This window comes from Hordeum vulgare, chromosome 2H (assembly GCF_904849725.1).
Source record: "Hordeum vulgare subsp. vulgare chromosome 2H, MorexV3_pseudomolecules_assembly, whole genome shotgun sequence".
Lineage (NCBI taxonomy): Eukaryota > Viridiplantae > Streptophyta > Magnoliopsida > Poales > Poaceae > Hordeum > Hordeum vulgare.
The window spans coordinates 112,279,717-112,351,805 of NC_058519.1; the positions used below are offsets into that span (position 1 = coordinate 112,279,717).

General features: G+C 43.5%; 1 protein-coding gene across 1 annotated transcript; it reads left to right on the top strand.

Moving 5' to 3' along the window:
* Positions 1 to 19,122: 19,122 nt before the first annotated feature.
* LOC123429727 (putative anthocyanidin reductase) lies at positions 19,123 to 22,341 on the top strand. The gene is made up of 5 exons (XM_045113733.1): positions 19,123 to 19,306; positions 19,377 to 19,546; positions 21,198 to 21,410; positions 21,512 to 21,894; positions 22,008 to 22,341. The coding sequence occupies exons 1-5, from the start codon at positions 19,201 to 19,203 to the stop codon at positions 22,138 to 22,140; spliced, it is 1,005 nt and encodes a 334-aa protein (XP_044969668.1). The 5' UTR covers positions 19,123 to 19,200; the 3' UTR covers positions 22,141 to 22,341.
* The last annotated feature ends 49,748 nt before the right edge of the window (positions 22,342 to 72,089 follow it).

Consider the following 72,089-nt stretch of genomic DNA (forward strand, 5'->3'; position numbering starts at 1 on the left):
GTCCTCTAAAATATCTCTACGCGAAGTCCCATCTAAACCTTTGCAAGGTCATAAACGTATTCTTTTCAACCTTCATTTCATTCATCATTCTTATGTATACGAAGGCTCTTCATGGTCGTTCATTAAGGATGTAATTCTTTTCAAAGTATTCTTCAAGATTCTTGTGGTAGTTCCTCAAGTGTTCTTTCTCTTGCATTTCAAAGTGAAATTCTTCCTCCATTTTCAATTGAGATAGTGTTATAGCATTCTTGATTCATGAGGAGTCTCAAAGAGATTTTTTTTCAAGAATGAGATAATTAAACCCATTTTTTTCTTCCTTCGGGTTATCTTGGATCATATTTCACCTAAAGCATTTTCCTAAGGATTTTTGCTATTGTGGTGCTTCCAATGATCTAAGTATTCTCATATCCTCTTGGTGAAAGAAGTTTTGCATATCTTGTTGCTCCCATGCAATCTATGTTTCCGTTAGTGGCTGGTTGTCACCTCATAATTTTCAGATGGTTTCCATCAGCCCACAACAAGCCTATTCTTTGTTGTTGATGTTCCAAAACGCCATTCAATTCTTATTGTAAGAATGCTCTTCAATTCAATTGTGGTAGAAGTTGTCATATTCTTCTCCGTTCTTTCTCTCCAATGTTCTAGCTTCTATAATCTTGTTCTGGAGTTGTTGTGGTGTTGTTCTCTTTGACCCTTTATCTCGGTTTGTCAAGATAATGTTCTTTCCTTGGTTGTGCATTTAACTGGAGTGTTTTGTTCTCTTGTCAAGTTCTTTCCATCTTATCAAATTTTGCCTCTATTTCCTACCAAAGTGCTGCCCGAATTTCTTTGAATTCTTGTTTGTTCCTCATAGCATTCTTCATCTCTTTGCAACCACTAAGTTTTGTTGGGTTGACTCGTTTGTCAAAGAAGCAACTATGTTTTACCTTTTCCATTCCTCTTCCTCTTCCCCTTTTCATTCTTTGATATCGGTTCGAGATCTCTTGTTAGTGGAGGAGTCTTATAACAGCCAGAACCGACGCTCCACAAGATTCCCTTTTTATTTCATTATCGTTGTGTGTTTCGTTTGGTTGTCACTTTCATCATTGCATCATGCACATCATCTGCATTGTATCGGCACTCCATTGCCGTCATTTTTTAAACTTGCATCCATTGTTAGTTTCCGGTTTTCTCCGTTCTTGTTGACGACCATTTTAAGACCAACCACACACACACGCGCCAGCGGCATCTCAAAATATTGTTTTTAAAAGTGTGTATAAAACTTTCTAGGATTGGGTTGAAAGTTGGCATGCGATTTTATTATAGTATAGGTAGGTTGCATGCCAAATGTCGTCGCAATCGGAGTCCATTTGATACCCGAACCGTTAAATGTACAGCGGCACTATAGCCGATCAAACGTCACTACCATCTTCCCTATTTTCTCAGCCGAAACACCCCTACACAGCCCAACTAGCCCCCACATTCGATCGGAACCATTGGATCACCATTGAAGGCGACGAAAACCTCCCAAAAACCCTCTAACCCTAGCCATGACATATATAACATCCTCTCCATTCCATCTTTGGGAAAACCTAGCCCCTCCACATACCTCCACTCTCTTCCCTCAAAATTCAGGCCTCCCCAGCCCTACACCGCCACTTGGCCACATGAGAGTCGCGCTGCCACCCGCAACCTACCAACGACCGCCAAGTGTTGTCCCAGCCGCCTACACTGCGCCCTGCTCCCTGCCTCACCGCTGCCCGCCGGAGGCCCATCGCGGGCCTACCCTGGGCCCGTACTCGAGCAAGAGCTCGCCGTGAGCCCGCGCCTACCAGCCGCCGTTGCCCCCATCTCACGCGCCGCGAGGAGCTGCCTTTGCCCCGCCGTCGGAACTGCCCCGCCACCGCTCCTCTCCGGCGACCTCAGCGTCGGCCGACGAAGTCATCCTCTCTCCCTCTCCCCGCAGGTTCTCGTGCTGCCTCGCCTTGAGCTCGCCATCGCGTTTCCTTCTTGTTTTCATCATGGCCACCTCCGGCCCAGATCCGGTGAAATCCGGTCGGGTCCGCCTCTGCCTCGCCATATTTGTTGCCCCTACACCGCCATGTCATGCCTCGCCCCGATCCAGCCCACTATGAGCAGCCCCTCCCCCCCGGTGCATTTTTTCTAAGTCCTTTTTCTGTGTGTCAAAATCAGCATACAAGCATTTTGTGATGGCCGAAACTTGGTGTGTGTGCATCGAATGGAAAATCTATATGTATGAAAGTCGTTCTATTTTTCGTGATCTACATCATGGAAGAATTTGCATGCATATTAGGATTCTTCTAGGTGTTGTTAATTGTGTTGCAAAAGTGCATCCTGTCGTAGTTGGTAAAACTGTTTCTTTGTTCAATATTGCGTGGATACGTGCATCTAGTGTGTAGGTGTTTTTGCGTATGGTTTCTTCGTGAAAAATGCTCTAGGATATGTCTACTTCGATGACATTCCTCTAGTTACCATGTAGATTATCATTGAAACATTCGTTTATTGATCCCAATGTGCTATCATGTTAAAAATTGTAATCTGTTTTCGTAAAGTTTCATTTTGCGAAGTTCGGATTAAGCAAACCATGCCTCTTTTGATATTGCGGAATGGTGTGATTTGTAGTAGGCTATGACTAGTTGGTGTTTGTAGGTTTATCATGCCATGTATGTCAGGCTTAGTTGTATTTTTCATCATGTGAACATGCTAAGATGATGTTGTTGTTTGTAGGGTCATATATTGCTAAGTGTGAGAATCTGATTATTTCAGAATGACATGTTGTTTTGATGCTAGCTATGAATGTGTGCACATTTAGACCTTGCTAGTGTGAAATGAAATAAAGTGCATCATGCCTGCGACCATGCCATAAATTTTCATGCCATTATATGACCTGTAGCGTATGTTTTTCTTGTTGTCAATATGCCTTCATGATAAAAATGCACTCTTAAAAACTAATAATTTTACCAAGTCTGAAATTGTGCTCAACTAGCCATTTTGTGAGCTTGTTTCCTAGTGATCCATGATTCTATTCAATTTTTTGTTAGGAGATGGTTGTTATGCATCTTGTCCACTACTATCTCATGTCTTGTTTGAGCATTTTAGATTCCCGTAGCTTGTTGTTTTGGTGTGTATAAAATTCCATGTTGTTGTTTTTGGACAGATTATGTTTATTTCTTGTATTTGTTGAACCGTTGCTCTGTTTTGAACGTGTCATATATGAAACTTGCCTAAAATGTAATGTAGTTTCATAATATATTGATGCATGTAATATTTAACATGTGTGTGACTGTCATTTGCATATATTTTGCATTCATGTCATATTATCTTGTGTTGGTCATATCTTTTAGACCTTACCTCCGTTTTAGATGATCTATATATGTAAAACGAATCGAATGATGTGTAGAATCAAATGATCCACTTTATTTTGCTGTTTAATAAATATAAAATGTGTTTAGTTCAGATCTAGACCAATTTCGCAATTAACATATGGGGTTATTTCGGAAATATTATATGTTGTTTCCGACCTTATTTAAAATGCCTAGATAGTGTATTTTATCTATGCTTCACCTCTTGCCATGTTTAACAACATTTAACAACATTGTGTATCTAAATGGGAGTGAACTAAGTAATTCAAATATGGAGTTTCGTCAATATGCAAGATGTTGCATATTGAGCTTCATTTAATGTGTAGGGGTTGATTGTTGTGCTTTGCCATACAATGCAAAATTAATTGAACATGCATCATATTTGTTTGCACACCATTTCATGCATATGTTGGTTTTTATCATGTGTTGATTGTTCTTTCCGGGTTGTTTCTTCTCGATAGAGTTCCGAACCACTTCGGAGTGTGAGGATTCGTTCGGCTACGTTGGTTCGTCTACTTCACGGATTCGTTCTTCTTCCAAGCAGTATCTTGGGAAAGATGATCATTTCCCTAGATACCACTACTTTCATTGCTATGCTAGTTGTCTCATGTTTATCGCTATGTCTCATTGCCTACGATCTCTTATGTCAAGCCTCCCAACATTGCCATGAAAAGCCTCTAACCCCTCCACATCCCACCAAACCTTTGTTTGGCTATGTTACCGCTTGCTCAGCCCTTCTTATTGCATTGCTAGTTGTGGGTGTAAGCGGCTTCCATGTGAAAACATGGCTTCCTTGTTATATCACCATATTATTGCTATTCAATTTAATCCACGCCTATATACTTGGTAAGAGATGGAAGGCTTGGCTATCTAGATCAATGTTTTGTTCCACCTTTTACACCCTAGCTGCTTGTGTATCGGTGTTTTGTTCCATAATGAGCACTCCGAACATGCTTGGGGTGTTATGGGGACCCCCCTTGATTTTTGTTTTGGGATAAAACTCTTCTCGCAAGGCCCAACTTTGATACTACATTTCCCTAATAACTAATAAAATTGCATAGGGACCCGTCGACCCCGTGGATAATTAGCCAACCTAGGGCAACTTGGGTGATTCCTATCAGGCTCCCATATGCGTAGCTTATCTGACGTGTTCTGAGAATGAGACACATGGCTCTTATCGGGGTCGTCGCGACGTCGGGCGGTCTTGCTTGATTTGCTTTACCCTTCTCGAACGTCCTGTGCGTGGAATTCCGATAATACTTTGGGCTATCTCAAGGTTGAGGTTTTCCATCGGAATTCCCGAGGAGACTATGGGTTTTCCTTGGTTGAGGTTATTCCATGCAGCTTGTGGTAGTTTGTGATGGTCTAGTTGAAGCACCGCTGCAGGGTTAAATCTTTCTGAGAGCCTTGCTCACGGTTATGTGGCAACTTGGAAACTTTGTTTAACACCCGGTCATAGAAAACTTCAAGTAAACTCAAATAAAATATGCCAACTGTGTGCGTAACCGTGACTGCCTCTTCTCGTGAGTCCTTATTCGAGAGAGGACATGGTGGGGTTATGTTTGACTCATAAGTAAGTGTTTTGGATCATTTCTTGATCATTATTAGTTCACGTTCATTTATGCGTAGATCAACCCCCTCTTATTCTTGTACTCGTATGTTAGCCACTCAAATAAATGCTTAGTGCTTGCAACAGCCTCAGCACTTAACCATACCTCACTCATTAATCTTTGCTAGTCTTGATACCTTTAGAAATGAGATTGTTGAGTCCATGTGGCTCACAGATTTCTATAAAAACAGTTGCATGTACACGTAAAGCGATACTTTGACGTGAGCACGATGATTGTTCTATTTGGAGTTCTTCTTCTTCTTCGGTCATAGGATGGGTTCCAGGTCGGCAACCGCGGATAGCAAAGATGGACGTTGTTTTTATCGTTTGATTTCATCCGTAGTCGGACCCTGATCTTCTACTTGGTTAATTGAATGTATTGTTGTATTTGAGATGATCTTGGTGTAGCTTGTGGCGATTGTAAGCCAACTCTATATACTCTTCTCTTCTTTACAAGTACTTGTAATGATATCCATTCATGCGAAACCATGAGATGTGTTTCTATCTCTCTTGAGGCCCTCGCGCCAAAATAAGGATAGGATTGCATCTTGGGCGTTACAAACACGACCTGGTAGATGCCGATGGCCACCCCAAGGATGTCCCAACACTGGCCCTTGACCTTCGTCGAGCCAAACTCGCATGCCGCCACACCAATGGCCATCAGCGTCGACCTGACCTCCTACATAGCACCAACAAGGGCGCCAACTTGGACCAGCGCCGCAATGGAGCAACAAGGCCGGAGAACACTAATGTGAAGGCATACCAATGCTGACTAGGTCACCCCCAGCACCCGCACCGCGTAGGACGCCACCGACCACCACAAGCAGGATACGCGCCACCCCGATGCAACATGGACCACCGCCACAAAAGAGCAACGGGCTGCCCCGCGGCCACCAAGAGGAACCCGATCAGCACGCCGCCAAGCACAGACTCCGAGCAGCTCCACCTCATCGGAGACTCCACACCACCGCCGGCCCACACAAACATAGCCGTCGTCACGAGTGGCCACAAAATCCCACACCACCGCCACAGAAGAGCAACGTGTTGCCCCACAACCACCCGAAGGAGCCCGAGCAGCAGGCCACCAAGCAGAGACTCCGAGCAGCTCCACCTCGCCGTAGACTCCACACCGCCGCTAGCCCACACTGGCATATCCCACGCCGCCAGTGGACGCTAACACTAGATCTAGGTAAAGCACACACTGTCGCTGGAAAAGAGCAATGGACCACACCGCAACCACCCGGAGGAGCCCGAGCAGCAGGCCGCCAAGCACAGAGTCCGAGCAACTCCACATCGCAGGAGACTCCACACTATCGTCGGACCACACTGACACAACTGTTAGAGCATATATCTCCATATGTGGTTTTGGTAATTGATGACAATTCCTATGGACTAATGGTTGCCTTAAGTTATATTTATAGGATTTGTCCATAGGCACTTCTTGAAGTCCATCTGTTGGGTTCAAGGAGTTTATATGATGACCAAGATGGTATTCAAGGTATTATCCAAAGAATGGTCATAGAGACACAAGGTTGATCAAGATCTTAGACAAAGAGTAAATCAAGATGATCAACACACAAAGCGTATAAGATGTACCGAGAGGGATCAAGTGATCCCATGGTATGGTAAGCATTGTCCATTACGTGTTTGTCTACTAACCCATGGTCTTTGTGAGAGTCCTATGTGGGGGTTAGGTGTGCTTCCATGGGCTTGCGTCAAAAGGAAGATCTCATACAACCCATGAAGGATGACGTCAAGTGGCGATCGTCATCAAGATTGTGGTGTGCAAGTTCAAGTGGATCAGCATGAATATAAATGATCATGTGTTGATAAGGACAAGCTCATGTGCTAACAAGGACAAGATCAAGATAAGCATTCCTGAGCACTACATGCTTGATTCTTGTGGATGTTCACATGGTGGACAAATGAAGATGAATACATAAGCTAGGCTTTCCACATTGTGTATGGGAGAGCTACTTGAAGACTTCATCATGTCTTGCTTTCAACTTGAGCCAAGAAGGAACAACAACATCAAGCTCAAGTGAAAGGGCTAACTCAAAGGTATCAGTTCCTTTGACGTTAGTTGTGCGGAGTGATGATCAGTGAATAAAAGTATACACTCAAGTATGGATCATGAGTACCCCTTTTATGATTCTTGAGTCTTTAGGGATCCCGCACTATTAAGAGGGGATCACAAGTTTTGCGATGAACTTGCTCAAACTACATCTCCACTGTTCTGCTCAGACCACATCTCCACTGCTCTGCTGTTATCTGAAAACAGAACCAGTGCCTCGGACATCCGGCTCCCTCCGGACGTTCGAGGGCCGGACGACCGACTGCTTCGGAAATCCGGAATCCTACCAGAGAAATCAGAGCCATATACTCGGACTTCCGGCTCCCTCCGGACGTCCGAGGCCCGGATATCCGACCAGCTTCGGAATTCCGGAACTATGCACCACAGAAACTTGAGCCATATAACTCGGACTTCCGGCTCCCTCCGGACGTCCGAGGGCCGGTCAAGTGTCGGACGATCGACACGCTTCGGAAATCCGGAGCCGTGCACCACAAGAACGTGAGCTCTATAACTCGGATTTCCGGCTCCCTCCGGACGTCCGACCCCTTCGGAAATCCGAAACCTTGCACCAGAAGAAGTTGAGTCGAATAACTCGGATTTCCGGCCTTCTCCGGACGTCCGGTGCCTGTTCAACTCACAATGTTTCCAGACATATCTACAGCTCTCGGACGACCGACCCCTGTGGGACGTCCGACCCCTCGCGGACGCCCGGACTTCCGGAAACTGTCGGACGTCCGGAGCCTGTGTGATTTAAAGTGTCCCCAACGGCTGTTTTTCTCTCCCCACTATAAATACCCCCCCTCCCACTTCGTGAGAGGGCTGCCCAACACAGCCTTACCCTCATAAGAACACACTTCTACCTCACACACATTTTCTCACACCAAATCTTAGATCCCAAGAGCATTTGTGAGCCCCTTTGAGAGTTGTTCCAATCAAAAGATAGATCGTCTCCCTCTCCTACTCTCAACCCAAGCTATTTGAGATTTGAGCAAGTTTTGAGCATTCCCCGTGATCTTGTTACTCTTGGAGGTTGGAGACTCCTAGGCGGTAGGAGTTCTTCGGAGAGGAATCAATCCGTGTGATTACCCCCCGGAAAAGTTTGTGAGGGTTTGGAAGCCACCTCAAAGGCTTACCACCAGTGGTTGAGAAACGCCTTCGTGGTGTTATCTCAAAGGGAGAATAGGGTGAGCCTTCGTGGCGTTGGTGTGCCTTCGTGGTAACATCCACCTCTCTAACGGTTACTAGCTTCCCTCCAAGGAAGTGAACATCGGGATACATCTTCGTCTCAGTGACCTTGGATATCCTTAACCCTAACTCCTTACTTGTGGTTTACTTGTGTTACTTGAGCATACATACATTGCATATTGTTTGTGCTCATTATATTGTGTTGGCTATTTCTTGTACAAGTTTAATCATTCAAGCATACCCTCTATATCCACACGTTCATACTTGCAGCCTTTGATATATCGTGTGATATAGTGTGATCTAGTATCTTGTGTTGTTCACCTACTTGTCGTGTGATATAGCTTAAGTAAGTTTGTGTAACTTACTTGTGCTTGTTAGTAACTGTTTTGTGTCCATCTTGGTAGATCGCGTTGTTGATACACGTTGCAGTGCCTAGTGCATTTAGGATTTGTGCTTGACAAGTACCCTCTTAGTTTATTTCCGCATTAGGTTCAACCCAAATCCAAAGAAGTTTTTAAATAGCCTATTCACCCCCCCCCTCTAGGCGTCATCGAGGTCTTTTCAATTGGTATCAGAGCTAGGTCTCTCTTTAATTAGGTTTCACGACCTAAAGAGTATCGATGTCGACTATTGGATTATTGCACAATGGCATCTTTGACTTTGATGGCACAAATTATACCCTATGGAGAATTCATATGCTTTATCACTTTCGGGCCATGGGCCCAAATACTTTACGAATTTTTCTTGTAGGGATTGCCGACAAAAAGGATGATGCATCTTCATCTACTAATGAAATGTATCTTGATTGTGAGGCCTTTCTTGCCATTCATCGAACCATAAGTCCTGAAGTGTTTAAGTCTATCTCGACTTGCAAGTCAGCTCATGAAGTTTGGACTAAACTTGAAGATATATATGGTGGGTCCAATCTTGATGAAGACGGTATTATGATGAAGGAGTTGGTGCATGAGCTCTTCACTCTTTTCGATCTTAAAGAGTCCACCACTACTTCCATATCCGATTGCTTGCACACCTCAACATCTTCAATCTCACAAGGTAATGACATGGTGGTTGAAGAAATATATGTTGATGAAAATGTCATAGCCTCTATGGACACGAGCATATCTAGCACCACACATAGTGTAAATTATTGTGCTGATAGGTCATGCATTTCACCTAAAGATCCCTCGACAAATGTCTGTGGTGATATGTCTGCTTCCTCTTGTCCTCTTGATCAAAATATCTTGTTTCTCCCTAGTTGCTCTATGACTAATCATTTAGGGGAAATCAAGAAATATGAAGTACTTTTGACTAATGAAGAATCTGATTCACCAAAAGAATCATCATCAAATCCTCCAGTTCACATGTGCCTCATGGCAAGAGGTAATAATGAGGTATCATCTTCCCTGTGCAATAACAATGATATTTGCGATGAGGATGATGATGATGACTTGACTAAAAATATTTATGTGATCAGTAAAATTCTTCATAAAGCTAAAAATAACGCTCTTCAAAGGTTCCAAGATGTTCTTGCTTACTTTGAAAATTGTAATGATTCACTTAATCATGAACAAGCTAAAAGTGAACAACTTGAACATGAACTTGAGAAGAGTCATCAAGCATGTAGAGACTTAAGATCTTCAAAAGGAGAGATTGAAGTTGCTCGTGATAAACTCAAAAGGGATTTTGAGGTCCTTCTCCTTGAATGCAAGAATGTCAAGGGAGAGCTTGTCAAAACCTCTAAGATATTTTAGGAGCTTCAGTCTACTCATGAGAAGTCTCTAATCGCTACTTACTCCTCTCATATTGTTGATGATACTTGTACATCTAACCCTATCTCTTTTGAAGTATCAACATTGAAGGAGAATGTTGAGCTACGTGCTCAACTTGATTTACTAACTAGCAATTATGGGAAGTTGGAAGAAAACCATGTAATGCTCACAAGCTCTCATGCCGATCTCCTAACATCCCATAATGTGCAAAAGTTAGCTCATGAGGCTATCATCACCAAGGTAACATCAAGTGAGCCTCATGTGGACAATGGCACTACTTCTAGTCAAAGTACTATATTTCCATGTGCTAGTCCTCGTAATTCTTCTACTCATAATGTTGCTACCTCGTGTGATGAATTACTTTCCTTGCCATGTTGCTCTAACATTGAAGCTTACACTTCCTCTAGTACTTGCATTGATACTAACCGTGCAGAGGAAATCGAAGAGCTCAAGGCCCAAGTCACTTCTTTGAAGAAACACTTGGAACAGTGTCATGAAGGGATGTCCACACTCAACAACGTCTTGTGTGAGCAAACATCTCCGAATGACAAAAATGATGTTGGAGTAAACTCAAACAAGAACAAGAGGGGCCTAGAACAAGTCAAGAATTCGGCCAAAATCATTTGCTTCAAGTGCAAAGTTAAAGGGCATCATGTTAGATCTTTCCCTCTGAAGACGAAGTCTCAAAGTCACAAGCAACAAGGGAAGCGGCCACAAACTCAATCACATCTTCAACTACAAGTTGAAGGAAGGCCTCTTCCCAATAAGACCCAAGCCAACACTCTCCAAGGTGAGAAATCAATTGGGAAGAAAACAAAGGGTAGATGTTGCTACTTATGTCGTGAGAAGGGTCACGTCGCTTCGTATTGCACAAGAGGTAACTTATCCAACCCAATCACTATTGATGATACCTATTCCCTTGGGAAGGATAAGGTTGGCAATGTGTTTGCCAAGTTTGTTGGTACTCAAAATGGTGTCAAGAAAAGAACCATTTGGGTTGCCAAGCCTATTGTGATTAACCTCTTAGGACCCAACGTAGTTGGGGACCAACAAGCTCAAACTTGATCAATAGGTGACTATGGAGGACATTAGAGACTTGGATACATAATTAAGAATTAAGGGGTCTTCATCATTCATATTATCTCAAGCCAAGTCATTTGGATTATCGAGTTTCTATCTTATATCCAATGTGCCTCCTTACGGTAACTTATACTTAAACTGTTTACATTGTTAGGTGCTTGCCCCTTTGCATGTTGTGGTTTTGTACCTTGCATGCGTTTGTATATGTTGTGATTCCAACTTGCTTATCTTGAGTAATCGAGTGTGGGTATGTTGGTTTGCATATCATGTACATGTGAGTCTTGTATTGAGCCTTTTTGCATCTTGTTTATTTTTTTTTTGTTGGCTCTTGTGAGAGATTAATGGATTATCCCATTGTGGGGGAGTGATGTGCTTTTCACACCTCACAATCCTATAAATGTGTATACATGAGGAATACCACTTAGTTTGATACTTCAAGATTATCCAGTTTCTATGTGGTATGTCTTACTCATGAGAAATTCAAATTCTATATGGTCCATTAAGTATCTCTTCTTGGTTTTAATTTGCCACTGGTTAATGTTGTTGGTTTATCACATTATGGGGGAGTAATATGCTATGTGCATATTACAAACCTAGAAAATGTGTACATTTGACGTGTTGCCACTTAGTGTTGATATTGTAAATTATCTTGTTCCTAGGTGGCATGTTAGCTCTACAAGTGTCATTTGCTTGTGTTTTATGGGTAAATATGATCTTGGATACATTTGTGATCTACCAATGTGTATCACTTCAGAAATACTTCTTGTCCTTGACAATTGGTATTCCCATCATGTGATAGGAATTGCTAATCATCTTTACATTGGATTTTGTGTTTCATTTGTCTTCCTTGCCTCTTATGAATCTATTTTAACATGTCTAGTGTTTTTATAGATATAGAGAAAGTGATGATCCCATCGTGTGCGTTTTGTATTCAAATGCAAATTCTATATAATGCACGTCCCTTGGGGGAGCTATCCTATTTTCTTTAGAACACTCTCTTTATTCACCCATCATAAAATCTTTTGATCCCCATCAAGTATGTGTTGATGGGAGGCAAGTCTTGCTCTTTATGATGCTTTTTTCCATCATGAAAATTTGTCGAGGGCTTGGTTTGTTGGAACCTAGCTCTCTTTTGGAAACTAGATACCTCGTGTTTGTTTTCCTTCAATTGGTTTCTTGTTGCCTTCTATTTGGGTTGTGTCAATGGATATCTCATTCCTTGAGGTATCTTTTAATTGATATCCTTCAAGTGATAGTTCTTTTGTTTTAGGATCTTATTATCACTTGATACCTTGTCTTTTGATGACTTATCAACTTTGTGTTGAGTTGATTCTTGAGAGTCTTGAGCATGCGTATCTAGCTACTATATACAACTTCTTTTGCTTGCTTTCCTTCTTTGACCCAATATATAAGGGAAACTCCACCCTGTCATAAATTGGCTAAAGTGTGCATGAAATTCAAATTCATATCTATATGCACATATGTATGTGGAGTTTGTCCTATGTATTGCTGGTTTTCTAACTCTTTGGTCCCAATGATTTTGGGCACCATTTTGTTTGTTTTGTTGTTCTAGGAACAACTGGAGATGCATTGGATGCTCGGCTCACCTATATGGAAGATGTTGAGACCATGTAATTATTGGAGCCAAGTTAGGATGACCAAAGAACAACTATCTACTACATCAATCCAATGTTGTCTCGGTAACAAGTATCCACTTCATGCATTCTTTTCTTGCAAAGGACCCAACCTGTCTTTTCTTTTCCAGGTTGCATCCTGGCATGAATCTCTTGTTTTGTTCTCGTAGTACTTGTTTGCTTTCTCAAAGCATCCGAACGATGATGTCTTACTACTAGTTGGGATGTCTTTGATGTTCGTATGTTGGAAGTTCATATTGTACAATAAGAAAATATTAGGCCACGTGCTATGCTTCCAAGCAAAAGATCTCATTGATATATTTATGACTTCCTTTTGGATATCTAGTTTGTTCCTTCTTGTAACCATTTCGTGTGTACATCCTTCTTTGTGGATATATATCATCATGATTGTCTTCTACTTATAATCTTTTACACATTAGAGAAGTTACATCTCTAATTAATATCCTCTTTTCTTTCACGATCATCATTGCATTTCCTTTTTCAGCTTTTCGTGACTTCGTGAAAAGTTTTATTTTGAGTACGTATCTTATTTTCCTACATCTTGATGCACTCTTTGGCCGTGAATATTATTTTTCCTCATGCTTGTCTTGATGAGGGTTTTGCCATTTCAATTAGTATCTCTCCTCTTGACAAGGTTCTTACTTTCTATCTTCACAATGGGTTGTCACAAGCGTTGGTTTTTATTTTGTTTATTAGTAAGCTTGTGAACCCATTTTCTAGTATGTGTGTGTGGGAATGATATGTCTTGCACTTTGTATCTCATTTCATCAAGACTATGTGATGAGTCATGCTCATCCTTATCTTAGTCTTCTCAAGTGCTTTGCCATGACTCACACACATTACTTTGGTTGAGCTTATTCTTAAGTTGCTTCCTTTACATGTTGCTCAACCATTTGTTTTGTGCAATTGATATGCTTATTGTCTCATCTATCTTCTTGCACTCGTTGTGTGTTTTTATTAATTTTGGGGGAGCAACGATCCTATTTTGTGCACCTGTATCAAATACAAAAATCTCATATTAGTGCACAAATCATGGGGAGCTTCTCTATGTTTTTGATAAAACACTCTGTTGCATTTATCATAATATCTTCTATTCATGTGGTTCGAAGGACCATATGATTGTTTGTTCCATCTGGAATCTTTTGATTGCTTGCCTCTATCTTTGTATGTCTTTGTGGCATACGATCCTTTTATTTGCAATCTTTGGGTCCTCAATATAGTGTGTTTTCCTCCAACTACTTATTACTGTATTTGTGTATTTTTCCGCACTCATTTGCCGAGAAGTACACACCTTTTGGAGGACCACCTACTATATTGGCTTTCTAAACTTTTTGTCCATTTTGGCAATCGATGCCAATGGGGGAGAAGTTTAGAGAGTTTACTTTGGATATGTTTAGAGGGTTTTGCTTTTATTGCGTAAGCATTTACATCTTGCACGCATGCATTATTACCTTGTATGTGTGCGCTTGGTTATGCTTATTTCCTTATATAAACTCTCTTGAAGTGGTTGTCTTCAATTACCAAAATGGGGGATATTGTTAGAGCATATATCTCCATATGTGGTTTTGGTAATTGATGACAATTCCTATGGACTAATGGTTGCCTTAAGTTATATTTATAGGATTTGTCCATAGGCACTTCTTGAAGTCCATCTGTTGGGTTCAAGGAGTTTATATGATGACCAAGATGGTATTCAAAGTATTATCCAAAGAATGGTCATAGAGACACAAGGTTGATCAAGATCTTAGACAAAGAGTAAATCAAGATGATCAACACACAAAGCGTATAAGATGTACCGAGAGGGATCAAGTGATCCCATGGTATGGTAAGCATTGTCCATTACGTGTTTGTGTACTAACCCATGGTCTTTGTGAGAGTCCTATGTGGGGGTTATGTGTGCTTCCATGGGCTTGCGTCAAAAGGAAGATCTCATACAACCCATGAAGGATGACGTCAAGTGGCGATCGTCATCAAGATTGTGGTGTGCAAGTTCAAGTGGATCAGCACGAATATAAATGATCATGTGTTGATAAGGACAAGCTCATGTGCTAACAAGGACAAGATCAAGATAAGCATTCCTGAGCACTACATGCTTGATTCTTGTGGATGTTCACATGGTGGACAAATGAAGATGAATACATAAGCTAGGATTTCCACATTGTGTATGGGAGAACTACTTGAAGACTTCATCATGTCTTGCTTTCAACTTGAGCCAAGAAGGAACAACAACATCAAGCTCAAGTGAAAGGGCTAACTCAAAGGTATCAGTTCCTTTGACGTTAGTTGTGCGGAGTGATGATCAGTGAATAAAAGTATACACTCAAGTATGGATCATGAGTACCCCTTTTATGATTCTTGAGTCTTTAGGGATCCCGCACTATTAAGAGGGGATCACAGGTTTTGCGATGAACTTGCTCAAACTACATCTCCACTGTTCTGCTCAGACCACATCTCCACTGCTCTGCTGTTATCTGAAAATAGAACCAGTGCCTCGGACATCCGGCTCCCTCCGGACGTCCGAGGGCCGGACGACCGACTGCTTCGGAAATCCGGAATCCTACCAGAGAAATCAGAGCCATATACTCGGACTTCCGGCTCCCTCCGGACGTCCGAGGCCCGGATATCCGACCAGCTTCGGAATTCCGGAACTATGCACCACAGAAACTTGAGCCATATAACTCGGACTTCCGGCTCCCTCCGGACGTCCGAGGGCCGGTCAAGTGTCGGACGATCGACAGGCTTCGGAAATCCGGAGCCGTGCACCACAAGAACGTGAGCTCTATAACTCGGATTTCCGGCTCCCTCCGGACGTCCGACCCCTTCGGAAATCCGGAACCTTGCACCAGAAGAAGTTGAGTCGAATAACTCGGATTTCCGGCCTTCTCCGGACGTCCGGTGCCTGTTCAACTCACAATGTTTCCAGACATATCTACAGCTCTCGGACGACCGACCCCTGTGGGACGTCCGACCCCTCGCGGACGCCCGGACTTCCGGAAACTGTCGGACGTCCGGAGCCTGTGTGATTTAAAGTGTCCCCAACGGCTGTTTTTCTCTCCCCACTATAAATACCCCCCCCCCTCCCACTTCGTGAGAGGGCTGCCCAACACAGCCTTACCCTCATAAGAACACACTTCTACCTCACACACATTTTCTCACACCAAATCTTAGATCCCAAGAGCATTTGTGAGCCCCTTTGAGAGTTGTTCCAATCAAAAGATAGATCGTCTCCCTCTCCTCCTCTCAACCCAAGCTATTTGAGATTTGAGAAAGTTTTGGGCATTCCCCGTGATCTTGTTACTCTTGGAGGTTGGAGACTCCTAGGCGGTAGGAGTTCTTCGGAGAGGAATCAATCCGTGTGATTACCCCCCGGAAAAGTTTGTGAGGGTTTGGAAGCCACCTCAAAGGCTTACCACCAGTGGTTGAGAAACGCCTTCGTGGTGTTATCTCAAAGGGAGAATAGGGTGAGCCTTCGTGGCGTTGGTGTGCCTTCGTGGTAACATCCACCTCTCTAACGGTTACTAGCTTCCCTCCAAGGAAGTGAACATCGGGATACATCTTCGTCTCAGTGACCTTGGATATCCTTAACCCTAACTCCTTACTTGTGGTTTACTTGTGTTACTTGAGCATACATACATTGCATATTGTTTGTGCTCATTATATTGTGTTGGCTATTTCTTGTACAAGTTTAATCATTCAAGCATACCCTCTATATCCACACGTTCATACTTGGAGCCTTTGATATATCGTGTGATATAGTGTGATCTAGTATCTTGTGTTGTTCACCTACTTGTCGTGTGATATAGCTTAAGTAAGTTTGTGTAACTTACTTGTGCTTGTTAGTAACTGTTTTGTGTCCATCTTGGTAGATCGCGTTGTTGATACACGTTGCAGTGCCTAGTGCATTTAGGATTTGTGCTTGACAAGTACCCTCTTAGTTTATTTCCGCATTAGGTTCAAGCCAAATCCGAAGAAGTTTTTAAATAGCCTATTCACCCCCCCCCCCTCTAGGCGTCATCGAGGTCTTTTCAACAACCCTCACCTCTAGTGGCCGCAACACGCCAAATTTGGGCAAAGCATGCACGGCCACGAACACCACCACCAGCACGACCCCTTGTCGTCCACGCCAAGCCATCGCGCACAGCGCCCTAGAGAAGCCCAACCGGACCTTTGGCCACCACCCGTGCTCCATCCAAGCCCCCTGGACCTAGATGAGGCAGTCCTGGACAAGGCATCTCCCACACGCTCCCGCCCAAGATGAATCCTCTGCAGCCGCCGCGTCTAGGAAGGAGAGCGGCCCGCCACCGCACCGCCATGGACATGGACAATAGTCCAGTTGTAGATGCTCTTAGGATGTGTTTGGTTGAGGAACCAAATCTCATGAAATGAAGTGGTTCCATTCCAAAGGAACAAGTCGGTTTCGCTCCTGTGTTTGATAGGTGCAGAAAAGTAGAACGGGTTCGTTCGGTTCGAGTGTTTGGTTTGAAAGAATGGAATGAAAAAATGTTAGAACAGAAATTCAAAATTTTGACAGCATTTTGTTTGTATTTTGAAGAAAAACAACATAACAATACACTCGACTTGGGAAAATACATCATACGACTGGGTGTAGTTACACCCACGTCTCATATACTAACTCGTGGTGGTATATATACTACCGTATCATTTTTAGTATGTTTATATATTATATTTAAGACAATTCGAAGTGAGTTATATAGCCCATAGTTTTTATTAGATTTATGAAATACGTACATAAGTAAAAAAGCGTATGCTTAAAATATGATACATACTACCTAAAAAGTAGTATACATACTACATAAACTTTGTTATATACTACATATTACACGTGCATATACTCCGATATGATAGATACTACCTAAAATATATGAAACAAAAGTGAGGGTAACTACACCCTGTCGTACGAAATATTTGTCATATACCATCGGTGGTAACTATATATATATATATATATATATATATATATATATATATATATATATATATATATATATATATATATATATATATATATATATATATATATATGTATGTATATATTATCTACCATCGGTGGTAGTTACCACCACTTGCGTTTTGTATGTTGTACGTAGTATCTATCTCGGAGAGTATGTATGCATAGTATGTAGTATATAATAATGTTTAGGTAGTATATATATTATTTTTTGATACTATGTACTACCTCCGTCCAAGTGTATAGGGCATGCGCGTAGTTCTAGGTTGTCAATTTAACTAGCTAAATATATATTATATGTGATAAAAATTACATATTCAAAAATTACATCCCCACATGAATCTAATGATATATTATTTATTACATATAATACATATTTAAGTAGTTAAATTAACGACATAAAACAACGCGCATGCCCTATACACCTGGACGGAGGGAGTATCATATTCTGTGTATGTTGTTTTTTACGTACAAAAATATATGTATTTCACAAATATAATAAAAATTATGGGTTAACTTGTAATTTTTTTATATAACTCACTTTAAAAAATCTTATATATAATATATAAACATAATTAAAATGATAAATTAGTATATACATATATATATATATATATATGAAAAATACATCCTATCACCAAGGGGTAGTTATCGCAAATGTTCCATACACTATCATGAGGTAGTATCTATACTAATTTATCATTTTAATTAGGTTTATATATTATATATAAGATTATTTTTAAGTGTGTTACATAAAAAATTACAAGTTAACCCATAATTTTTATTATATTTATGAAATATATATATATTTGTACATAAAAAATAGCATACACAAAATATGACACATACTATCAAAAAATAGTATATATAATACCTAAACATTATTATGTACTACATAGTATGCATACATACCTTTCAATTTAATAGATACTACATACATAATACAAAACGCATATGATGGGTAGCAATTTCATTTGGCACATCCAAAAGCAATCAGCCAATTACATGTCCTGCTAACATACAAATATCCAAAAGCAAAGTGCAATGCCATTGCATGCTAGTGCAATAAAACAGCTGCTCCCCTAGCCATCATTTTTCTTTTGTTCATCTTGACCATCTTCAACGATACATACTATCTTGCTTCGCGCTGACACCATTGATGTGCTTGCATTTACATACATGATCCCGTCACATATAGTATAGTTCAAAAGCCTTGGACCTCGGCAACCGGCCGGTGTGCCTCGTAGTAAACATCATCAACAAATAACTATTTTTATACTACTATACAATTTGTCTGTTATAGCCAGAAGAGCAGGTGGGAAGTCGCCCTCCGAAACCATCGCGGCATGACGCGCGTTTCCAGCAGAGAAAACGGAAGTCTCGGGCCGGCATGACCCTACTTAAAGCGGCAGAGAGGGCCATGGACGATAGAGTCAGTTGAGTCGATTCCCTTGACCTGAGGAGAAGAGAACACGGGAGGTCGGGAAGCTAGTGAGGGAGATGAGCAGGGTGTGCGTCACCGGAGCCGCCGGCTACATCGCGGCCTGGCTCGTCAGGAAGCTTCTGCAACGAGGCTGCGTCGTCCACGCCACCTTGAGATCCCTCCGTAAGTTCAGCTAGCACGACCAAAGTCCTTGGTAGCTGCAACGGCTAGTCATACGATCCGTTCTTGACAGGGGATGAGAAGAAGACGGGCCTGCTGAGGGGGCTCCCCGGCGCGGCGGAGCGGCTGGTGCTGTTCGAGGCGGACATCTACGACGCCGCCTCCTTCGAGCCGGCCATCCAGGGCTGCGAGTTCGTCTTCCTCGTCGCCACCCCGCTGCTGCACGACACCAGCAGCACCAAGGTAACACTCCAAGATCGACAAACTTCAGCTCAGTCTGGCTAGTCAGTAGTCACCCGCCTCTCGATCGAGCTAACGACCCCTGTTTCCTCCGGCACCGTCCGTCCGATCAATGTCCCGTGAAAAATATTTAACCTAATTAAATCCATCACTTACTCCTTATATGTTTGAATTGATGGGTAACCCTTAAATCTTCGACATCAAATATAAAGACGATATAAGGACATCCGAACTTGACCGAACGCGATCGGACACCCCGCTTCATTTCATAACGCTCTCACATGTAGCCATCCAAAACTCCTTCCTCTGTCATATCTATACAGTGTGCTAGCCTTGGGTACTTCTGCTCTAGAGCGCTCGTTCGACAGGGGCTGGTTGACCCAAATATTAGTATTACCTCCTCGCGTGGGCCGAGCGTCGATCGGATTAAATAGCCGCATCAAAGAACGATGGTAAGCTTATCTGTTAATTGCATGGATCAATCAATTCTTGTTTTCTGAATGTGATAGCTTGATATTATATTGAGTTTCATCAACTAGCGATTCTTTATCGAGAGTCAATTTCTTCTGATTCATACACATTGATAGCCCTACTATCGACCATAATGAAAGAGATTCTTATTTCGTGATTCCAAAAAGGCATGCAAACATTAATGTTCCACGATAAACAGAGAAGATTCGTAATAAAAATTCATATGCTTCACAAAAGATACAAGGATGACTGAAATTAGTTTCTGAAAGATCAGGCTATTTAAGCCAGTTAATTAGCTCCTAAGACATCGAGGTGGGACTAAAAACTTTCGAAACCCGCCGATCCAGTATGGATGTGAAAAAGTTGAAGTGGGTGAAGTTTATTCGGTGTCTCGCTGACCCTGACACAGACATGATGATCAACATCTATGTCTTTGCATGTATTTACTGTTTTAAAAATAAAGATTATGATTGTAAATGATAGAAGCTAAAGATGTTCAGATCACTGTCAACGGGCGTGTTTGGAAATGTCCGCCGACGTTTGAGGGCGTAGATGCCACCACCAACCACTACGATCCCAGTACATGAGTACATAGTTGACTCGAGCCATGTACCTATGCGATCCACTCCAACCTCCACTGCAAAATTGATCAAGGTGCACATAATTGCGCAGTTCTTAATTCGCGGGCTGTCGCCTGTCTCCTGTCCCGTTGTCGTAGGCGGTATAGCGACCGCTTTCGGCCGCTAGTGGCCTCACGCGCTGACTTCCACTTCGCACGGGATAAGGTGCATGCCTGCAGTATATATATAAAAAAACTCGTGATGCCGACCAACCCTTTGCTGTTGATGGCATTAGAAGTCGATCTAGAAACTGCGTGGTCGAGTGGTGGAGCAGATCGACTGGGACGCGGTAGGAAATTATGCGCAAGATAAGCCGGGACCGGCGCTCCATGTATTGGACTGTTCTTCGTGCGTTCCTTTGACACGACACTATAGACTTAGTACTAGACGAGAAGATGTCTCCATCAACTTTACTGATTAGCAGAACTTTTTAACTTAACCAAAATATTTGTCCATCAATTAATGTTATGGATCAGCAAAACCCTCTTCCGTAACTAGAATGTCTTCACGGGAAACTAAAGTGTTTATCGTGAATATTAACAGCCGGTTAATATGCAATGCAGTACAAGAACATAACTGAAGCGATCGTGGACGCGACGCGGACCATCCTGCAACAGTGCGAGCGGTCCAAGACGGTGCGGCGCGTCATCCACACGGCCTCCGTCACGGCCGCCTCGCCGCTCAAGGAGGACGGCAACGGGTACAAGGACTCCATGAACGAGTCCTGCTGGTCTCCGCTCAACCTCTCCTACGGCTACAGCAACGTCCACCTCGACGTAAGCGACATAATCACTCTCGGATAGCCAGCCCATGTCAGCTATTGTATACATGTAATAACAAACAACTGACGGCGACATGTTGACGTGCGTGCACGCAGGCGTACGTGTCGTCCAAGAGGCTGTCGGAGGAGGAGCTGCTGAGGTATAACGAGTCGGAGGGCAGGGCGTTCGAGGTGGTCACGCTGGCGTGCGGGCTCGTCGGCGGCGACACCATCCAGCCCATCCTCTGGAGCAGCATCCCCTTGGTGGTGGCGCCGCTCACCGGCAACGAGGTCCACCATAACTCCCTAAAGTTCATGCAGGCAATCTGCGGCTCCGTGCCGCTGGTGCACATCGACGACGTCTGCGAGGCGCACGTCTTCTGCATGGACCAGCCGTCCATGGCCGGCCGCTTCCTCTGTGCCGTCGGGTACCCCAACATGGAGGACTACGTCGCCCGCTTCGCAGCCAAGTACCCCGACCACAAGATACTGCTCAAGAAGTACGCAATCGATCGATCGACCGGTCGAGACCTTCTTCCGTATGTTCTCGGATGTTACTGTTTGTTGGATGGTTGATCAATTTGCGCTTGTTTTTCTGTGGTGGTGTTCGTAGGCTGGCAGGAGAGGGCGTGAGGGTGAAAGGTGATTCGAACAAGCTTGTGGATCTGGGGTTCAGATTCAAGTATGGTGTGGAGGAGACGCTGGACTGCAGCGTGGAATGCGCCAAGAGAATGGGAGAGCTCTGATGCGTGATACTACCGTTGCATTCCATGCAGGGTGGTGGAATTAAAAACCATGTACCGTTGGTAAGAAAAACAGTTGCAAGTATATTACTTGTTTCAATGGTTTGAAAGGTGAATGAAAATTCACGTGTGTGATGTTAAAAATGTGGAACTTCTATGAAGTGTTTCAACCCCCAACTGAGAGCCCGCTGGTTTATGTATTGATAGGCTTCTTGGGTTACAAGTATTCGAGAGGGCTAAACCTAACCAACGACAGGGCTAAACCTAACCGAGAGGGAGACATATTCTCTAGAGAGAGAGAGATACATAAGTAAAAGAAGAGATAAGATTACAACAGATTTAAACCTCCTCTAACCTACTCCCATATGTATACAAGATATTTAACAATCCACCTTAATCACAACGCAAGCAAGTTGAGATTACTTCGAAATACTTCAAAACTTCTGGTTGGAAGCGCTTTGGTGAAGCCATCAGCAAGGTGATCCTTTGAAGAAATAAACCTGACTTCCAATTGTTTGCTTGCAACTCTTTCTCGCACAAAGTGAAAATCAATTTCAATGTGCTCGGTCGTGGCATGGAACACTCGATTAGCAGATAGATGGGTGTGACAGCCGGAGACCGACGCTTCAGAAGATTCCCCTTTTATTCCGTTGCCGTCGTGCGATTTGATTGTATGTTGCACTCATCATCGCATCATTCGCATCATCTGCATTGCATGGGCACTCCGTTGCCGTGAGTTTTCAAAACTGCATCTGTTACTAGTTGTCGGTTCTCTTCGTTTTTGTCATTGACCGTTCTGAGACCAACCACACACGCACGCGCCCGTGGCATCGATAAAATATTTATTTTTAAAAGTGCGTGAAAAATATTCTCGAATTGAGTTGAAACTTGGCGTGTGGTCTTATTATAGTGTAGATAGGCCGCCTGCCAAATTTCATCGCAATCAGAGTGTGTTTGATAACCGAATGGTCGACCGTGGTATGTCGTCGGACGTTTTTTCGGTGTTTAAAATCTCGTTGTCGGGCCTTCATCTCCCTCTCTTCCCCACCAACCCCCTCTACACAGCCACTAAGCCCTAACCTAGCCCGTAGCCATCACCAGAGCCGTCGGATCGCGATCCTGTGGTCCGAATTCAGACGGAATTAGCTAACCCTAGCCCCTAATTCAGTCCCTACCTATAAAAGGAAGGGCAAGCCCTCCAAATCCGGCTCCCACATTGAAATCCATGCCCTCCACCCACTGCCTCCTCTCCCACCTCCTCTCTCCTCGAGCGAGCCCGCCAGGACCAGATTCGGACCTCCCCGGGCTTGGATCGGACCTCGCTCACACCACCACCTCCTCCCGAGCTCCTCCCATGGCAGTCGGAGCCCCACGCCGCAGCTCTCGCGCAGCAGCCATGCTGGTCCCAAGCGCCGCCCCTCGCCGGTCCTGTTTCACTGGTCAGAGCCACGATGCACCAACCCTGCAGAGCCCTGCCGGATCGGCCCGCCGCCGCCGCAGAAGCCTCCCACGAACCCCGTCGCCTGAGCCGTCGTCCCCTCCGCCAGCGTGCCCCACACTGCGTCGGACTCCGCCGGAGTGCCCTTCGGATCCCCGCCGCCTTCGCTCGTCCCCGCCTCTTCCCGTCGGTCGCTGGCGCTGACGCGCCTCCGCTCCCCATCGCCGCCCCGGTCCAGATCGGGCGAGCGCCAGCCCCGCTCGGGCGTTGACCCGTCTGCCTCGCCCCTGGAGTGCCAGGTGGGCCGGCCCAACCCCCGCAATAGCTCCCGAGGCCCAACAGCTCCACCGAGCCACGAGGCCAGCGTCCCTTCAGCCCACCTTCCACCTGGGCCATGGCCTGCAAGATGAGCCGACCCCGCTGCCATATTGTCACGCCCAAGATGCGACCCTATCCTCAATTTGGCACGAGGGCCTCGTCAGGGATAGAAGCGCATCTTGTCATGTCGCAAGAATGGATATCGTTACAAGTACATGTACTGAAAAGAAGAGATAATATAGAATTGGCTTACACTCTCCACAAGCTACATCAGAGGCACATCAGTACATTGCATATTAATCAAGAATAAGAGCAGGGTCCGACTACGGACGAAACCAAACGACAAAAGAAGAACGACGTCCATCCTTGCTATCCCAGACTGTCGGCCTGGAACCCATCCTAGATCGATGAAGAAGAAGAAAAAGAAGAAGAAGCAACTCCAAATGAACAATCAACGCGCTCGCGTCAAGTAAACTTTACCTGTACCTGCAACTGGTGTTGTAGTAATCTGTGAGCTACAGGGGACTCAACAATCTCATTTCCAAAGGTATCAAGACTAGCAAAGCTTAATGGGTGAGGCATGGATAAGTGGTGAGGTTGCAGCAGCGGCTAAGCATATATTTGGTGGCTAAACTTACGAATGCCAGAAATAAGAGGGGGAAGATCTACGCATAGCGGACGTGAATTACTGTTGATCAAATAAATTATCCTGAACACCTACCTACGTCAGACATAACCCCACCGTGTCCTCGATCGGAGAAGGAACTCATGAAAGAGATAGTCACGGTTACGCACACAGTTGGCATATTTTAATTAAATTAACTTCAAGTTATCTAGAACCAGTGTTAAACAAAGCTTCCACGTTGCCACATAACCGCGGGCACGGCTTTTCGAAAAGATTTAACCCTGCAGGGGTGCTCCAACTAGTCCATCACAAATTACCACAAGCCGCATAGAAATCCTCAATCACGAAGCTCGCGATCTCGTCGGATTCCCTAGTGGAAAACCTCAACTCTGAGATTACCCAAAGCATCACTGGAATCCCAATGCACAAGATATCTCGTCAAAGGTAAAACTAATCCAGCAAGGCCGCCCGACGTGTCGACGATCCCGATAGGAGTCGCGTACCTCGTTCTCAGGACACAACGGATGGGTCACACTAGGAGATACCAAACCTCGGGTTGCCCCGCGGTGGCCCCGTAGTCTGCCAGTTTGGACCAACACTCATGAGGAGCACTGGCCCGGGGGTTGATTAAATTATCCTCGGTGTCCGGAAAGTCCCTATGCAATTTTATTAGGTGTTTAGGCAAATGTAGTACCAAAGTTGGGCCTTGCCAGACCAGCTTTAATCTAAAACGAATTATCAAGGGGGTCCCCATAACAACCCCGATCGTGTTAGGAGCGCTCAATTATGGAACCTAACACCGATAGCCGAAACTAAGGGGGGCAAAGGTGGAACAAAACACCAGGCTAGAAAGGCCGAGCCTTCCACCTTTTACCAAGTATATATGTGCATTAAATTAAATAGCAATAATAGGGTGATATAACAAGGAACCCATGTTATCACATGGAAGCAACTGCACCTACATCTAGCAACCTAACAACATGGTAAAGCAAGCGGTAAGATAGACAATCAGTGGTTTGCTAGGTTGAACAGGTTGAAGGTTTTCATGGCATTGTTGGGAGGCTGATATTTAACATGTGGTAGGCAACGAGACATAATCGATAGAAACGGTAAAACTAGCATGGCAATGATAGTAATGGTATCTGGGGAAATGGTCATCTTGTCTGAGATCCCGCTTGGAAGAAGAATGCCTCCGTGAAGCAGACGAACCGACGTAGTCGAACGGGTCCTCACAATCCGACACGCTTGCGGAACTCTATCGAGACGGGGAAAACCGAAAACAAGAATCAACACACGAATTCACCACATGATGCACAACACATATGATGCATGAGCAGATGAATACATGCAAGTCACGGCATGACAATTCACACAATCAGACACACCACATTAAGTGAAGTTCAATATGCAACGAGTTGCATATTGACGAAACTCCACGTTAATTTATTTAGTTCTATCCCGATTAGGTACTCGGCAATATTCAATGTGGTTAAACATGGCAAGAGGTGAAGCGTATTTAATCTACCTATCTAGGCATTTTAAATGAGGTCGGACATGACATATAGCACCTCCGAGACGACCTCACATGTTAATTTACAATTCTGTCCAGATCTGAACTAACACATTTAATTAGTTGTTAAAAAGCAAAACAAATAGTTTCACGTGATTCTACGCGTCATTTCAAGCAATCTACACATAAAGAACATCTTCAACGGAGCTACGGTTCAAAAGATACAAGCACCGCAAGATATGATGGCATGAATGCAATATGGGTGCAACGACGGTTACGAGCACTTCAAAACATACAACCAGCAAGAAAAAATGAAACTACACGAGATTCTAAGCGAGTTTCATGTAGGACACGATCAAATCGGAGCTACGGATCAAAATCTACGAGTAAAACAAGAAAACACTACAATCTGCCAAAATCAGCCACATAGCATTTTCTACGCCCCACAACTACGAGCTACTCAACTCCAACAAACTCAAGCAAGGCATGACACGAAAGAGGGCAAGAAGCACTACTACAAACAACTAACAATAACTAGCATGACATCATGGATCACTAGGGAAAGAAGTCACAAAGTGGCATCCCACACACTATTTCAGACTTAGTGAAAATTACACCTCATGAAAGTGCAGTTTTCGATCTGAAGCTATATTGACAGAAGAAAAACCTATAGCTACAGGACTCCAAATGGCATGAAAATTCACAGCATGCTAGAGAAACACAAGGGCTACAACTAACTCCATTGGACCAACCTCAAAAGAGCTACAGATCACAAGATACAAGCAAGACAAGACAACAACAAAATATAACAGATTCCAGACTTAGAAATATTTCAGCACCTCCAAATCAGCTCTATTTCTAGCAACTTGAGAGCAAGCAACCAACTCCTAAACATGCATTTATATTGCAACCAAAATTACCAGGAGCTAGTCTAAACACCCAAGAACAACTCCCTTGTTGACAACTTAATCAAACGAAGCACGGAATAATTCCTACGAAAAAGACAAGAGGGCAACATAGCAAAACATCGCGTGAACTAACTTACTCAAAAGCTAAAACTAATTACACAGAAAAATCCTATGGATTTTTCTACCCCGAAAGCATATAAAATATGTGGGGTTGCGCAACAAAAATAATGCCACACATAAATGCGAGATAACGTCCTAAACAAGGAAAATAATCTAGCGGCAAGTACCTACACGCAAAAATACCAATGGCTACTCTAAAATACATGGAAAATAGGTTCCTAAAACATGGGCATTTATACTACGGCATCCGAGCAATTCGGGCACGCACGAAAATTAAACACGGGCATTATTCTAATGGGACAGCACGTAAATCTAAGCATTCGGCACGCTAAACTAAATCAAACAAATTTGCAAATTGCACAAACGTAATCTACACGTAAAACTACACGAAATACATATACAACTTGCCTCGATCCGACTTACGGTTAAGAATCTATGAGCGTTTTAATATCTAACATTTTCCTGAAATAAATATATCGCGAAAAAAATAGGAAAAACTAACGGGCCGAATCTGCCCTACTGGGCCTGGCATGGCGCTCAACAACTAAGAAGCGTCGGGTGCGAGGGATAAGGGGCAGGGGCGGCTCACCTTATGGGCCTGGCCCGGTCGAAGGAAGAGGCGGCCTCGCCGGCTCAGTGCAGTGGAGAGGCGGTCTGGGCCTCGCGCTGTTGGGCCGGGGATTGCCTCGGCCGCCTGGAGCGATGGTGGCGCGGCCCACCAGGAGCGGTCAACGGATCCGGATGGATCCCGATCCAGCTCCCGCAAGTGGCGGCGGCGCTCAACGCGACCGGAGGAGGAGGGCAGGGACGGGGAGCACAGGGTCAGCCCCTCGTCGGCTTGTGGCGGCCAGGGCGAGCTTGGGCGACGGCGGCTTCGCCACTGCAGATCCTGCGGGAGAGAGGGAGAAGGAAGCAGGTTAGGGGAGGGAGAGAGAACACGGGAGGAGGGGGGAGAGGCTCTGGCCTCGCCGTGGGGAGCTGCTGGCCGAGGTCCGGCGGCGGAGTGGGGCATGGACGCGTGCTCAGGTAGCGGCGGCTGCTGGTCGGTGGCGAGCACGGCTCCCGGTGGCGAAGGGGCGAGGCTCCATGGGGCTGCGGGCGCCATGGGAGGAACGGGCGAGGCGGCGGCGGCAGTTCGGGCCCGGCGGGCTCCAGATGGGCCTGGGCGGGCCCGCGGGAGGAGAGAGGAGGCTGGAGGTGGGTGGCTGCGCGGATTTCGAGGCAACCGCTAGGGTTTTCCCTCAAATGGCAGGGAGGGCTTCTTTTATAGGAAGGGGGCTAGGATGGAGTGTATCTGGGGGGTTTTCGACCCTCCGATCGCGATCGTGCGGTCGGATTCGGACGATTCCGCACGCGGGAATGGGTACGTGGCCGTGTAGGGTGGTTTACCGGAGACGAGAGGGAGAACGGGCGGCGCGGCAACGAATTTCAAAAACACCAACAGACGTCCGACGAATAACCGAAGACGGTGCCGCTACGGTCGACCGTTCGGGTACCAGACGGACTCTGATCGCGACGAAATTCGACAGGCGGCCTGGCTATATTATAACAACACCGCATGCCAAGTTTCAGCTCGATGAGAGAAAGTTCTACGCACACTTTAAAAACAGGGTTTTGACGATGCCGCGGGCGCGAGCGTGTGCGGTCGGGCTCAGAACGGACAACGACGAGAACCGGGAACTAACAACGGCTGGAAGTTTTGAAAACGGGCGGCAACGGAGATGCCGATGCAATGCTGATGATGCGCATGATGCGATGATGATGCGACAAAATAAAAAAACCACACGACGAAAACGGAATAAAGGGGGAATCTTCTGGAACGTTGGCATCGGGTTGTCACACCTATCGAGTGCTCGTGGTGCCATTTAGTATCTTGCGCCATACCCCTACTTTGGCCCATATGCATTTCGGCCCATTTAGTATTTTTTTAGGTCCTCGGTTTAATTCATTTTCACAAAGAAGCATATTTTCAAATGCGCGTAGTTTTTAAACCGTGCGTCGGATCGGGACAAATTATATATGTAGAACGTGTAGAATTTCGTGTAGAATAATATTTTCCAACTCCCATGCATATTTAAAACAGTTAGCTATGATGTTTACATTGGTTTGTGTGTTGACGTGTTTTGCCATTTGTTTAGTTATTTGGTTCAACTCCGCTTAGTTTTGCCATTTAACAAACATGAAATGCGGTTAGGAGAAATCTGAACAGATTACAAAGTTAACCCGTGGGGTCGTTTGGGAGATGCTATATGTCATTTCCGGACTCATTTAAAATGCCTATATAGGTAGATTATTTGTGCTTCACCACTTGCCTTGTTTAACAACATTTAATAGTATCATGTAAATAAATAGGAGTGAACTAAATAATTAAATGCGGAGTTCTGTCAATATGAAACTCGTTGCATATTGAGCTTCACTTAATGTGTAGCGTTTGACTGTTGTGAATTGCCATGCCCTGCCTTGCATATTTGAAACTGGTCATGCATCATATGTGAATTGCATCATGTCGTGCATGTTCCGTGGTGAATCTGATGTGTTGATTCTTTTTCGGTTTGCTTCGTCTCGATAGAGTTCCACAAGTGTGTCGGAATGTGAAGATCTATTCGGCTACGTTGGTTCATCTGCTTCACGGATTCGTTCTTATTCCAAGCGGGATCTCAGGAAAGATGATCATTTCCCTAGATACCATTACTATCAATGCCATGCTAGTTGTCTCGTTTCTTTCGTTATGTCTTGTTGCCTACCACGTGTTATATGTCAGCCTCTCAACATTGACATGAAACCTTCAACCTTTCTACAACGTAGCAAACCACTTATTGGTTATGTTATCGCTTGCTTAACCATTGGATAGCGTTTCTAGTTGCAGGTGCAGTTGCTTCCATGTGATAACATGGGTTCCTTGTTATATTACCATATTAATGTTATTTAAAGTAATGCACCTATATACTTGGTAAAAGGTGGAATGCTCGGCCTTTCTAGCCTGGTGTTTTGTTCCACCTTTGTCGGCTTAGTTTTGGCTACTGGTGTTCTATTCCATACTTGAGTGCTCCTAACACGATCGGGGTTGTTATGGGTACCCCCTTGATAATTCGTTTTAGTCTAAAAATGGTCTGGCAAGGCCCAACTTTGGTACTATTTGCCTAATAACTAATGAACCACATATGGAGTAATTAACCCGAGGAAATTTAATCAACCCCCGAGCCAGTGCTCCTCATGAGTATTGGTCCAAACCGGGCGATATATGGCGCCCCCTGGTCACCCGGGGTTTCAGCCAACCCGATGTCTTGCCCATCCGGTCGTGCCCTGAGAACGAGATAGTGGCTCCTGTTGGGTCTGTCGGCACGCCGGGTGGCCTTGCTGGATTAGTTTTACATTTTTTATGAAATATATTGTGCATCAGGATTCCGGTGAAGCTTTGGGTTAGCTCAGAGTTGAGGTTTTCCACTAAGTAATCCAAGGAGATCACGAGTTTCGTGATCGAGGCTTTCTATGCGGCTTGTGGTAATTTTTTGATGGACTAGTTGGAGCACCCGTGTAGGGTTAAATCTTTCGGAAAGCCGTGCCCGCCGTTATGTGGCAACATGGAAACTTTGTTTAAAATCCGGCTCTAGAAAACTTGAGGTAAGCTTAATTAAAATAGGCCAATTGTGTGTGTAACCATGACTATCTCTTTTGTGAGATCCTTCTCCGACTGAGAACACGGTGGGGTTATGTCTGACGTAAGTAGGTGTTCAGGATCACTAATTTGATCATCAGTAGTTCATGTCCGCTATGCGTAGATCTCCCCCCTCTTTTATTCTTGTACTCGTAAGTTAGCCACCTTAAATAAATGCTTAGTCGCTTGCTGCAGCCTCACCACTTAACCATACCTCACCCATTAAGCTTTGCTAGTCTTGATACCTTTGGAAATGAGATTGTTGAGTCCCTTGTGGCTCATAGATTACTACAACGCCAGTTGCACGTACAGGTAGAGTTACTTGAACGTGTGCGTGCTGATTGTGCTATTTGCATACTTCTTCTTCTGCTTCTTCTTCGATCTAGGAAGGGTTCCAGGGCGGCAGCCTGGGATAGCTAGGATGGACGTTGCTCTTTTATCGTTTGTTTTCGTCCGTAGTCAGACCCTGTTGTTCTTCATGATGAATGTATGTTGTTGTATTGTTATGATGTTGATGTAGCTTGTGGCGAGTGTAAGCCAACTCATTATACTCATCTTTTCAGTACATGTACTTGTAACAATATCCATTCTTGTGAAACGATGAGATGCGTTTCTATCCCTGTCGAGGCCCTCGTGCCAAAATAAGGATAGGATCGCATCTTGGGTGTTACAAGTTGGTATCAGAGCAGTACTGACCTAGGAGCCCCCTTGATAGATCGAATTTGGTCGAGTCGAGTCTAGTGAAAACTGCTTTGTGTCTAGTTATATATCGGAGAGTAGGGTTCTTTTTATCCTCTTCTATGATGTGGTGAGGAATCTTGATGTAATAATTTTCATTCTACTCCTCTTCTCACTCAAAAAAAATAGGATCACGCGGATATTTTTGGAATCTATATGATGTCGATGTGACCGAGTTCTAGCTTGGTGCCTCTTGTTGTGTTGATTTTATTCCGGGGAGTTGAGCTCGAGGGGATTCTTGAGCGCATCGCTATCATTCAGATTTCTTAGTATCTTAGGACGTAGGATGTTTGAAATTGCTTCAATACTAGTAGTGGCGAGATGAGTCTGACATCCCCAGTACTGGTGCAGATAGGTCCGGATGTATCGCCATACTTAGTATCGTTGTGATTACGAGGATCTGAGATAGATAAGGTTCCGAGATTCTGGTTATGTGTTGACGGATGTGATACACTGGACGGGTTAGTGTTATTGCTAGGATTTGAGTGAAATTTTCTCCTTGCATGAGTGGACCCGATTGCATGACGTGAAAATTTCGGGAGTTCTTAGGTGGGAATTCACGTAGTTACTTACAGGACAATCTTCCAACAGATGCATGATGTGAGCTTGGGGTTCGACATATAGTGGATTCATTTGTTCACGGTCATATTACAATGGTTCTCATTGTGTCTTAAAGAGTCCTTGTAGCTTGCTACGACTTGGGGACACTTTGTATGTCATGTGCACTGCCTTGTACATGATGGCTACTGTAGGATAGCACTACTGGAATTCAGTTTTTTGCCGTCTGCCAAATATTTGTCGTGTGCTGGCTGATGGCAAAGAGTGTCTTTGCCGTCAGCTATCACAAAGAAGACGACAAAGAACCGGCTAATGGCATAGCAGGTCTTTGCCATCACTCACATCTTTGTCGTCAGCCGCACACGGCAAAGAGCCGCACAATAGACAGCAAATATACAGGTGGGGCCCAGCTAACTGCGGGGACTTAGGTCAAACTGGAGTCCCTTCTTTGTCGTCTGCTAGCGGACGGCAAAAAGTCCGGAGGCAGACGGCAAAGAGTCTAGACGGAAAAGAGTCTAGACTCTTTGTCGTCCGCCGGCAGACGGCAAAGAGCTAACTACGTAACGGCTCATTGCCCCCACCCGCCCCTCTCTCTCTCTCACTCACTTACCCCGGCCACTGTGTAACGGCTCCACACCCCCACTCTCTTCCACTCCTCTCCCCGACGCCCACCACTGACACCACCGTCGCGCCGCCGCCCCACCGCCCCCGCCGCCGCCCGGTGCCCCACAGCCCCCCGGCGCTGCCCCGCAGCCCCAACACCCCCGACGCCGCCCCGCCGCCCCTATCGGTGAGCCCCCACACCCCTACCCCCCCCCCCCCGGGAAAATAAACTATTTGTTATTTAGTTTTTTGGAATTAGATTAATACTACAAAGTTGATTTTTTATTGTTGTTTTAGTAGTTGGTCTTGTTATTGTAGTTGTTGTAGTGGTTTTTATTATTGTAGTTGTTGTAGTAGTTGTTGTAGTAGTCGGTGTACCAGTTGATGAGCCCTATATTCTTAGCTTTTCATATAAAGACCATCTGCCACTAGTTAGTTAGCTTAATAGGAAGAAGAGGAAGAAGAAGAAGCAGAAGAGGAGGATAAGAGGAGAAGAAGAGGAGGAGGAGGAGGAGGAGGAGGAGGAGAAGAAGAAGAAGAAGAAGAAGAAGAAGAAGAAGAAGAAGAAGAAGAAGAAGAAGAAGAAGAAGAAGAAGAAGAAGAAGAAGAAGAAGAAGAAGAAGAAGAAGAAGAAGAAAAAGAAGAAAAAGAAGAAGAAGAAGAAGAAAATAAGAAGGAGAATAAGAAAAGAAGAAGAGAAGAAGAAGAGAAGAAGAGAAGAAGAAAAAATTAAGAAGGAGAACAAGGGAAAAAAGAAGAAAAGAAGAATAAGTAGAAGAAGAGGATAAAGAAAAATAGAAATAGAAATAAGATGAAGAAGAAGAAGAGGATGAGGAAGAAGAGGAGGAGGAGAAGAAGAAGAAGAGGAGGAGGAGAAGAAAGAGGAAAAATGAAAAGAAGGAAGAAGAAGAAGAAGAAGAAGAAGAAGAAGAAGAGAAGAAGAAGAGCAGAAGAAGAGAAGAAGAAGGAGAAGGAGGAGAAGGATAAGGAGCCCTCCTTCTTCTCCTTCTTCTCTCCTCCTTCTCCTTCTCCCTCCTTCTTCTCCTCCTTCTTCTCCTTCTTCTCTCCTCCTTCTTCTCCTTCTTCTTCTCTTCTTCTCCTCCTCCTCCTCCTTCTCATTCTCCTCCTCCTTCTCCTCCTTCTCCTTCTTCTTCTCTTCTTGCTTCTTCTCTTTCTTCTTCTACGTAGCTTATTTTCCCCAACAAAGACATACTTAGCTAGTTATCCTCCAAAATGACATAATTAGCTTAGTTAGGGTAAAAACATCATAAGAACCTTGGTTAGCTCACAACTTAGCTAATTATCCTCCAAAATGACATAATAAGCTCAAAATGGCATAAAAACCTTGGTTAGCTCATGAATATTATATTCTTAGCTTGTTTTCCTCTAAAATGACATAATTAGCCCATATAGCTCCAAAAAGACATAATTAGCATATTTGTGTTGATCGGGTGGATTTACATGTGAAAGTTGTCTCGTCACTGTGAGGTCTGATCTGCGAAGACCTCCCCGTGCGTTGTACGAGCTCCGCCCATGCATTCATGGGTCAGTACAAATGCCATCTCCTCCTCGCCCCTTCATTAACTATGGGTCGGTTTTCGGATGAAACTTGCTATATTTAGGTAATTAAATTAATTTATCAGTATGCGTGACCAGTATGCATCTCCCATTCGAAAGGGTTACAGTTATAAATATGCATGCATTTTCTTATATTTATAGCCGTGATTCTTTTGAATTGTCCTACGTTATCCATGGACAGCCCGACTATGTGTAGATTGGGTTCGTTTTCCCATATGCTTTGTTCTGGATCCGATGCATAATTTCGTCAGTGCCTCCCTGTTGTTCTCCGGATACACATCCTCTCTGTTTATTGCGGAGACGTGTATCAGGAGAACATCGGGGAGGTGCTGCCGAAATTTTGTGTTGGATCCATAGCACAGCATGGGAAAATGAACCCAATCTATACATACTCGGGTGGGATTAGGACCTATCTTTACCTATTAGCATGTAGGTTGCATGGACATAATAAAAATGGCGAACTTGATTAACTGATGAATATATATGCTAAATTATATATAAATATATTTCTTGTGTCTTTAGTAGCTAGGAAAGATGAGTGATCGTGCGTGGATGTATACCGGTCACCCTAGTCAGAAAGAGATGACGAAAGAATGGTTTCTAAAAACCAAGGAATTTGTGAAAGCCGCATTTGCAAATGGCCAGGAAAGAAATTGTTACCCTTGTCCTGGATGCAGCAACTATAAAAAGACGACAGAGGCTATAATGATTAAACACCTGCAGAGGAGGGGTTTTAAGCCTAATTATACGGTGTGGACATTTCATGGTGAGTCTATACAACGCACCAGAGCTGAGGTGGTCCGTCGTCGCACCGACGAGCATGGTACCGGGATCGAAGACATGGTGCAAGACTTTGATGATGCTCGGGATTCGGAAGATGAGATGGAGGAATCCGCAGAGGCCTTCTATGAAATGTTGGAGTCTCCAAAACGTCCTCTCCATGAGCACACTGAGCATTGTTAGCTGGATGCAATTGCACAAGTAATGGCTCTCAAGGCTCAGTTCAACTTGGGAAGAGAATGCTACGACGCGATGATGACACTATTTGGACGTTTCCTACCCAAAGGCCATGTCATGCCTGCAAACCTGTACCAGTCGGACAAAATACTTCGTGTACTTAAGATGCCCTATGAGAAGATAGAAGCATGTGAGAAAGGATGTGTCTTATTTAGGAAGGAGTATGCACACTTGGACTATTGTCCCAATTACGAGTCTTGCAGGTATCTTGTGGTAGACAACGGTATGGGTGAGAAGAGGCAGACCAAAACCGCAGTTAGTGTTCTTCGGTATATGCCAATCGTACCAAGGCTTCAATGTCTTTTCATGGTCGAAGAGACAGCCAGACAGATGACATGGCACAAATTGGGCAAAAGAACCGAACTAGATGCGGATGGGAATAAGATGGCGGTACACACATCGGATGGGGAAGCGTGGAAACATTTCGATGGATGGCATCAGGATAAAGCGGCAAATCCAAGGAATCCTCGAGTCTGCGTCGCCATGGATGCTTTTAATCCCTTCGGCATGACGGCAACCCAATAAAGTTGTTGGCCTGTATTTGTCATTCCACTCAATCTCCCCCCCCCCCCGGGCAGATTATCCAAAGAAAGAACATATTTCTGACGTTGATAATTCCTGGGCCCAATTATCCAGGGAAGAATATGGATGTGTACCTGCAGCCGCTTAAGGATGAATTGGAAGAAGCTTGGGATAATGGGGTCAAGACATACGATGCCGCTAGAAAACAAAACTTCAAAATGCATGTGTGGTACATGTACTCTATACATGACTTGCCGGCGTATGCGCTATTCTTTGGATGGTGTGTGCATGGAAGGTTCCCGTGCCCCCAATGCAAGGTAGCTCTTCAGTTTCATTGGTTGCAGGAGGGTCGGAAGTATTCTTGCTGTGACTTGCATAGACAGTTCCTGGATCCTAACCATCAGTTCAGAAAAGACAAGAAGAACTTTACCAAAGGTAAAGTTGTCGAAAACTTGGCACCACCTGCGTTTACAGGGCAACAGATCCTGGATCAGTTAAAAGCCCTCGAGCCTGATCCATAGCGTCTAGGGTATTTCAAGGGGTATAATTCAAAACACGCCTGGACTCACAAGCCATGCTTCTGGGATCTGCCTTACTTCAAAGACCTCCTTCTTCCACACAATATCGACAGGATGCACACTGAAAAGAATACCGGAGAGGCTATTTTTTGTACATTGTTCAACATAGATGGGAAGACAAAGGATAATACTAAGGCTAGAGTCGATCAAGAGACACTATGTCATAGACTGTTACAAAACATGCGAGAAGGCAAAGGAAAGCAGAAATGGTCGAAGCCAAAGGCCTGGTTCAATCTTGGAAGGCCAGCTATGAGGGAAATCATCTTGTGGGTCAAAATGCACTTGATGTTCCCCTATGGGTATGCAGCAAATCTAAAGAGGGGAGCGAGTCTTGAAAAATAAAAAATTGTTGGTCTCAAGAGTCATGATTGGCACATACGGGTAGAGCGGGTAATGCCGGTGATGTTAAGTGGCTTTATTCCTGAGCATAAATGGCTAGTACTGGTGGAGCTGAGCTATTTCTTCCATGTTCTTTGTGCGGAAGAATTGTCGCCTGGCGTGGTAGATGACATGGAGGAGTTTGCACCGGAGTTGTTGTGCAAGTTAGAGAAGATCTTTCCGCCGAGCTTCTTTAATCCAATGCAGCATTTGATTTTACATCTACCGACCGAGGCAAGATTGGGTGGGCCCATGCAAAATCGTTGGTGCTATGCAACTAAGAGGATGCACAAAACGCTTCGAGCTAAATGTAAAAATAAGCGTAGAATTGAAGCATCGATGGCTGAGGCATTCATTACTGAGGAGCTGGCAAACTTTGTGACAGCACACTACGAAGCCAAAAATCATCATTTGCATAATCCGAAGCCTCGGCACAATGATGCAGACCCTAAAAATGTGGGTCCAACCTCAGCCTATTCAGAGGGAAGCTCGCACCAGCGGGTGCTTCGAAACCAATAACGTTGGATGTCGAAGAATGGCGGAACATTTCGTTGTATATCTTCAACAACCAACAGAAGTGCGGTCGTACATCGAGTAAGTTCTTGGCACATTTTCCCGTAACTTCTAATTCCTTTGAAGTGCTCTTATTCCCGGATATTTCACACAGCCGATACGTCGCCAAATTCTTGGATGGAGCGGTGATCGAAAATGATTCCGTCGAAGAGTATGAGCTTCTGGCAAAGACAGGATGCGGCTATCCCGGTTTCATCTCTTGGTTCAAACAAACGGTAATTATCAATAATGGACCATTTCATTTCTTGGTCAAACTTGCGGCTAATGCAACAATCGTTCCGTATTAAACTTGTACGCTAATTCAGAGTCTATGCATGCCGAATTGAGACAAGCCGCTGATGGTTTTGACTATAAGGTCCGTTCATTTGAGAAATACAACATCAACGGGCATCTCTTTCGTACCTTTGGCAAAGAGCTATCTATGCCCGACCAGAAATCTACAAATTTTGGTGTCTCTGCTATCGGCGAAGGTGTTATCGAGTATTATGGAAGAGTTGAAGCAATTTATGAACTTCAATTCTATGTTGAAAACCCACCGAACGTCGTAGTCTTCAAATGTTATTGGTTCCAGCCGAAGGAGACTAGAAGGACTCATGAACATATAGGACTAGTCAAAATCAATCCAAACACCCATTTAGATGTTCCCGATGTCTATATTACGGCTCAACAGGCGACCCAAGTTTTCTATCTACCATGGGCATGCCAAACTGATAAGAATCTGGAAGGTTGGTATGTTGTTTATGAAGTGCCGCCACATGTTAGACCACCTCTCCCAAATGAACAGGATTATGAACCTCACATTAACCCAGACACATATGATGGGGAATTCTTCCAAGAAACACGTTTTCCAAGAAACGTTTCAAGAACCGTCGTGCTTCACCCCAGAACATGGAAGTAGACAGCGACAATGAATCCGAGTTCACCCTTGCGCCGGAACCAACAGAGCTGGAACTAGAAGAGGTTACCGATGCGTATGACCTGTCAATGCTTGACAGATTACAGAAAGGCCTTTCACAACTGAACGTCGTTGAACCCGATGAGCACGTCATTCATGAAGACATGCGTGATAGTGATGATGATGATGCATTTATTGATGATGGTTATTAGTTTGTAAGATTCCCAACTTAAATTATATATATTTTAATCTTTATTATTCATGTATATATTATTATTCATGTTAGTTATTCAATTTTTTTATGTTGTACTAATTTATTTTAATCTTTATCATGGTAGGTCAGCGGGTATTGAAAGATGGTGGGCGCGGGTCCAGATCGCTCGACGGGTTGTGCTTCGGTGGCCCGCACGAGGGGTGGTTCCATTCCACCCCTATCTCTCCGTAGAGCCTTGGCAGACAGTCTGATGACACCTGTCGCGGGTTCTTCTTCGTTGGCGGCATTGCCCACTGGGAGAGGTGCTGGTCGGGTAGGGAAGAAGGGGAAGCGTACAGGGAGAGGTGGTCATCGCGGAAGATCTAGGAGGACTGTTGAGCCGTCCTCTCCACCACCACCAACTCATTCACTCGAGCACAAGACTACTATGGTGGACCCGTTTGTGGAGGAGGCTATGGGGACTCCGGTCTAGGAGCCTCGGGTTGACGGGCATTCGGCCCATGAGACTCCGGTCTAGGATCAGCCTCGGGTCGAGGTGCATTCGGCCCACGAGACTCTGGTTCCGGAGGCTTCGGCCGACGTGGAGACGCCCGGATGGGGTGCCTGGTGGGAGAGGACCGAGGTGCCGGATTGGATCGAGGGTCCGGGTGGCTCAGGGGGCGGGGATAGCAGGAATGAGACTACGGATAGTGAGGGCAGCGTGCAGGTGGACGGGGCCACCATGTACAAGCGTGGTAGTACACGTCTCCCGGTCGTGCCGGCTACCCGTGAGCAGAGGCCGGTTATTAAGCCTAAAGGGGATAGGTAAGTACATTTACTCTTTTTTTAGCTTTTGCCTTCAAGTTTCTTCAAATATCTAATGCGTCGACCTTATCATACTGCTGGGGATGGGCACACCTTGTGGAGTCCGCAAGCCGAACAGTGTCCTTGGTGTGCTTTGCCGGACAAATTTTCCGGGGTTTGTCACGTTGCCTGGTGAGGGCAAGCAGGTTCCTACACTAGGATTTTCCTAGGAGCACTACCAGGCTGCGCAGGTCCCGCCGGAGGAGATTATAGATGGTGTCTTGTGCCACACGAGGGCCGAGATGGTGATCAAGAGCTTTTGGGTAAATTATCCTTTTACGCAATCGAAAATTAACAATATAGCTAATTATTGTACTAATCGGTGTTGTCTCGTTTGATTGCAGACCTTCTATAGGTGTGAGGAGGGATATGAGGAGGAGACGGCCAAGGTTCTCGAGGCCGACTGTAGGCGGTTATTACAGAACTTACGCCACGAGGCTCGGCCGCGGGCTATTCGAGACTACTACGCCACGCGTGGTATTAAGAAGCAGAAGAAGGAGTGTCGCGGAAAGTATCTGAAGAAGGAGAAGTACATGAAGGTAATTACCTATTCTTAAGGCCTTCTACGTAGCTTTCTTGATTTGATTCATAGGCTTAGCGCTTAAAATTCTTTCTCATAACTTATAGGTGCCCCCGAGATGGTGTGCGGATAAGATAAATTGTTGGGAGGTGTTGGTTGATGAGTGGTGCACATGCAACTGGCGATCCGTCCACGACAATGCGAAGGATCGGCATAGCCAAATGGTTGGTGTGCCACACCATCAAGGCAGCGCCAACTTACTTCAGTTGGGACGAAGCTGGGTATGTGGTTTGTTTCATGATTCATGCAATTCATTCTTCATGCTAGCGTGAGCCCCTTACTAATACTTTGTTCCTCTCTTTTAGGCGCATCACAATAAGACGGAGATGCCACACTTGTACGACCTTTATGGCATGGCCCATAGTGCCTCCTACAAGAAGGCGAAAGCATTCTGTGAGTCTGACCTGGATGATCCAAATAACTTCACCAACATATCATCCCACCACAAGCTCGTGACATACAGGGACACGGGGAAGGCAAGGAAAGGGTAGGACATTAACCCGAGCAAGGAACCTTTGGATCCAGAGCTGGTGATGATATCTGGTGGCGGGAGGCCCCATGGGTCGATAGCCATTGGAAATGGAATAATACGTTGTCCACTCACTCTCCCGGAGATCAAGGCGCGCCAGTCGAGCTCCTGTCCTAAGATAACGCCTCGTCCACGACCAGTCGATCTTGCCATCGAGGTTAGTTGTACGGACTCAGAAAACTTTCATCCATTTCATTCTGTGTGTGACCATCGATCATTACTGTGGTAATGAGGAATGGTGTTTGAGGCTGCTCTTCAGAAAGAGAGAGCAGCAAACCAGGCTGCTCTTGAGAAACAGAGATTGGCAAGCTAGGCTGCTCTTGAGGAGAGGGACCAGACCACGACACGATTGATTGAGGAGGAGAGGGCCCTGTCCGACCTTTTTGTGGTAAGTTTTTTTCACATTAGTCAAATCATGTGTGTAATGTCTGTTTCATTACTAACTAATACGACCGACTCTTCAGGGTTTGTGCGAGAAGAACGGTCAAGTCCCTCTACCGATGCATGTCTTCTCTGCGATTGGCACGGTGAGTTTCATTTCAATGGTCATTATAAACTAGTATTAATAATTGAGTGTCATCATGCTAACTGAGACATTGCAAAATATCTTTTCTGTAGAATAACTCCCGAGCGGAATCGCACGACACTTCTCTAGGGCAACCGTCTCCAAACGAAGCCGCCGCGAGCAACCCTGGTGTTTCTCCTCCTTGATGACCACGACGGTAAGTTTTCTCTAGTTCATTTTTGACATAATTAGATAATTTATCTCTAAGAAGAGGAGAAGAGGAGAAGAAATAGGAAAAATGAAACAAAGGAAGAAGAAGAAGAAGAGAAGAAGAAGGAGAAGGAGGAGGAGGAGAAGGTCCTTCTCCTCCTTCTCCTTCTTCTTCTTCTTCTTGATTTCTTGTTCTTCTTCTCCTCCTCCTCTTTATTCTCCTCTTTCTTATTCTCCTTACCTTATTCTCCCCAACATTGAGATAATTAGCCCATTTAGCTCCAAACTACATAATAAGCTCAAAATGGCATAAAAACTTTGATTAGGTCATGAATATTATATTCTTAGCTTGTTTTCCTCTAAAATGACATAATTAGACCATATAGCTCCAAAAAGACATAATTAGATAATTTAGCTCCAACAAGAGGAGAAGAGGAGAAGAAATAGGAAAAATGAAAAGAAGGAAGAAGAAGAAGAAGAGAAGAAAGAGAAGGAGGAGGAGGAGATGAAGTACAAGGAGGAGGAGGAGAAGAAGGAGAAGGAGGAGAAGGTCACCTTCTCCTCCTTCTCCTCCTCCTCCTTCTTCTTCTCCTTCTTCTTGATTTATTCTTCTTCTTATCCTCCTTCTCTTTCTTCTCCTCTTTCTTATTCTCCTTACCTTATTTTCCCCAACGATGACATAATTAGCCCATTTAGCTCCAAAATGACATAATAAGCTCAAAATGGCATTAAAAAACTTTGGTTAGCTCATGAATATTATATTCTTAGCTTGTTTTCCTCTAAACTGACATAATTAGCCCATGTAGATCTAAAAAGACACAATTAGATAATTTAGCTCCAACAAGAGGAGAAGAGGAGAAGAAATAGGAAAATGAAAAGAAGGAAGAAGAAGAAGAAGAAATCAAGAAGAAGGAGAAGGAGGAGGAGGAGGACAAGGAGGAGAAGAAGGAGAAGGAGGAGAAGACCTTCTCCTCCTTCTCCTTCTTCTTCTCCTTCTTCTTGATTTCTTCTTCTTCTCCTCCTCCCCTCCTCTTTCATATTCCCCTTACCTTATTTTCCCCAACAATGACATAATTAGCCCATTTAACTCCAAAATGACATAATAAGCTCAAAATGGCATAAGAACCTTGGTTAGCTCATGAATATTATATATTTAGCTTGTTTTCCTCTAAAATGACATAATTAGCTCAAAAACATCATATGTTGTTCTTCTTCTCACTCCCTTATTCACATTTTTGCAAATTGGATGTACTACATGCATGGAAGCCGGCATTCATGGAGTGCCTTATTAGTTCTAGTTTTCATTTGAGTTGATGAACAATGTCGAACTATATGTATATGTATCTATGGATGAACAGTGTAAAACATTGTATGTTGGTTCTTTCGATATATGGGATGTACATTAATGAACTTTATATGTATATCATATATGTGTGGTGAACTATATATATGTGTTGTGAAATATATATCATATATGTGCTGTGAAATATATATATATATGTGATGTGAAATAATAAATAACAAACAAAACAGAAGCTATATGGATCTTTGTCGTCTACGAGCTGAGGGCAATGGGCTTTGCCATTAGCTGGCCGACGGCAAAGGCACCACATGGCACCCAGCTGTGCACCCTCGGGGGCAGCAGCAGCTGGCCATATAGCTTCTTTGTCGTGTGCTGCCCGGGTCTGCTGACGGCAAACAGAAGAAAAAATGGCTAGGCTGTTATGGGCTGGCACATACACGCAGACGACAAAGACTACGGGGGAAGCTGACGGCAAAGGCTATGGGGGAAGCTGACGGCAAAGGATACGGGGAAAGCTGACGTCAAAGGCTACGGGGCAAGCAGACGGCAAAGCCTCCGTTAGCCCTAACGGAGGCGTCGCCTGTCGGCTGTCGTCTCAAGTTCTTTCCCGACTGCTCGGTGCCAGATACTTACGGCAAAGAGCTTTGTCGTCCGCTTAGGGAAGGCTGACGGCAAAGTAGCTAGAATGCCGTCGTAAGCTGACGCAGAATCTTTGCCGACGAGAGGCAGATGGCAAATCTCTTTGCCATAGGTGTGGTCCTCTTTGCGTCTGTTATGGAGGACGGCAAAGAAGTTGATTCCTATAGTGTAGAGCACGTGCGATCCTATCCACGAAAATATCGAACAGAATCTTTGGCATATGTTTGTTCTAGCTTGTTTCATAAGCCTCATCCTTTATTTTGTTGTAGTATGGTAATTCAAGTTGCTTCGATGTCAAGTGGTGATTTCATATCTTTCCAAGAGGTGTTCTCATATTTTTATGGGAATGTTGATTCTTTTGCTCAATCAAGTTTTCTTACCAATTCTTTCAATCGGTGTGCTTCTCTTCAAATGAATTCAATCATCTCCAATTTTGCAAGATGAATCTTTCATTTCTTTCTGGAGTTCCTCTCATAGGTCCCAAGTTGTCATTGTTTTTCTCCGCCCTCCCGCCCTTTTCTTCAATGATTCAATTATCTTCCAAGTTCCTTTCTTTTCATCAATGCTTCCACTCTCTTTTCTTCCATATTGTTTCCGATGATTCATTGTGAAGATTCTCAGGAGTTCCGAGTTCATCATTTTCATTCTTGTTATCTTTTCCGACGAGTTCTCATTCAAGCTTCTCGTGTTATTCTGCTCTCCCTTTTCTACCCGGAGTGCTGAAGATATCTCAGGAGTTTCTTGTTTTCAATTCGTTCAATCATTTGGAGGTTCTCATCTCAACAAGTTTTCATTGTGCCAGCGCAATCAATATTTCATAGCAATCCATTCATCTAGTGTTTTCTTACAGTGGTCCCATAACCAACACGTTCTTTCCCAGGATCTTATCTGACTCATCTAATCTTTTCCCGGAGATCTCTAATTCTTTTTAACTATGATGTAAGTATGAATTTCATCTGTCATATTCCTCCTCAATATCGTTTTCAATTAATTTTCCTCATTGGCTCAACTTTTCCTATTATTTATTCCGGAGTGTCTGAGTAATTTTGGTGGTGTCCCTTCTCATCATTCTCAGCTTGGAAGACCGAACGAGAGTTTCTCTTAATCTTGCTCCATTCCTTTGAAAATTGCCATCTCGGCTTCGTGTTATCCTCCGAAGGCCATCATTTCAAAAGATTTCTTTCTTCTCAGGTTTCAGCTTTCATTCTCAAATTCTTCTCAATTGTTGTCTCTTCGTTCGTCTCTCAATTATTCGTGTGCCTTGTTGAAGTTTTCTATTAGGCGGATCATGATCTCTTCATTCTCAAGGTGTTCTTCAAGATTCTTGTTGTAGTACCTCAAGTATTCTTTATCTTGCATTTCAGAGTGCAATTCTTCCTCCTTTTCCTTTGAGGTGGTGTTATAGAGTACTTGTTAGTGGAGGAGCCTCGAAGAGAAGTTGTTCAAGAATGAGATATTTAAATCCATCTCAACCTTCCACTTGGGGTTACCATTTTTAGGATCGACAAAACCTTCGGGTTGCATCATATACAACTCTTCCTTAAGGAAACCATTGAGGAACGCTGTTTTGACATCCATCTGCCAGATTTCATAATTGAAAAATGCAGCTATTGCTAACATGACTCGGACGGACTTAAGCATCGCTACGAGTTATTTAACCCATGATTTCTTCATTGAGCTATCTTGGTTTAGACTTCACCTAAATATTTGTCTAAGGATTGTTGCTATCATGGTGCTTGTCATTAATCCAAGTTCATAATGTTTCCCCTTGGTGTAAGAAGTTTTGCCTTTCTTGTTGCATCCAATCAATCCTTGTTTCTATTAGTGGCTGGTTTTCACCTCATTGTTTTAGATGGTTTCCATAAGTCCATGATGACGAGATGATGTATATACTTCTCGCACCTCATTGGTTACCCCAAGTGGAAGGTTGAGATGTAGTCAGTAGCAGTTTTTCCCTTACACGGAGACTGTAAGGTTTATCGAACCAGGAGAACTCCTAGGCTCAACAAGTAGGTGTCTCCTACCCTGGCACTAGCAGAAGACGTGGACCTGCACACACAACAAATAACTTTGCTCCCAACGAGTACAGAGAGGTTGTCAATCTCTCCGGCATTGTAGTTCGCAAAGGATCAAAACACAAGCGGGAATAGTAATAGTGATTGCAACGGGAAAGTAAATGAAAACGGTAAATGATGGAGGTGTAAACAATGGTGGTGATACGGACCGGAGTCACATGATGTTCACTAGTGATGTCTCTCTTCCAAAAGACGATAAACAACTATGCTTGGGTAAACAAATTACAGTTGGGCAATTGATAGAATTATAAACGCACCGCAATGCTAATTATGTTACTTGAAAATTTGAGGTTCAATAGTAATGGGTAGTACGCCAAGACAAGTAGACCGTTTATTCATCAGCATCTACTTACTAATCATCCACCTTGAGATATCTATCCAGAACATCTTGCCGGTATTAAGTTGCGATCCCCACCCAAAGTGTAAACTCAAAGCAACGGACAACTGCATTAACGAACTATGTGTAAGGTAAACAATCCTTGCAACCATGGCCACAAGCACCATTGTTTTCTCCCTGACGGCAACAGCACATCCCCTAGTCTCATGTTTCTATCACTCAAGCTAGACATCGAGGGGCATGAACCCACAATCATGCATAACGCTCTCTCTTGGAGTTACAATCTACTACTCTTCCAAAGCAATAAATAGCAACGAAGAACATGCATGAATCACTAAGGAACATAATATAAAAGGATAATCAAATATGTAACTCATAACAATCTGAACATAATCTCATAATCCATCAGATCCCAACAAATCGAGCATAACAATAGCAAGAGAATTACATAGATGCCTTGTTCATGTAGGGCAGCTCACAAGGACTAACCATTGAAGCACAAGATTGTAGAGAAGACATCGCATAGCTACTATTCATGGACTCGTGGTCCAAGGAGGACTACTCACAGCACGTCCGGGAAGCGTCCATGGTGGTGGAGAAGCTCCCGGAGGTCAATTCTCCCTCCGGCAGGGTGCCGGGAAGGGTTCCCCTGACGCTCCCAATCTCGGAAGCGCTGCGGCGGCGGAACGATGGAGAAATTCACGATTCTGGATATTATGGAAGGGTTTCCTCTCGGAGAGGTAAATATAGGGTGAAGGAGGGGACCGGAGGAGGTGGGACCCACCCAGGAGGCCTGTGGGCGCGACAATGGGGTAGGTCGCGTGAGGAGTTCGCTTGGACGACCCCTCGGGCCCCTCTGGCCCATGTTCGGTGATCTGGAAGCTTCCGGTACGCTGATTTTTTATATATTTTTCTCGGGATTTTTCGGGATTCAGAAAATTGGGTAAAAGCCCCTGCAAAATAGACATCAACAGACAGAAACTGGCATTGGGTGCACTGAGTTAGTAGGTTAGTCCAAATATGTGTAAAATGATATAAAAGTGTAGCAAAACATATAACAATGTCACCCAAAAGATCATGGAACAAGCAGAAATTATGGATACGTTTGGGATGTATCAACATCCCCAAGCTTAATTTCTGCTCGTCCTCGAGTAGATAAATGATAACACAAATAATTTATGTGGTGACATGCTAACACACATATAAGAACTACAAAGTAAAGCAAGTAAGATATGCAATTCAAGTCAAGATAATAACAAGCAAGAGTCTATATCTAGTATTGAAATTAGCAAAGTAAGAACATAAAGGTGCAAGAGCTCTCGCTATCCGTGACTCGAATGTCTCCAAATGGTGTTTGCGTGCAAGAAGTGGGAGATGGGTTGAGATCATAAAATATTATTTTTATTGAGAACTCAATCTACTAAACCTCACACTTGGTCTCCTTCGGAATCTTATTTTGACTCATCCCCAGAACACTAGTCAGGCACAAGTCAAAATGATCCTCTCCCTTTCGACTTTGAGCACTCATGCAATGGATGAGCGTAAGCAAGATGTGTTGGCACTTAGGATGGCAAATATAATAATGATGGGGAAGGAAGACAAAAAGGTGTGAAAGGCTCACATCAATGAGGACAACCATAGGCGAGAGAAAGCCAAATGATAGATATGATGTGAAGAGTAGGGATTGCCATGTAACGGATGCACATATGAGCTAAGGTAAGCTCTCCAATGGAACTAGTGGGGTGCATCCAACTTGTTTTCTCATGAAGACCTAGAGCTCATTTGAGGAGGCTCGTCATTGGAATATGCAAACCAAGTTATATAGTGTAAGGGTCCCAACATAGTTATGCATGAATGATAATCTCTATGTAGTACAAATATAGAAATGGAGTACGAGTGTGGATCTTCAAATGGAATAGTAGTGTTGCCCCCTTCTCTCTTTTTTTTATTTTTTTCTTTTCTTTTTCTCTCTTTTTTATTATTTTTTTGTGGCCTCTTTGGCTCTTTATTTTTATCTCTCGTTTGTCCTCCTTGGGATCTTTTGTTTTGTCCACTTTGGGATCTTTCCCTCACTTAAGGGCAACACTCTATGTTTTACAAGAAATAAAAAGAAGATCATCACACTTTATAAGAAGTACTCAACATAAAGACAAGTGAAAATTATCATGATGTATGCAAGCGTATGCCTCTGCCAGTGTAGCAGGATATGCAATGATACTAGTGCGTCATCTAGCAATAATATGGGCAAGGCCCAACTATCATGCGGCTCCTCGATCAATCAAAAGCATGTATGACATGAAGATCAAGTCATGAGATGGTGGATGTTATATGGAAATGTATCTCGAAAAGGCTATGGAGATACCTTAATAGGTAGGTATGGTGGTTGTTTTGAGGAAAGATATAATGGGGCTTATGTATGACAGAGCGTACAGCGAAGTTTGCACCAACTCTCAAGATGAGAAAAGGCAATGCACGGTACCGAAGAGGCTAGCAAAATATGGATGGTGGAAGTGCCAACAATCAAATACTCACATTAGTCCGAAGAACTCATACACTTATTATCGATAACTCTCTATCTAGTTATGAAATTCACAAAAATACAAGTACACCGAGGAGGAGTGTTTGGGGGTTTGGTTATCCTTGCGCATCCTCAACTCATGGTAATGTGAGGGTACTCTATATATTCCAACCCCTCCATAGGTGAGCGATCAATTTAGTAGCTAGAGTTCTCAACTAATTTTTAGTTTTTGAAAAACACATGGATTTCCCAAAATACGACACCTATCACTAATAGGCTCAAGCTCTTGGCACCAATAGTCCAAGCATTACTCAAATTAATACCTCAAAACTATTGCAAGTTACTACTATACTTAAATAGCAATCTTAATTACCTACTCATGCAAGACACACAACTCAGTTCAACAAGCCAACTCTCTAGATAAGATAAGCATCGTAACTCAAGAGAGTTCCAAAAGTAACCTAAATAAAAGCTCTTAAAAATATATAGCATGAAAACTAAGAGCTAAGCATGACAATAGCTAAGTAAAGATAGAGAACACACAAAAAGATAAGCATGAAAACCTATGTTGTGTTCTAGAGTGGAATGGAGCGCGTTTCTCTCTCAAACAAGGTAGGATAGGTTCCGACTTTTATGAACAGCAAGAAAAATTAAAACAAACTAAAAAGTAAATAGCGGGACGCTCCAAGCATAGCACATAACATATGAAGTGATAAAAATATAGCATGGAGATGGACGAACTGATGATTGTTGATAGAGAAGGGGATGCACGGGGGCATCCCCAAGCTTAGATGCTTGAGTCTCCTTGAATATTTATTAGGGGTGCATTCTGGCATCCCCAAGCTTGAGTGCTTTACACTCATGTATCTTCTTTCATCATCTCCCATCGCATACTTGAAAACTCCCTTCATACGAAACTCATCATAAGCTGATTAGAGTGGTTACTACCCATGATAAAATAATTCATTACCTGCTGGAAATAAATATTTTCATGAATAGATACTGTTTCTCTTTATTGCCAAAAGGTTTTTCCAAATAAAAAGTAAGCTTAGGATTTGCAAAACAATGAAAACGTAAAACAGGGCAGAATCTGTGAAAATCAGAACAGCAGGTAGTAATTAATTTATTCAGGTCACTTCTGCAACTCAAATCAAAAAACTCAGAACCGATGCCAGAAGTGCAATTATATAGAGCATTCTGTAAAAAATATTCAGATCATAAAGATGATCTGGTGATGTTTAGCGAATTTTTCCGTGAGGCAGACAGAATCTGTTTCTGGACAGCATGTCACAATCTTTGAACTTTCTTGGAATCGGAGGCTATAACTTGGCACAAAGCTTAAAAATAAAGATACAATGATGTTGCTACAGTAGAAAAAAGAACCAAGACCACTAAAACTGAAATTAAAAAAAAATTGAGTTGCCACCGAACAAGCGCTTTCTTTTATGCCTTTGAGCTAGGCATAATGCAAAAAGGATCAAGTTGTATCAACTGAACCATCATCAAGATCGTCAAAGAGCTCTTCAATAGTACAGCTAGTCTTAAGAGGACTCTCAAAGAGAGGCTTAGTGGCAACACTTCTAGGAACAAAAGAAAATGTAGTAAGCCCAACTAGAATTTCATTTTTAATTCTATTTAAGAGAGGTATCTCTTCCAAGGTCTTCACAGTTTCAACACCCCTAGCAATAGGTACATGTGTTTTGGGTTGAGGAACCTTGGGTACGTTAACGAACCTAGGTCCCTTCCTTGCGGGCATTTCTACCTTTTTAGTATTTATGGAGGATAGATTAGTTCCTAAAGTTTCAAAAATATCCTTGATCTTATCAATCCTAGAAGGATCCAAATCATGGGATTTAAGGGTCTCCAAAGTTTTGCAAATTTTGTGCATGGAGCTATCAAGTCTATTTAAGTTCCCTTGAATCCTATGGTCTAATTCATTTATTTTACTCATGCTTGGCATCTCTAGCTATATCTTCTCAAGTTTACTCATAACATGAGCTAAAGTGATATCATCCTTTATGTCAACAATAGGTGAGATTCCGACAAGATTTTCCATAACGTGAAGAGCCTCCCCAACGGGAGCTTCCAATAAATTCCCTCCTATTGTTGTGGCTAGAACAAACCTATACCAAGAAGTAATACCAACATAAAAATTTCTAAGAAAAATAGTGGTGGATTGCTTCTTGGTGGCTCTATCTTGAGAATTTTTAATTCTATACCAAGCATCTTTCAAACTTTCTCCAACCCTTTGTTTGAAGGTGAGAATCTCTCCTTCGGGTGCAACACTAGAGGCAAAGGACTTAGGCATACTGACTAAACAAAGCAAAGAAACTATTTTTTTGTGATTTTTGGTATAAGACTCTAAAGCAAAAACTAGAAAGAAAACTAACAAGACTAAAAGCAAAGGTAAAGGATAGCGTGCAACTCCCCTATCTTGAAGAATGGAGTCCCCGGCAACGGCGCTAGAAAACTTTGCTTGATGATGATATGATGTATATACTTCTCTCACCTCGTTGGTTACACCAAGTGGAAGGTTGAGATGTAGTCAGCAGCATGTTTTTCCTTACACGGAGACTGTAAGGTTTATCGAACGACAAGGACCCCTAGGCTCAACAAGTTGGTGTCTCCTACCCTGGCGCTATCAGAAGGCGTGGGCCTGCACATACAACAAATAACTTTGCTCCCAACGAGTACACAGAGGTTGTCAATCTCTCCGGCCTTGTAGTTTGCAAAGGATCAAAACACAAGCGGGAATAGTAATAGTGATTTCATAGCAATCCATTCATCCGGTGTTTTCTTTCAGTGGGCCCATAACCCAGAGGTTCCTTCCCAGGATCTTATCTGACTCTTCTAATCTTTTCCCGGAGATCTCTAATTCTTTTTAACTATGATGTAAGTATGAATTTCATCAGTCATATTCCTCCTCAATATCGTTTTCAATTAATTTTCCTCATTGGCTCAACTTTTCCTTATTCTTTGTTCCGGAGTGTCTGAGTAATTTTGGTGGTGTCCCTTCTCATCATTCTCAGCTTGGAAGACCGAAGGAGAGTTTTTCTTAATCTTGCTCCATTCTTTTAAAAATTGCCATCTCAGCTTCGTGTTATCCTCCGAACGCCATCATTTCATAAGATTTCTTCGTTCTCAGCTTTCAGCTTTCATTCACAAATTCTTCTCAATTGTTGTCTCTTCGTTCGTCTCTCAATTATTCTGGTGCCTTGTTGAAGTTTGCTATTAGGCGGATCATTATCTCTTCATTCTCAAGGTGTTCTTCAAGATTCTTGTGGTAGTACCTCAAGTATACTTTATCTTGCATTTCAAAGTGCAATTCTTCCTCCTTTTCCTTTGAGGTGGTGTTATAGTGTACTTGTTAGTGGAGGAGCCTCGAAGAGAAGTTGCTTCAAGAATGATATATTTAAATCCACCAATTCCTTGATCATGAGTTATTTAACCCATGATTTCTTCATTGAGCTATCTTGTTTTAGACTTCACCTAAATATTTGTCTAAGGATTGTTTCTATCATGGTGCTTGTCATTAATCCAAGTTCTCAATGTTTCCCCTTGGTGTAAGAAGTTTTGCCTTTCTTGTTGCATCCAATCAATCCTTGTTTCTATTAGTGGCTGGTTGTCACCTCATTATTTGAGATGGTTTCCATAAGCACATGATGACAAGATTATGTATATACTTCTCGCACCTCGTTGGTTACCCCAAGTGAAGGGTTGAGATGTAGTGAGCAGCAAGTTTTCCATTACACGGAGACTGTAAGGTTTATCGAACCAGGAGGACTCCTAGGCTCAACAAGTAGGTGTCAACTACCCTGGCACTAGCAGAAGACATGGACCTGCACACACAACAAATAACTTTGCTCCCAACAAGTACAGAGAGGTTGTCAATCTCTCTGGCCTTGTAGTTTGCAAAGGATCCAAACACAAGCGGGAATAGTAATAGTGATGCAACGGGAAAGTAAATGAAAAGATAAATGATGGAGGTGTAAACAATGGTGGTGATATGGACCGGAGTCACGTGATGTTCACTAGTGATGTTTCTCTCCCAATAGACGATAAATAACTATGCTTGGGTAAGCAAATTACACTTGGGCAATTGATAGAATTATAAATGCACCGCAATGCTAATTATGCTACTTGAAAGTTTGAGGTTCAATAGTAATGGGCAGTACGCCAAGACAAGTAGACCGTTTATTCATCAGCATCTACTTACTAATCATCCACCTTGAGATATATATCCAGAACATCTCGCTGGTATTAAGTTGCGATCCCCACCCAAAGTGTAAACTCAAAGCAACAGACAATTGCATTAACGAACTATGCGTAAGGTAAACAATCCTTGCACCCGTGGTCACAAGCACCGTTGTTTTCTCCCTGGTGGAAACAGCACATCCCCTAGTCTCATGTTTCTGTCACTCAAGCTAGACATCGATGGGCATGAACCCACAATCATGCATAACGATCTCTCTTGGAGTTACAATCTACTACTCTGCGAAAGCAATAAATAGCAACGGAGAACATGCATGAATCACTAAGGAACATAATATAAAAGGATAATCAAATATATAAGTCATAAAAATATGAACATAATCTCATAATCCATCGGATCCCAACAAACCGAGCATAGCAATAGCAAGAGAATTACATAGATGCCTTGATCATGTAGGGCAACTCACAAGGACTAACTATTGAAGCACAAGATTGGAGAGAAGACATCACATAGCTACTGGTCATGGGCTCATGGTCCAAGGAGGACTACTCACGGCACGTCCAGGAAGCGGCCATGGCGATGGAGGAGCTCCCGGAGGTCAATCCTCCCTCCGGTAGGGTGCCGGGAAGGGGTCTCCTCACGCTCCCGATCTCGGAAGCGCTGCGGCGGCAGAACGATGGAGAAATTCCCGATTCTGGATATTATGGAAGGGTTTCCAATCGGAGAGGTAAATATAGGCCGAAGGAGGACACCGGAGGAGGTGGGACCCACCCAGGCTGCCTGTAGGCGCGGCCAGGGGGCAGGCCGCGCCAGGAGGTCGCCTAGATGGCCCCTGGCCCCCTCTGGCCCATCTTCGATGATCTGGAAGCTTCCGGTACGCTGATTTTTTATATATTTTTCTCGGGATTTTTCGGGCTTCGGAAAATTGGGTAAAAGCCCCTGCAAAATAGACATCAGCAGACAAAAACTAGCACTGGGTGCACTAAGTTAGTAGGTTAGTCCAAATATGTGTAAAATGATATAAAAGTGTAGCAAAACATATAACAATGTCACCCAAAAGATCATGGAACAAGCAGAAATTATGGATACGGTTGGGACGTATCAACCCACAACAAGCTTGTTCTTTTCGTTGTTGATTTTCCAACAACTCCATTCAATTATTCTTTCTAAGGGTGCTCTTCTAGTTCAATTGTGGTAATAGTTTTCATTTTCTTCTCCATTCTCTTCTTCCCAATGATCTAGTTTCTATTCTCTTGTTCCGGAGTTGTTGTGATGTTGCTCTTTTTATATCAACCATCTTGTTCTATCAAGATCATGTTCTCTCCTTGCTTTTTCAATTTAATTAGTTTGTTATGAATCTTCTCAAGATCCTTCCATCTTATCAAATTTTTGCCTCAATTTCCTACCCAAGTGATGCCAAAATTTTGTTTGAATTCTTGCTTGTTTCTCATACCATTCTTCATCTCCTTGCAGCCTTCAAGATTCATTGGTTTCACTCGTTTGTCAAGAAGCAACTAAGATTTACCGTTTGCTCTTCCTCTTGCTCTTCTCCTTTTTCATTCTTAGATCTCGGGTCGAGATCTCTTATTAGTGTAGGAGAGTTGTGACAGCCCGAGATCGATGCTCTAGAAGATTCCCCTTTTATTTCGTTGTCGTCGTGCGATTCCATTGTTTGTGGCACTCATCATTGCCTCATTCGCATCATCTACATTGCGTCGGCACTCCGTTGCCGTGAGTTTTCAAAACTACCTCCGTTACTAGTTATCGGTTCTCTCCGTTTTTAAAAGTGCGTGAAAATATTCTCGGATTGGGTTGAAACTTGGCGTGCAGTCTTATTATAGTGTAGGTAGGCCGCCTGCCAAATTTCATCACAATTGGAATCCGTTTGATAACAGAACGGTCGACCGTAGAGGCACCGTCCTCAGTGTGTCGTCAGCCATTTTTCGGTGTTTAAAAACTCGTTGTCGGGCCTTCATCTCCCTCTCTTCCCCCACCAACCCCCCTACACAGCCACAAATCCCTAACCTAGCCCCTAGCCATCGCCGGAGCCATACAATCGCGATCCCGCGGTCCGATTTCGGACGGAATTAGCTAAATGTAGCCTCTAATTCAGTCTGTGCCTATAAAAGGAAGGGCAAGCCCTCCAAATCCTGCTCCCACCTTGAAATTCATGCCCTCCACCAACTACCTCCTCTCTCCTCGAGCGGGCCCGCCAGGCCTATATCTGGCCCTCCCCGGGCCCGGATCGGACCTCGCCCGCGCCACCAGCTCGTCCCGGCCTCCTCACATGGCAGCCGGAGCCCCAGGCCGCAACTCTCGTGCAGCAGCCGCGCCGGCCCCAAGCATCGCCCCTCGCGGGTCCTGTTTCACTGGCCGGAGCCCCGGTGCACCAACCCTGCACAGCCCTGCCGGATCGCCCCGCCACCACCGGAGTAGCCTCCCGCGAACCCTGCCGCCTGAGCCGTCGTCCCCGCCGCGAGCGTGCCCCGCACCGCGTCGGACTCCGCTGGAGTGCCCTTCGGATCCCCACCGCCTTCGCTCGTACCCGCCTCTTCCCGTCGGTAGCCGGCGCTGACGCGCATCCGCTCCCCATCGCCGCCCCGATCCAGATCGGGCGAGCGCCAGCCTAGCTCGGGCGTTGACCCGTCCGCCTCGCCCCTAGAGTGCCAGGTGGGCGGGCCCAGCCCCCGCGCTGGCTCCCGAGGCCTAGCAGCTGCACCGAGCCACCAGGCCAGCGTCCCTTCGACCCATCTTCGACCTGGGCCATGGCCCGCAAGGTGAGCCGACCCCGCTGCTCTATCCAGCGCCCGTGGCGCCATTTAGTATTTTGCGCCATACCCCTATTTTGGCCCGTATGCTTTTCGGCCCTTTTAGTATTATTCTTTTAGGTCCTCGATTTAATTAAACCGTTATTCTTTTAGGTCCTCGATTTAATTAAACCGTTATTTAATTAAACCGTTATTTAGTATTATTCTTTTCGCCCCTATTTTGACCAAAAAGAAGCATATTTTCAAACGCCCGTAGTTTTTAAACCGTGCGTCGGATAGCGATAAATTATATATGTAGAACGTGTAGAATTATGCATAGAATAATATTTTCAACTCGCATGCATATTTAAATTGTTAGTTGTGCTGTTTGCATTGGTTTGCGTGTCGACGTGTTAGAAATGGTTTAGTTCGTAGTTATTTAACCGTGGCTTTGTTGAAGATGAATCATAATAAAGCTAGTACGTAATATCAAAAAATATATGTATTAATACAATGATTGAAAAAAACAACTCAGCGCATGCAGCCTTGCTAGTCCGAATGCCGGCCCAGGGTGTCTACGCTAGTATAAAATGTGTGTCACCTTTGGGGTGCTCCTATTGAGCGTTGTAGGTGCCGGTTTGTCTAGGAGCTCCTACCTCCCGCTCATTGCGCTGCACAGGGGGCGCCCCGACATGTCCAGCCCATAGTTGTTTAAAAGATGAACAATTTTGAAAATCCCAAACAAATTTTAAAGTGCAAACAAAATTTTAAAGCACGAACATTTTTTGAATTCTGAGAACAAATTCTGAAACCAAGACCAATTTTAAAAAACATGAACAAATTTGGAAATGCGAACAATTTTTTAAGGCATGAACATTTTTTGAAAAGGAAAACAATTTTGAAAAACCCAATCAAAATTGAAATCTCGAACAAATTTTTAAGGCACCAAACATTTTTTGAAATAACTGTAAACCAAGAACAATTTTAAAAAATGAAAACAAATTTGGACGCGCAAATAATTTTTGACAACATTTTTTGAATCTTGAGATCAAAATTTTGCAAAAAGGAGAATAATTTTTAAAAAACCCTAACTAATTTGAATGCGCAAACACTAATTTAAAGCACAATATTTTTTGAATTTTGAGAACAAATTTTCAAACCGAGAACAATTTTGAAAAATCTTGAACAAATTTGGAAGCGCGAATAATTTTTTAAAGCAAAAACATTTTTTGAATCTTGAGAATAAATTTTGAAATGGAGAACGAATTTGATAAACCCCAAACAAATTTAGAAGGGCGAACAAATTTTTAAAGCACAAACATTTTTTAAATTTTGTGAAAAAAATTTGAAACCGAGAACAATTATAGAAAATCCTGAACAAATTTTGAAAGCATGAACGTTTTCTTAATCTTAAGAAATGTTTTTGAAACTGAGAACAAATTTGAATCTTAAGAACAAATTTTAAAACCGAGAATATTATTTGAAAAAGAGAGAACTTTTTTTGGAAATCAAGAACATTTTTGGAAAATCCAAAAATATTTTTTGATAATCCAGGCCATTTTTTGAAACAGAAACATACAAGGAAAGAAAAAACAAAAAATAATAAAGAAAAATGAAAAATTAAAAAGCGGTTCAAGAACCTTCTAGAAGTTTTCCAAAACCTAAAAAACCTGGCTGGGAACTCTAGATGGTTCGCAAAACCGGGCACTGCAGGTCCGCTACGTGGTCCAGCCCGATCCCTCGCCCGCTTTGTGCAAAGCCTCGACATCGCTTCGCATAGAGCGACAAATAGGATTTTCTGGTTCGTTCTGCTAGCGCTCGCGCGAGATGCACACCTGGCCGGCGCAGCAAGTTGTTCAAAGACAAAATACGACAGAAAAATTACAGTTCTATTCGGCCAGATTGGGATTCAAACTCTGGCCGCCTACTTGCATGTCTCACACGTCAACCACTAGGACAAGCTAACTTAACTATTTATAAAAGGAAACAACTCTATCGGACCGTTCTTTTAGTACCAACATTAAACATATAGCAGTACTATATACCATCTACAAAAATTTTACATAGAAAAAGAAAAAGCATGCACAAAAACCACAAATTGAAAGAAATCCGAAAATTGAAAATGTTTGTACCAATAGAAATAAATTCTTGAAAATAGAAAAAGTTTGTGAATTTGAAAAAACGTTCATCGAATTTGAAAAAAAGTTCAACGAATTTGAAAAAAAGTTCACCAAATTTAAAAAACGCTCATCAGTTTTGGAAACTGTTCATCAATTTTGCAAAAAAGTTCATCAATTTCCAAAAAAGGTTATTTAATTTCAAAAAAGTTCGTCAAAATTTAAAAAGCATTCACGAATTTGAATAGAGTCCATCGACTTTGGAAAAAAAGTTCACCAATTTGAAAAAAGTTCATCGAATTTAGAATAGTTCATCAAATTCGAAATAAAATTAAATGATTTTCAGAGAAAGTTATAGATTTTGAAACAGTTCATCAAGTTCGAAAGAAAAAATCAACGATTTTGAGAAAAAGTTCATGGAATTTCAATAAAAGGTCAACGAATATGAAAATGGTTTGTCAATTTTGAAAAAAGTTCATCATAATTTGGAAAATGATTCATTAACTTTTAGAAAAAGGTTCATCAATTACGTAGAAAAAATTCATCAACTAGGAAGAAGAAAAAAGTTCATTGGACTTGAAAAAAAGTTTATTGATTGAAAAAAAAAGTTCATGGAATTAGAAGAAAAGTTCACCAATTTGAAAAAAGTTCATTGAATTTGAAAAAAAATTCATCAAATTTGAGAAATAGTTCATGGAATTTGAAAATAAAACTGCGGGAAGCCAACCCAAAGCCATTTGGATGGGAAGAACAAAAATATAAAAAGAAAAAAAAGAAAAATTATAAAAAGAAAAGAAAAAGCGAAAAGCGAAAAGCGAAAAGAGAGAATACAAAATATCAAAGTTCAATTTTAGCACATCTCGGTCGGTTAGCGTGGTAGTTTTGTGAGCATATCCAATTTTAGTTCAATATCAAAGAGGGTTCGCGGGTTCGAACCACATCTATCACACTTTTATTGTGCCACATTAAACACAAGGAAAATAAACACTTAGATGGGCCGGCCCACCTAACGCGTCTCCAAGTGCTGGTTTGCGAAAATGCACAACAACGGGCGTGTGCAACGTGAAATAGGGAACACCTCGCCTTTGTGCTACCGTGAAGATGCGGGTTGGTGAAAGTGCATTATATCGACTAGAGGGGCGGTGAATAGGCGATTTTTACAAATTCATCTGTGAGGAAATTCCTAGTGAGGAAAGTCCTCGGTCATGAACTCACTGCAGCAGAAATAGTACTTCGACAGAAGTGTAAAAACGACTACAGCAAAGTACTCTGCGTGAATTGATAGGATCGGTTTGCATAGGTCACGTATACACGATAAGCAGGTGATGAATAACTCACGTGAAGAATTTGAGGTGAGGAATTCAGTGAAAGTCTTCAGTCAAATTCTTCAAACAGTACAGATGAAAGTCTTCAACATGCAATTGCGGAAATGAAAAGAGTTAAAGAAATAGAACCAGTAGCTCGATGAAGACAGTGGTTGATGACCCAGTTCCAACTACTGTGACAGTTGTAAATCTGCTTTGGAGCGGCTTGGTATTGAAATCAAAGAACACACAGTCCCGGGATACACAGTCCCTACCGTAATCTCCTTGAGCTAAGGACACACAATCCTCGCCCAACACTCGTGGTAATTCTTTAGGGAAGACTTCCAAACCCTCACAAACTTGTTGGAAATATGCCCTAGAGGCAATAATAAATGAGTTATTATTATATTTCTTTGTTCATGATAATCGTTTATTATCCATGCTATAATTGTATTGATTGGAAACACAATACTTGTGTGGATACATAGACAAAACATTGTCCCTAGTAAGCCTCTAGTTGACTAGCTCGTTGATCAAAGATGGCCAAGGTTTCCTGGCCATAGGCAAGTGTTGTTACTTGATAACGGGATCACATCATTAGGAGAATCATGTGATGGACTAGACCCAAACTAATAGACGTAGCATGTTGATCGTGTCATTTTGTTGCTACTGTTTTCTGCGTGTCAAGTATTTGTTCCTATGACCATGAGATCATATAACTCACTGACACCGGAGGAATGCTTTGTGTGTATCAAACGTCGCAACGTAACTGGGTGACTATAAAGATGCTCTACAGGTATCTCCGAAGGTGTTAGTTGAGTTAGTATGGATCGAGACTGGGATTTGTCACTCCGTGTGACGGAGAGGTATCTCGGGGCCCACTCGGTAATACAACAGCACACACAAGCCTTGCAAGCAATGTGACTTAGTGTAAGTTGCGGGATCTTGTATTACGGAACGAGTAAAGAGACTTGCCGGTAAACGAGATTGAAATAGGTATGCGGATACTGACGATCGAATCTCGGGCAAGTAACATACCGAAGGACAAAGGGAATGACATACAGGATTATATGAATCCTTGGCACTAAGGTTCAAACGATAAGATCTTCGTAGAATATGTAGGATCCAATATGGGCATCCAGGTCCCGCTATTGGATATTGACCGAGGAGTCACTCGGGTCATGTCTACATAGTTCTCGAACCCGCAGGGTCTGCACACTTAAGGTTCGACGTTGTTTTATGCGTATTTGAGTTATATGGTTGGTTACCGAATGTTGTTCGGAGTCCCGGATGAGATCCAGGACGTCACGAGGAGCTCCAGAATGGTCCGGAGGTAAAGATTGATATATAGGAAGTCCTGTTTTGGTCACCGGAAAAGTTTCGGGCTCATCGGTAGTGTACCGGGAGTGCCGGGAGGGGTGCCGGGGACCATCGGGAGGGGTGTCACGCCCCAAGGGGTCTCATGGGCTATGCGAAGAGACAAACCAGCCCCTAGTGGGCTGTAATAAGTTCCCACTAAGGCCCATAAGGTTTGAGAAGGAAAAAACACAAGGTGGAAAGAGTTTCCAAGTGGGAAGGTGGAATCCTACTCCAACTAGGATTCGAGTAGGACTCCTCCACCTCCAATTTCGGCCAAACCTTGAGGGTTTGAGGCTGCCTCTTCCCTCCCCCTCCCTCCTATATATACTGAGGTATTAGGGCTGATTTGAGACAACTTTTGCCACGGCAGCCCGACCACATACCTCCACGGTTTTTCCTCTAGATCGCGTTTCTGCGGAGCTCGGGCGGAGCCCTGCCGAGATTAGATCATCACCAACCTCCGGAGCGCCGTCACGCTGCCGGAGAACTCTTCTACCTCTCCGTCTCTCTTGCTGGATCAAGAAGGCCGAGATCATCGTCGAGCTGTACGTGTGCTGAACGCGGAGGTGTTGTCCGTTCAGCACTAGATCGTGGGACGGTTCGCGGGGCGGATCGAGGGACGTGAGGACGTTCCACTACATCAACCGCGTTCACTAACGCTTCTGCTGTGCGATCTACAAGGGTACGTAGATCGGAAATCCCCTCTCGTAGATGGACATCACCATGTAGGTCTTCGTGCGCGTAGGAAAATTTTTGTTTCCCATGCAACGTTCCCCAACAGTGGCATCATGAGCTAGGTTCATGCGTAGATGTCTTCTCGAGTAGAACACAAAAGTTTTTGTGGGCGGTGATGTGCGTTTTGCTGCCCTCCTTAGTCTTTTCTTGATTCTGCGGTATTGTTGGATCGAAGCGGCTTGGACCGACATTACTCGTACGCTTACGAGAGACTGGTTTCATCGCTACGAGTAACTCCGTTGCTCAAAGATGACTGGCGGGTGTCAGTTTCTCCAACTTTAGCTGAATCGGAATTGACCGAGGAGGTCCTTGGATGAGGTTAAAGAGCAATTCATATATCTCCGTTGTGGTGTTTACGTAAGTAAGATGCGATCCTACTAGATACCCATGGTCACCACGTAAAACATGCAACAACAAAATTAGAGGACGTCTAACTTGTTTTTGCAGGGTATGCTTGTGATGTGATATGGCCAACGATGTGATGTGATATATTGGATGTATGAAATGATCATGTTGTAATAGTTAATATCAACTTGCACGTCGATGGTACGGCAACAGGCAGGAGCCATAGGGTTGTCTTTAAACTAACGTTTGTGCTTGCAGATGCGTTTACTATATTGCTAGGACGTAGCTTTAGTAGTAATAGCATGAGTAGCACGACAACCCCGATGGCGACACATTGATGGAGATCATGGTGTGACGCCGGTGACAAGAAGATCGTGCCGGTGCTTTGGTGATGGAGATCAAGAAGCACATGATGATGGCCATATCATGTCACTTATGAATTGCATGTGATGTTAATCCTTTTTGCACCTTATCTCGCTTAAACGACGGTAGCATTATGAGGTGATCTCTCACTAAAATTTCAAGACGAAATTGTGTTCTCCCCGACTGTGCACCGTTGCGACAGTTCTTCGTTTCGAGACACCACGTGATGATCGGGTGTGATAGACTCAACGTTCACATACAGCGGGTGCAAAACAGTTGAACACCCAGAACACTCGGGTTAAGCTTGACGAGCCTAGCATGTGCAGACATGGCCTCGGAACACATGAGACCGAAAGGTCGAGCATGAATTGTATAGTTGATATGATTAGCATAGAGATGCTTACCACTGAAACTATTCTCGACTCACGTGATGATCGGACTTGAGATAGTGGATTTGGATCATGTACCACTCAAATGACTAGAGAGATGTACTTTTTGAGTGGGAGTTCTTAAGTAATATGATTAATTGAACTAATTGTCATGAACATAGTCTAATGGTCTTTGCGAATTACGATGTAGCTTGCGCTATAGCTCTACTGTTTTTATATGTTCCTAGAGAAAATTTAGTTGAAAGTTGATAGTAGCAAACTTTGAAGAGGATTGTCCTCGTTGCTGCGCAGAAGGCTTATGTCCTTAATGCATCACTCGGTGTGCTGCACCTCGAGCGTCGTCTGTGGATGCTGTGAACATCCGACATACACGTTTCTGATGACTACACGATAGTTCAGTGCAAAATACTTAATGGCTTAGAAGCAAGGCACCGAAGACGTTTTGAAACGTTTCGGAACATAAGTGATGTTCTAAAGAGATGAAATTGTGATTTCATGCTCGTGCCCTTGTTGAGAGGTACGAGACCTTCGACAAGATTCATTGTCCACAAAGTAAAGGAGAAAAGCTCGATCGTTGAGCGTGTGCTCAGATTGTCTGAGTACGACAATCACTTGAATCAAGTGGGAGTTAATCTTCCAGATGAGATAGTGATGGTTCTCCAAAGTCACTGCCACCAAGCTGTGAGAGCTTCGTGATGAACTATAACATATCAAGGATAGATACAATGATCCTTGAGCGATTCGCGATGTTTGACACTGCGGAAGTAGAAATCAAGAAGGAGCATCAATAGTTGATGGTTTGTAAAACCACTAAGTTTCAAGAAAGGCAAGGGCTAGAAGGGATACTTCGTGAAACGGCAAAACAATTGCTGCACTAATGAAGAGACCCAAGATTAAACCCAAACCCGAGACTAAGTGCTTCTGTAATGAGGGGAACAGTCACTGAGGCGGAGCAACTCTAGATACTTGGTAGATAAGAAGGCTGGCAAAAGTCGAAAGAAGTATATTTGATATAGATGATGTTGATGTGTACTTTACTAGTACTCCTAGTAGCATGAGGGTATTGGATACCGGTTCGGTTGCTAAGTGATTAGTAACACGAAATGAAAGCTACGGCATAAACGGAGACTAGCTAAAGGCGAGGTGACGATACGTGTTGGAAGTGTTTCCAAGGTTGATATGATCAAACGTCGCACGCTCCCTCTACCATCGGGATTGGTGTTAAACCTAAATAATTGTTATTTGGTGCTTGCGTTAAGCATGAACATGATTGGATCGTGTTTATTGCAATACGATTATTCATTTAAAGAGAATAATGGTTACTCCATTTTCTTGAATAATCACCTTCAATGGTTTATTGAATCTCGACCGTAGTGTTACACATGTTCATGATATTGGTGCCAAAAGATACGAGGTAATGATGATAGTACCACTTACTTGTGGCACTGCCGCTTGAGTCATGTTGGTATAAATTGCATAAAGAGGCTCCATGCTGATGGATCTTTATACTCACTTGATTTTGAATCACTGGTGACATGCTAATCATACCACATGAGCAAGGCCTTGTTTTCATTGAGATGAAATAAGATAGTAACTTGTTGGAAGTGATACATTTTGATGTATGCAGTCCAACGGGTGCTGAGGCACGCAGTGGATATCATTATGTTCTTGCTTCAATGACGATTTGAGTAGATACTAGAGTATTTGCTTAATGAATCACAAGTCTGAAATATTGAAAAGTTCAATTCTGTTTTGGAGTGAAGTTTGTCGTAACAAGAGGATAAACTGTCTACGATATGATCATAGAAATGAATATCTGAGTTACAAGTTTTGGTACGCAGTTAAGACAATGTGGAAATTGTTTCGCAGTTCATGCCACCTAGAACATCATAGTGTGATGATGTGTCTGAACGTCATAGCCACACACTAGTTGGTATGGTGCATGCTATGATGTCTCTTATCGAATCACCACTATCGTTTATGGGTTAAGCATTAGAGACAACCGCATTCACTTTAAATAGGGCACCACGTATTTCCGTTGAGATGACACAGTATAGACTGAGGTTTAGAGAAATCTAAACTGTCGTTTCTTGAAAGTTTGGGGTTTCGACACTTATGTGAAAAAGTTTCAGTCTAATAAGCTCGAACCCAAAGCGGATAAATGCATCTTCATAGGATATCCAAAAAGTTGGGTACATCTCCTATCTCAGATCCGAAAGCAAAGTGTTTGTTTCTAGAAACGGATCCTTTCTCGAGGAAAGGTTTCTCTCAAAAGAATTGAGTGGGAGGGTGGTAGAACTTGATGAGGTTATTGAACCATCACTTCGACCAGTGTGTAGCAGGGCGCAGGAAGTTGTTCCTGTGGCGCCTACACCAATTGAAGTGAAAGCTGATGATGGTGATCATCGAGCATCGGATCAATTTACTACAAGCCTCGTAGGTTGACAAGGTCGCGTACTACTACAGAGTGGTATGGTAACCCTGTCTTGGAGGTCATGTTGTTGAGCAACAATGAACCTACGAGTTATGGAGAAAGCAATGGTGGGCCCAGATTCCGACAAATGGCTGGAAGCCATGAAATCCGAGAGTGGATCCATATATAAAACAAAGTGTAGACTTTGGAGAAACTTCTTGATGGTAGTAAGACTATTGAGTAAAGATGGATCTTTGTAAGGAAGACAGACGACGATGGTGATAAGTCACTATTAAGAAAAGCTCGACTTGTCGCAAAGATGTTTCTGACAAGATCAAACAGTTGACTATGATGAGACTTTCTCACTCGTAGCGATGCTAAAAGTTTGTTAGAATTATGTTAGTAGTTGCATCATTATTTATGAAATATTGCATGTAGGATGTCAAAACATTGTTTCCTCGACGGTTTCCTTGAGCAAACATTGTATGAGATACAACCATGAGGTTTTGTCGATCCTAAAGATACTAGCAAGTATGCAAGCTCCAGCGATCCTTAAATGGACTGGTGCAAGCATCTCGGAGTTGGAATATACACTTTGATGAGATGATCAAGGATTTTGGGTTTGTACAAGGTTTATGAGAAACTTGTATTTCCAAAGAAGTGAGTGGGAGCACTATAGAATTTCTGATAAGTATATGTGGTTGACATATTGTGGATCAGAAGTAATGTAGAATTTCTGTAAAGCATACAAGGTTGTTTGAAAGGAGTTTTCAAAGGAATACCTGGATTGAGCTACTTGAACATTGAGCATCAAAGATCTATGGAGATAGATCGAAAGCGCTTAATGGAAGTTTCAACAAGATGCATGCCTTGACAAGTTTTGAAGGAGTTCAAAATAGATCAGCAAAGAAGGAGTTCTTGGTTGCGTTGTAAGGTGTGAATTTGAGTAAGACTCAAAACCCGACCACGGCAGAATAAAGAGAATAGACGAAGGTCGTCTTCTATGCCTTAGCCATAGACTCTAAAGTATGCCATGCTGAGTACCGCACCTGATGTGTGCCTTGCAGCAAGTCTGTTGAGAGGTACAGAGAGTGATCCATGATTGAATCACTAGCAGCGGTCAAAATTTATCCTTAGTAACTGATGGACTAAGGAATTTTTCTCGATTATGGAGGTGGTTAAAGAGTTCGTCGTAAAGGGTTACGTCGATGTAAGCTTTGACACTAATCCGAATAACTATGAGTAGTGAAACGGATTCGTATAGTAGTGTAGATATTTGGAGTATTTCCGAATAACACATAGTAGCAGCATCTATAAGATGACATAAAGATTTGTAAAGAACACACAGATCTGAAAATTTCAGAACCGTTGACTAAAACCTCTCTCATGAGCAAGACGTGATCAGACCCCATAACTATATGGGTGTTGGATTCGTTGGAATCACATGGTGATGTGAACTAGATTATTGACTCTAGTGCAAGTGGGAGATTGTTGGAAATATGCCCTAGAGGCAATAATAAATGAGTTATTATTATATTTCTTTGTTCATGATAATCGTTTATTATCCATGCTATAATTGTATTGATTGGAAACACAATACTTGTGTGGATACATAGACAAAACATTGTCCCTAGTAAGCCTCTAGTTGACTAGCTCGTTGATCAAAGATGGCCAAGGTTTCCTGGCCATAGGCAAGTGTTGTTACTTGATAACGGGATCACATCATTAGGAGAATCATGTGATGGACTAGACCCAAACTAATAGACGTAGCATGTTGATCGTGTCATTTTGTTGCTACTGTTTTCTGCGTGTCAAGTATTTGTTCCTATGACCATGAGATCATATAACTCACTGACACCGGAGGAATGCTTTGTGTGTATCAAACGTCGCAACGTAACTGGGTGACTATAAAGATGCTCTACAGGTATCTCCGAAGGTGTTAGTTGAGTTAGTATGGATCGAGACTGGGATTTGTCACTCCGTGTGACGGAGAGGTATCTCGGGGCCCACTCGGTAATACAACAGCACACACAAGCCTTGCAAGCAATATGACTTAGTGTAAGTTGCGGGATCTTGTATTACGGAACGAGTAAAGAGACTTGCCGGTAAACGAGATTGAAATAGGTATGCGGATACTGACGATCGAATCTCGGGCAAGTAACATACCGAAGGACAAAGGGAATGACATACAGGATTATATGAATCCTTGGCACTGAGGTTCAAACGATAAGATCTTCGTAGAATATGTAGGATCCAATATGGGCATCCAGGTCCCGCTATTGGATATTGACCGAGGAGTCACTCGGGTCATGTCTACATAGTTCTCGAACCCGCAGGGTCTGCACAGTTAAGGTTCGACGTTGTTTTATGCGTATTTGAGTTATATGGTTGGTTACCGAATGTTGTTCGGAGTCCCAGATGAGATCCAGGACGTCACGAGGAGCTCCAGAATGGTCCGGAGGTAAAGATTGATATATAGGAAGTCCTGTTTTGGTCACCGGAAAAGTTTCGGGCTCATCGGTAGTGTACCGGGAGTGCCGGGAGGGGTGCCGGGGACCATCGGGAGGGGTGTCATGCCCCAAGGGGTCTCATGGGCTATGCGAAGAGACAAACCAGCCCCTAGTGGGCTGTAATAAGTTCCCACTAAGGCCCATAAGGTTTGAGAAGGAAAAAACACAAGGTGGAAAGAGTTTCCAAGTGGGAAGGTGGAATCCTACTCCAACTAGGATTGGAGTAGGACTCCTCCACCTCCAATTTCGGCCAAACCTTGAGGGTTTGAGGCTGCCTCTTCCCTCCCCCTCCCTCCTATATATACTGAGGTATTAGGGCTGATTTGAGACAACTTTTGCCACGGCAGCCCGACCACATACCTCCACGGTTTTTCCTCTAGATCGCGTTTCTGCGGAGCTCGGGCGGAGCCCTGCCGAGATTAGATCATCACCAACCTCCGGAGCGCCGTCACGCTGCCGGAGAACTCTTCTACCTCTCCGTCTCTCTTGCTGGATCAAGAAGGCCGAGATCATCGTCGAGCTGTACGTGTGCTGAACGCGGAGGTGTTGTCCGTTCAGCACTAGATCGTGGGACGGATCGCGGGACGGTTCGCGGGGCGGATCGAGGGACGTGAGGACGTTCCACTACATCAACCGCGTTCACTAACGCTTCTGCTGTGCGATCTACAAGGGTACGTAGATCGGAAATCCCCTCTCGTAGATAGACATCACCATGTAGGTCTTCGTGCGCGTAGGAAAATTTTTGTTTCCCATGCGACGTTCCCCAACACTCGTGGTAATTCTTTAGGGATGACTTCCAAACCCTCACAAACTCGGTCACCCGGCGATCCACAATTGACTGCTGGATGCTCTAGACCATGACGCCTAACCGTCTGGAGGATGCACAGTCCTTTAAGGTAACAAGCGTCGGTTCCACACACGAACAATCTCTTTAGTGATGCTCAATCACTTTGGTTTTGGTTTTGGTATGGGTGTTTGGGGTATTTCCTCCCTTGATGATTTTCGCCCAAAGTCCTCGAGGAATTGGGTTGCTCTAAATGTGAAGTGTCAGTTTCTCTCGGAGCAGCCAACCAGCTATTGGTTGTGGGGGTGGGCTATTTATAGTGTGGGAGCATCCCGACATGATTGAACATTAATGCCCTTAATGACATTATCGTTGGTGGATAAGATTTGGGACAGGTGACGCGCGGCGCGGCAACGGTCGAAACTTTCAACTTGAAAGTCCTCATGTCTCTCACGTTCCTCACTTGAAGGATTTGGTATGTGTAGGTGTGAGTTAAGCATCATGGGGAAATCTTTCCTTATTATTGTTGGTGAACGTTGCATGGAAAACAAAAAATTCCCTACACACACGAAGACCTATCATGGTGATGTTCATCTACGAGAGGGAGATTGGATCCACATACCCTTGTAGATCGCTAAGCGGAAAGCGTTAAGAAACGTGGTTGATGTAGTGGAACAGCTTCGTGATTCAAATCACCGTCGTCCCATGATCCGTCCCGATCTAGCACCGAACGGACGGCACTTCCGCGTTCAGCACTCATACAACTCGATGACGATCTCCGACTTCTTGATCCAGCAAGACATACGGGGAAGTAGATGAGTTCTTCGGCAGCGTGACGGTGTGCCGGTGATGGCGATGATCTATTCCTGCAGGGCTCCGCCCGAGCTCTGCAGAAATCCGATCTAGAGGAGAGGGCAGCACGTGGAAAAGTTGTGTCTCAAAAAGCCCTAAACATCTAGTATAAATAGGAGGAGGGAGGAGGCAGCCTTGGCGCCACAAGGGAGGCTCCCTTGGGTCGGCCGAAGTGGAGGAGGGAGGAGTCCACCTCCAACTCCACTTGGACTAGGACTCCTTCCTTAATTTTCCACCTCTTTTGGATTTTCCACTTTTTCCTCATTGGCTTTCCTTGGATGACTTTGTCAGCCCATTATGCCTTATTGCACATCCAATAAACCCATGTGGACCCCTTGGGGCGTGGTGGGCCCACCCAGTGGGCCCCCAGAACTCATTCGTCCCTCCCGGTACACTGTCAGCAATGCGTGAAAATCTTCTAGAATCCAAATAGCAACTTCCTATATATCGATATTCGTTTCCGGACCATTACGAAACTCCTCGTGACATCCTGGTTCTCATTCGGGACTCCTAACAAAACTTCGGTCACCAACACATATACTATACTGAAACGGCACCGAACCTTAAGTGTGCAGACCCTGTGGCTTTGAGAACTATGCAGACATGACGTGAGACACTCTCTGGTCAATAACCAACAGCGGGACCGGGATGTCCATATTGGCTCCTACATATTCTACGAAGATCTCTATCGGTTGAACCTCTATGTCAAGGATTCATATAATCCTGTATACTATTCGCTTTGTCCTTCGGTATGTTACCTACCAGATATTCGATCTTCGGTATCATCATACCTAGTTCAATCTCGTTACCGGCAAGTCTCTTTACTCGTTCCGTAATACAAGATCACGTAACTAACTCCTTAGTCACATTGCTTGCAAGGCTTGTTGTGATGTTGTATTACCGAGTGGGCCCCGAGATACCTCTCCGTCACACGGAGTGAGAAATCCCAGTCTTGATCCATGTCAACCCAACAGACACCTTTGGAGATACCTGTAGATCACCTTTATAATCACCCAGTTACGTTGCGACGTTTGATAACCCACAAGGTATTCCTCCGGTGTTCGGGAGTTGCATGATCTCATGGTCATAGGAACAGATACATTGACATGCAGAAAACAGTAACAATAAACTCACACGATCATATGCTACGTTTATAGTTTGGGTCCTGTCCATCACATCATTCTCCTAAGGATGTGATCCCGTTATCAAGTGACAACTCTTGTCTATGGCCAGGAAACCTTGACCATCTTTGATCAACGAGCTAGTCAACTAGAGGCTCACTAGGGACAGTGTGTTGTCTATGTATCCACACATGTATTTGAGTTTCCAATCAATACAATTCTAGCATGGATAATAAACGATTATTATGAACAAGGAAATATAATAATAACCAATTTATTATTGCCCCTAGGGCATATTTCCAACAGTCTCACACTTGCACTAGAGTCAATAATCTAGTTCACATCACTATGTGATTGTAATGAACCGAACACCCATAAAGTTATGGGGTTTGATCATATCTTGCTTGTGACAGAGGTTTTTAGTCAATGGGTCTAAACCTTTCAGATCCGTGTGTGCTTTACAAAGCTCTATGTCATCCTATAGATGCTGCTACTACGTGCCATTTGGAACTATTCCAAAGGACTGCCCAACTATACGAATCCGATTTACTACTCAAAGTTATTTGGATTAGTTTCAAAGCTTGCATCGACGTAACCCTTTACGATGAACTGTTTAATCACCTCCATAATCGAGAAAAATTCCTTAGTCCACTAGTTACTAAGGATAACTTTGACCGCTGTTCAGTGATTCAATCCTGGATCACTCTTTGTACCCCTTGACAGACTCATGGCAAGGCACACATCAGGTGCAGTACACAGCATGGCATACTTTAGACCCTACGGCTAAGGCATAGGGGAGACCTTCGTCCTTTCTCTTTCTTCTACCGTGGTCGGGCTTTGAGTCCTACTCAAATTCACACCTTACAACACAGCCAAGAACTCCTTCTTTGCTGATATATTTTGAACTCCTTCAAAAACTTGTCAAGGCATGCATTTCATTGAAAGTCATTTAGCGTATTGATCTATCTCTATAGATCTTGATGCTCAATGTACAAGTAGCTCTATCCAGGTTTTCCTTTGAAAAACTCCTTTCAAACAACCCTTTATGCTTTCCCGAAATTCTACATTACTTCCGATCAACAATATGTCAACCACATATACTTATCAGAAATTCTATAGTGCTCCCACTCACTTCTTTGGAAATACAAGTTTCTCATAAACCTTGTATAAACCCAAAAGCTTTGATCATCTCATCAAAGCGTATATTCCAACTCCGAGATGCTTGCACGAGTCCATAGAAGGATTACTGGAGCTTGAATACTTGTTAGCATCCTTAGGATCGACAAAACCTTCTGGTTGTATCACATACAACCTTTCCTCAAGGAAACCGTCGAGGAAATAATGTTTTTACATCCTATGTGCAATATGTCATAAATAATGCAGCAACTGCTAACATAACTCCAAGAGACTTTTAGCATCGCTACGAGTGAGAAAGTCTCATCATATTCAATTCTTTGAACTTGTCGGAAACATCTTTGCGACAAGTCGAGCTTTCCTTAATGGTGACTTTTCACCATCATCGTCTGTCCTCCTTTTAAAGATCCGTATGTACTTAATGGTCTTACGACCATCAAGTAGTTCTTCCAAAGTCTACACTTTGTTTTTATACACAAATCCTCTCTCGAATTTCATGGCCTCCAGCCATTTGCCGGAATACGGGCCCACCATCGCTTCTCCATAGCTCGTAGGTTCATTGTTGTTCAACAGCATGACCTCCAAGACAGGGTTACCGTACCACTTTGTAGCAGTACGCAACCTTGTCGACCTATGAGGTTTGTAGTAACTTGATCCGAAGCTTAATGATCACTATCATCAGTTTCCACTTCAATTGGCGTAGGCGCCATAGGAACAACTTCCTGCGCCCCGCTACGCACTAGTTGAAGTGACGGTTCAATAACCTCATCAAGTCCCACAACCCTCCCACTCAATTCTTTTGAGAGAAACTTTTCCTCGAGAAAGGACCCGTTTCTAGAAACAAACACTTTGCTTCTGGATCTGAGATAGGAGGTATACCCAACTTTTTTGGGTGTCCTATGAAGATGCATTTATCCGCTTTGGCTTCGAGCTTATCACGCTGAAACCTTTCCACATAAGTATCACATCCCCAAACTTTTAAGAAACGACAACTTAGGTTTCTCCAAACCATAGTTCATACGGTGTCATCTCAACGGAAATACGCGGTGCCCTATTTAAAGTGAATGTGGTTGTCTCTAATGCATAACCCATAAACGATAGTGGTAATTCGATAAGAGACATCATAGTATGCACTATATCAAATAGGGCGCGGCTATGACATTCGGACACACCATCACACTATGGTGTTCTAGGTGGCATGAATTGCGAAACAATTTCCACATTGTCTTAATTGTGTACCAAAACTCGCAACTCAGATATTCATCTCTATGCAAAACTGTTAACCATAGAGCTTTCCACTAGCCATATTTGCATGTAGAGATAGCATTTCATTTTGTTCATTACTCTATGTGTTACATTGCCAGCATATTCCATGTGCTGACCCGTTTCGGGCTGCAACATTTCATCTTGCACACTTTTCAGACGTCGAGTGAGGTGCCATAGGTCGTTGTCTTTCACTCAGCTATGTCGTTGGAGTTAATGGACTCACTTTATCTTCCAAGCCTTCCGCTGTTATCATTTTTAGATGGCATTAAGCCATATTATTGTAATAAGCTCTCTTTTGGGACATTCGATGTAATAAGTGTGTGATTAAAACTCTGTTATAAATCCTCAAGTACTGTGTGTGTCAGCATTACCGATCCAGGGATGACACAGATGCATAGAGACTAAGACTGTTTGAGGTCTGGTCGCTACACATGCTTCGACGGCGGTCAGGTTGCTCCAATGATGATGCAGTGGCATGCTTCGACTGCGGTCAGGTTGCTTCGAGTCGGCATTCAGCCACGACTCGCCATCTG

Bases quoted from the DNA above. Each gene is read 5' to 3' on its own strand.
- LOC123429727 (XM_045113733.1), top strand. From the start codon at position 19,201: ATGAGCAGGGTGTGCGTCACCGGAGCCGCCGGCTACATCGCGGCCTGG. The intron at 19,547-21,197 runs GTAACACTCCAA...TATGCAATGCAG, and splicing joins ACGACACCAGCAGCACCAAG to TACAAGAACATAACTGAAGC. The intron at 21,895-22,007 runs GTACGCAATCGA...TGGTGTTCGTAG, and splicing joins CACAAGATACTGCTCAAGAA to GCTGGCAGGAGAGGGCGTGA.